The 72,089-nt window shown below is 36.2% G+C and overlaps 3 protein-coding genes across 3 annotated transcripts; all 3 read right to left on the bottom strand.

Annotated features, from left to right (window-relative positions):
• Positions 1-32,297: 32,297 nt before the first annotated feature.
• Positions 32,298-33,233, bottom strand: LOC145007361 (uncharacterized). The gene is made up of 2 exons (XM_078966311.1): positions 32,648-33,233; positions 32,298-32,578 (listed from the first exon to the last, which is right to left on the bottom strand). The coding sequence occupies exons 1-2, from the start codon at positions 33,231-33,233 to the stop codon at positions 32,298-32,300; spliced, it is 867 nt and encodes a 288-aa protein (XP_078822437.1).
• A 1,155-nt stretch (positions 33,234-34,388) lies between these two features.
• LOC145007362 (uncharacterized) lies at positions 34,389-38,664 on the bottom strand. The gene is made up of 12 exons (XM_078966313.1): positions 38,632-38,664; positions 37,176-37,774; positions 36,951-37,092; positions 36,716-36,859; positions 36,267-36,635; positions 36,114-36,185; positions 35,939-36,022; positions 35,729-35,812; positions 35,513-35,644; positions 35,158-35,424; positions 34,904-35,083; positions 34,389-34,802 (listed from the first exon to the last, which is right to left on the bottom strand). The coding sequence occupies exons 1-12, from the start codon at positions 38,662-38,664 to the stop codon at positions 34,389-34,391; spliced, it is 2,520 nt and encodes an 839-aa protein (XP_078822439.1).
• Positions 38,665-44,177: 5,513 nt separating this feature from the next.
• Positions 44,178-49,122, bottom strand: GH9B8 (glycosyl hydrolase 9B8). Its single transcript, XM_078963495.1, has 5 exons — positions 48,773-49,122; positions 48,470-48,682; positions 48,183-48,383; positions 47,819-48,073; positions 44,178-44,996 (listed from the first exon to the last, which is right to left on the bottom strand). The coding sequence occupies exons 1-5, from the start codon at positions 49,010-49,012 to the stop codon at positions 44,349-44,351; spliced, it is 1,557 nt and encodes a 518-aa protein (XP_078819621.1). The 5' UTR covers positions 49,013-49,122; the 3' UTR covers positions 44,178-44,348.
• Between the last annotated feature and the right edge of the window lie 22,967 nt (positions 49,123-72,089).

Raw genomic sequence — 72,089 nt, forward strand, 5'->3', positions numbered from 1 at the left:
GAGCGTGGGTTTATTCCAATACTCATAACTTATGAGCACTCGTGAATGTTGTAGCAACCATTGCTATGACTAAACCCATTTAGCCATCTACAAACCCGATTCATGACAGTCTTGATTCATACCTACTTCCAACATATGAACGACTGTGGAGTGTTTAAATAACTTAGTCATTCGGAAAGAATAACCTAGCTATTTTGGAAGTCAAAACATGCAAAGTGAAACACAATAATAATCGTATCCAATATGGTTTCAGAACCTTTTTTAATATAAATAGAACCACCTTTTATTTATCACCATATTGATTACACATTATTCATTGTATAATGTTTCAAACAATCAACTTAAGACTTGAATAAAAACAACAATCGTCCCATGCTCCTGGCATGTACACTTTGTTTTTCTAAACAATAGTTATGCCATACTCCAAGTATGCACACTATGTTTGTCTATGATCCTTATAATGTGATGTAGATCAATTGAACACGATTCCAATGATACTCATTTCACAATCCCAAATCCTTATTGTAAATGTGAAAATCCCCGATTCCTATCATTTACCAAAAAATCTGTTAGATTTTAAACTTTTATGCAATGTTCCTCTTGTAATGATTATGGACAAAGTCACCAAAATCTTGTCACCAGTCATTAAAGAGTATTCCAAAGAAGGACAACTTCTATGGAACAGAAGTCTCATATTCAAAGTACATTGCTTTGAACATCCTTCTTGCATTAAGTTTTCTAATCTTACATAGATTAAATAACTTCCACCTATGGAGACATTTCCATAGTCCCATTTTGACTATCACTTCCGAACAAGAGTTACTTATTCTCAGAACATGTCAATACGGTCCTTTCCGACAACTTACATCATACTTCCAACTTTCCCTGAGCAACCAATCTTTAGCGAACCTCAGATTGTCCTCGACAATTGCTTAATCACTTTAGTCATATCCAGTTCTAGACTTTTCCCTTCTCAATGCCCTGAGCATTTGGAAAATTTAGAAAGGATGAATATTATAGCACATGAAGTCGATCCTATATCTGAAACATATGGGACACGATTCATGATGTCTCACATAAAGACATGATACTAGACCAGTCTTTTGCTACAATATTTTTTATTTGCCATGTTTTCAAAATTTAACTATGAAGAGGGATGCCGTAGTCATAATTGAATTTTGAGAACGCAATATATATATATATATATATATATATATATATATATATATATATATAGAATTTCCTTAAGTCGAACCATTCAGACTTAAAATTCCTATATATGTCCTTGACTAAAGATGATTAAAATCTCAATCTAAGCTTCTAGAATTGAAATGAAGTATAGTTTCCTCTCCCTTAATTATAGCAAAACAATTTTTCAACCCCTGCAACTTCACGAATTGAACTTTGTTTTCTATAATTAACATTGCTAACTTGCAACACTAAACGTAATAATCATGCTCCCACTAACATGATGATTATCAGCATAACACTTTTGCTCCCACTAGCTCTGACATATTTCCAGAAATCGGTTGGACTTCTAAAATCTAGATTCATACGCCTTTCCGTAGATAGCTCACCTGTGTGTCTAAGCAATTTCAAGAACTATGAAAAGGGATGTCGTAATCATAGTCTCAATTTCTTAGGCATTTGCCATTTCTCACAAGTCCATGTTAGTGTGCCGGTTAACCACACGCGCTCCACTAACGACTTTTGAAAATGAAAATAACACAATTGCTATCTACTTAAAATCTACTTAATGAAAGCGTTTCCTCACCATCATTTTCATGAATCGGAGAGAAACCTTATGACACTTAGATTTTATAGTGTATGAGTTCTTATCCATGTGAATTTGTCAAAACCATAATCACAAGATAAGGTTAGTGACAAATTCAGCCTTACATGGATTAAACTTGTTCACTCTTAGTTTCTTGTCACCTTGGTAGCACAAGGCCCACCAATGCTTCCAAGTTGAACTGTGATAACTCACATGCAAATTCAACTTATTTGAAGTAGGTACAGAAATAAGAATTATGTCAACACAATAGGTTACAAACCTTAAGTCGTGTGCCAGTGATAAATTACAGGTTTTACTCTTGATTAAATCTTGAAACTCTTTCAGGATCTTTAAGGCTCCCACTGTCCCCTTGACATATAAGTTTCCCCAGTCAAGAACCATTCCTTGACAAAACAAATATTCAAGGGATATTGCAGATTCTTATCAAGACTAACACTTCACACGATTGGTCTTAGTTGGTCTTTGTCTCATCCAAGACATCACAACTTACCAATCTCAAATGTACAAGAGTCGAAACATTTTACACTACATTTGATTACTGTTAATAAATCTTCCTTTATGTCACTCAAGGTTACAATCTTGGAGTATGACTCTAAGAATTGTTTTGGAACGAAGTATGACTCATCTTCTTGATTTTAACCAATCCAACAATTCATGACCTCTCTTCTTAGCCATAACAATGCACTAAGACGTCCTTAGAGTATGAATTTGTGATATGGTTTCATAATCATTAAGATGATCATGAAATACGATACTAAAGTACTCTCCCATCCTTTCAGATTTGAGAAACTTTTATCTTTCTGTCTAATTTGATTCTTCTCAATTGTTTTGTCATACATTGTAACCTTTCCAATGTTACAGAATTACACTTAACCTCATAAGTATAATCATATTTACTAACCTTTAGTGAATCATGAAAAATCACTCTTTGTGGTGGACCTTGACCAGTGCACACCCAATGTACCTAATTCCTTAGTCCTTCAATTGACTCACATATACATGTGAGCAAAGAATTAGTCTTAATTTTCAAAGATGAAAAATCTCATTCATCATACAATACAACTTGTATGATTCCAAGTTTATGTCCAATTGAAACTTGGGTGATGAAAAACTTTCTTCATTTGGTAAATTCAGACACTACCACAAATGAAAGAATCAAATCCACTTTCCAATATTGCTATTACAGGAAACATATAAGCAACAATTTTCCACAGATGCCATTGTAAGGATATTTTTAAAATAAATAAAATTAAAACCCTTTTTTTCTTTTATTTTAAAACTTTGCGGCAAACTTATCCTTACAATCCACATGAAAACCTTGTTGTTATCTATTCATAAGCAATATATTATAACTCTTAAGCAACAGCTCAAAATTCTGATTATCAAACCATGCGATCGAAACCCACCTTCGCAATCAGAATCAACATATACTTACTTTAAGCTTCCTATCTTTTCTTTGATTCTTAAAACATCAGCATGTGACCCATTCACATTATGCAATAAGAATCTCCAAATAGGAACTTAATAGAGTTAGACAGTGGATTTTACCCAAAGTAGAGTCAAACCTCTTGACTTGATCAACCTTATGACCTTTCAGGTGAATAGGGCAGCTTCGCAACCAATGCCCCTTCCTTTGGCAACAAAACACATGGACCCTTTGTTAATGGCACATGAGACTATCTTAGAATTTGCCTTTCTCTTTACTATTTGGTCAACCGCGTTGACTATAGCCGATCCCTTTCCATTGGGAAGAGAAATCTTATATCCAATGCTACCATTGTCAATGTCCATTTAAGACTTGGGAAGTTGTTCTTTTAATCAAATTTTCTTTACTGGTGTTCCAAATCATTGCTGATTCCACAACACCAAGCAAATAGATAAGACCATTAAGGGTCATGTCATAGTCTGTCTCATAGTAGTCCCAAAGAGACTCACTATGTTACTAAGAAAGTGATTGAACATCCAACTTTCACGAGACTTTGACACCCAACTCTCCCGGCTTGTCAATATGTGACTTTATCTCCAAGATGTGAGCACACATAGACTATGCTTGCCAATAGGGATTGAGTGACTTTAAACTTTTCAAGAACTTGTGGGTGAGGGAGAATAATTGGAGGAGGTGGAGGAAGTGAAGCATGATGTTAAGGGACACCATTTTCAAGAGATTTGGGAAGATCATAGTTGTCTGAACCAGACATCTATAATGGGAGAAAATCAAGTTAATTGATTCAAAATCCTTAATATAACATCCAATATGAAATATTAAGGCTAGGACCCAACACAATATTTTATAATTTGGAAGAGGGATGCCGTAATCCAAACTATAAAATATTTGAAGGTAGGCGAATGACGATTCACCAATTTCCACCATGAAAAACGAAATAATTTATTAGGTTTTAATTGGATTTGAAATTCCTAGATCTTTTGAGATTCATTGAACTTTTCAATGGCATGTTTCAATCTCGAGTGTGCCCTCTCAAATTTTGTTACTGGGATGCCGAGGATCACAAAACAAGGTGTGAATAACCATACCAATTCACTTGGTACCCTTAATATTATCACCCAATCAATGTGTCGGTTACCCACACACGCTCCATTGATCTATGACAAACATTAAGTCACCCTTCATGATCCTTACTAGTCCAAGTTAGTGTGTCGGTTACCCACACACGCTCCACCAACGACTTGGTAAGGTACAAAGTGTGAATTCCATGGGATAGCACCAAATTCACATTTTTCCTAAAGTAACTAAGATTGGGAATTAAAAAAATGTTTAGTTACTTTATAATAATCATTATACTTTTAATGAGAATTTAACGTCATTGTCCTACCCGTTCGGCTAACGACCCTTTACCGATCAAGCAAGCGGTGGGTGAGAGTGGACACCCATTAAGTCGCCATTTTATAAGCAACAACCTTATACCCACCTTATAGACCGGCTTCGTGAATGAGGCCTACTAACGGTAAAACGACTTGTTCTTATACATATATATAATAATTAACCATTAATGTTATAAATAGTATAAGTGTTGAATTTTAACTTTTAAAATTCTAAGTGTTGGAATTAAAGTTTATTAAAGTGTGAAACTTTTCCAAATTCCAAATCTTGAGGGCAAGTTTTGAACAATTCATAAACTTTTGGATATTCATAACTTATGAGTTTTAATTAAGTGTTTTAAAGCTTTTAATGAAGAGTCTCTTAGAAATCCATAACTTGAGGACAAGTTATGAAGTCCATAAAAACATTTATGGGAAAAACTCTTCAAGAAAATGTAACCTACAACTTCTTAAAAAAACATTTAAAAGAAAACTCTTGGAATTCCATAACTTGAGGAAAATTAAGAATTCCATTAAAACACATTAAGATCAAGAATTAACTAACAAACAATTTGCAAATAATTCCTATGATCTAACAACACTCATATGAACATGAACATCCACATCAACAATTTCAAGAATCATATGAACACATATAAAATTGAAATTTTGATTATAACTTTGAAATTGGTCCACCATCATCATTACCACATCAAAAACAGGTTTTATGAGTCCAAAACAATTTAAGGTAATGATTCTAGACCAATTCCAGCACCAAAACTCGAAGATATGCTGTCTGGGGTTCCAACTCGTCGAGTGCATGAACCAACTCGCCGGGTTGGATGAGTTTTGCCTTGGACTCGTCGAGTCCCTTCATGGACTTGGCGAGTCAGTTGTGCAGACAGCATAAAATCTTCGATTTTCAGCAATTTGCATATAGTATTCAAACAAGCAAGCCTAGGCTCTGATACCACTGTTGGGTTTTGAGCAATCTAACACTTCCTAAGTGTGCATGCAACCCTAATAAACCTTGGATCTATGTTTGTCTAAATACATGCAAAATAATAATTTTCCAAGGTTTATAACCTATCTAACATGGCATGGGGAACATTTCAACATAAAGAGTTAGAAGAGATTACATACCTTTTTGATGAGTTTGGTTCTTGAGGAGTTTGAGGGCCAAGCACCAATAGTGTGAATGCCTCAAATGGAATCACAAAACACCACAAACTCTTGGAAAACTTTGAGAGAGTGTATACACTTGTATATTTCGGCCACACACAAGCTCACTAGTTACACTAAGGCACCATTTCATGCTCCATAAGCATGCTTATATAGTGTGCATGGTTAAGGTGAAACCCTAATAACCCATGACCTTTCCTTTCCAAGGATCCATGGGTTAAAAGCTCAATGGATCATCCATGGACTTCCATATAAGCCTAGCCCATTAACAAAAGAGCATTAGCCCACACTATATAAAACCAATAGCCCATAATCTAATTAGTCTTCCTTTTAATCTCTAAATTAATTCATAATTAATTTAAGACTAAAACTAATTAAATAACATAATCTCATATTAATATATTATAACTTATAATATATTAATAAACATATGTGTATAACTCTCATAAAATTATCCATAAATAGTTTGGATGAGATGCAACCCAAATGGACCATGCCGGGTCAGGTCAGGTATATACCAAATAAGTTATGGACTTAGACACCTTATCCAACAGTAATCAATAATCGGCTGATACTATTGTTGACCAGTCTGCAAAATGTTTTTGAGAAGAATTCAGATTCGGTAGATCGGCCAATGACATCATATGGACCGAATTGTCTGATCCTCGGGTCACTTTGAATTTGACATTTAAAAATGAACCCGCAGGTGTCGGTTTCAATACCTTAACTGATGTAATCTTTTGAGCGCTCCACATCAGGTATTGTGGTTAAGAGAATTCAAGATAGTAATTGATTAGATCTCGATCAACCTTTGGATCAAGAGAAGGAACGTTTGCAATTGAATCGAAACAGTGAAATACAAAGGCTTTTTGGGTGATAGGCATGTCAAATTGAGAATCCTTTGTATTCTCACAGTCAAAAGAAACGACTAGTTCAGCACACTCTGACTTTAGTGAACCAATATCCTTATTCGTCTGGGTTAGCTGAACGGACTGAACTTCAAGCAAAGTAGTTTTGTGAGCAATTTCATCCATAATTTTGTTCTCCATCGCAAGGTCAGCTTGAAGTTTGTCAAGGTGAGTGGTGATAGAGGACAGAAGAGTGGTTTGAACAGCTTGAATATTGGTTTGCACCAAATCAAATTTGTCTTTCTCAATCTGAAGAGATTTGGAAAGCGACTCAATGGCAGTGTTAATCTTTGTGGCATTAGTCTCTGCAACTCCTTTTAGAGAATCCAAAAGAAGCTTAGCATCTGAAATTAATGTGGCACCATGTTCTGATGCTTTCTTACATGACAAAGTGGAGGCAACCACAGCCTCGGTTGCCTTCTGGATAGACTCATCATGTTGTTTGAGGGATGTTTCAATTAGGGCTCAAACAGCAGTATCCGAGTAAGCTAATGTGGAGGAAGAGGAAGATGAAGCGATCAACTTGTCAAGTTTTTCATTTAGATCTTTTAAGTGTCGCTTTGTAAGAGGAGCATCATCATCATCCTCACTTTGAACTCTATAAGGGTTGTAGTAATAAGATTCAAATTTGACATCTTCTCCACTAAGAACTGGGAAAGAGTCTGTGGAACGAGATGGGGAAATGGGTTTGGAAGTGATAGGGGTTTCAGTCCCTGAGGTAGGTGCCCCCGTATCAGATACGTTGACATGAACCGGAGGTTTAGATGTGTTGGTTGTTGTTGAATTTGCTTGAGTGAAGATCGGTGGAGGGAGAGGTGCAGTGGAGGTAGGTTGAGAAGAAGCAGGTAGTGGATGTGGTCCAATGGAAATAGGTATTGTAGTATGAGATGGAGAAGGTGGAAGATTTGGAATTGATTCATTAAGTGGTACCTCGGGAGATGGAGAACATGGAGGCGTATCTCCTCTTGGTGATCCTTCAATGTGAGCATCTTCACCTTCGGCTGATTTCTCTTGATCATGATCGGAAAGAATGTAATCTGAATCACTAGGCGAAGCTTCCTTCGGTTTCCTTGCCATCTTCTTCGCCTTTCGCTCCTTTGGTGCATAAGGAGCTGCTAGTTCGTCCTTACGCTTTTTGGGAGCACAGGCTTTGGAGGATTGACCATCTTTCTCCTGCTTCTTTTGATCAAGCTTCTTCCCACGTTTTGATGGTCTGTCAGCTTCATCAAGGGATTTCTGTATCTCGGGAGTGAGTTGTCTCGGTCCTAAAGAAGGAAGCTTTTTGTATTCCCTGATGACCTTGCTTTCGGCAGAGAAACATCGATACATTGATTCGGGAATGGAACCAGCAAACAAGATTTTAGTTGGATCTGAGACAATGATCTTGGTGGTGTGGAAGGTGTTAATTGATGATCTCAGTGCATCAACCATGATAGGAACATTAAACTTCTCAATGGACCGTTGAGTGACAAGGGTCCAAAACCTACCACAGGAGATTTCAGAGTGTCGAGAAGAGGAATAGAGGCTTTGTACCAACTGGGATCATAAAATGGATCCATAGTACAAGTTGATGTCGTGATAAAGACCATAGAGTAAGGTCATGAATGCCTTGCTAGCCCCATCTAACCCAACAACCCTTTCAGCAAATTCCTTGAAAAGAAGGGTAAATAATATGTTCCACTGTGATAGAAGGCAAGATTTCTTGAACTTGGTCACCGTTGTAAGAAGCTCAGTATACTCCATATCATAAAACATTGTGAAAAGCTGAGTCGTAGATATGGAGTTAGGATTAACCAAGGAAGCATCAGAAGCTAGACCTAACAGGGAGAAAAATCATACTCTGGAGATGGAAGTTTTGTGATGGAAAATCTCAAAGAAAATGTGTTCCTTACTTTTGTCATAAGAAGTTGTTGTATAGACTTGAGATAGCAAATACATCTGCAATGATTCCACTTGGGTCATAGCGATAACGAGTGGTGAATATTTAAGGCATTCAACCACTTGGAGCATATAGGAATCATAAAGAAAAGGATTTAGATCGATAAGCATGTTTTGGTTGGGCTTGATGGACAATAGAGAGGATGAGGCAGTTTGTTCATGAACGTATGAAGATTCAGCCATTGTTGTAAGTGCGAAGAAGAAGATGAATAGTAGAAATTCACCATTGTGTTCTTGAGAGAGTTTGGAAGTGATAAAGAATATGTAGTAATGATGCTACGATCTTCTGAATCGGCATCTAAAAAAGCACAATTTGACAGTTATGTTTCCCTTGGAAGACGTCATCAGGCATGATGTTGGGAACCGTTTCAAATTCATGCGCCTGTTGCAAATCTTATCCAATGACTCGGTTTGAAATCTTATCTTGTTAACGCCTTTTCAACTTTTAAAACTTTTCAAATTCCTATTCAAACGGTGGCAATGTTCGTTCCTTAACATAGTGTACCACCATAGCATTTACAACCGAAACATCAAATCTGAAAAATTGCCATTAGTACCACGAACAAGAATTGAGAAAGTCATAAGGATCTTCATGCAAGAGTGTGCCAATAGAAAAGAAATAAAGCAAAGTATTTGTGGGGTTTAAGTGATATCTATTTAGATACGAAACTATAGATCCCGGCCACAAATCGCTTCCTTCAAAGTCAAGACAGACTTAGAAGTGTCTGTGTGGTTTCCCGTTGAAATACGATCAAATGTTTATTAAGAAACATTAAAAGGCATCTTTTCACATTTGAGCTATAAGGGGTGGCTTATCTTCAACCGAACTTCAGTACTTGACATAAGACCGAAAGTTGGAGGAAGTACTTGTGAGATCACTTTAACCTATTAAACAAGTAGGTTGGATAATATATTCAGTGACTTGGTGATATTTATGTTGAAATCCTAAAAAAAAAAATTAAAACTGGATCTTTTGGGAAGAAAAGTCTTGGTGTTAGAAAAATTCATAAAGATCATACAAGAATAAGAGGATTTCAAGGTACAGACCATCAAAGTGGTTTCATTAATTCATGGATGAAAAACTAGAACTTTGGAGTGTTCATCGTCAAATTCGTTTAAGGCATTAGATTTTGGGTCTCACTTAGCATGTGGTGAAATGAAACTAACATCATCAACACAGATGTTGTGTAACCATAAACCTCAGTGGTAAATGTTGAGAGTCTCAAGGGTTACGATTATGAAACTAAATGAGATGGAGAAATAAGAATAGGTGGTTAAAGAACCGAAAGTACATCTGCTATTAAAGACGGACCAAGCAAATAACTCTTAACTCAATGTGAGAAGAGTAAGGTAACTCATGACTTGAGTGATTTTATCAGTCTAATTGGGAAGAAACAATTTGTATATATCAAATCAGTAAGGCTTCACTCAAATTCTTGGAGGCTTCGTTCGACATGCAGCAACATGCTTCTAAGGACACTTAGCTAATACATAGATAAAGAGAGTTACACCTGCCCCAACTCCATCACGCAATTGCATCTGTGATGTTGAAGTATAATATTTTGGAATTTTCGAATTATTCGAGAAAAGAAAAGAAAATTAATTAAACTAAGTAAAAAGAAAATGTTTTAGTTGATTTTAATAATTCTGAAAAAGAAGAAAAATAGAAAAGAAAATTATTTTTGGATTTTGGAAATCAATTGAAGACATAAAGAAGAGTAAGCAAAAGATATACATAGTATACAAAGGATATGTAAGTTCCAAACCATAAGACGAAACAATCAATCGCTTTGAAAAATTATAAGAGGCGAAATAGACCAAGCCTTCGATTAATTTCAGTTCCCAAAAATCCCAAAAATCAGGAGCTGAGATAAACCGAGCGTTCGGGTCATTTCGGTTGTTAGAAAATTTTAAGAAAGCAAAAATGAAAGTTATACTTAATGAAATGAGTGTGGTTTTGGAACTAACTTGGATTCCATCATTCCTGAGCCTTGTAGTACTTTATTAAACGATGCTTCAGGTAAGGCTTTAGTAAAGATGTCAGCCGATTGATTAGAGGACTGAACGAAGTGATTTCAACATTCTCATCTTCTACGTGATCCTTGATGAAGTCATATCTCAGTGATATATGTTTTGTCTTGGAATGTTGCACTGGATTATGACAAATCCTTATGGCGCTTTCAGAATCGCAATAAAGAGGAATCTTCTTCATATTCAGTCCTTAATCTCTTAATTGACCTTGGATCCAAATGACCTGGGAAGTGCAAGATGATGCAGCAATATATTCAGCTTCGGCTGTAGAGAGTGAAACACATGTTTGTTTCTTGGACTGCTAGCTAACGAGTTTACCATCGAGGAATTGACATCCACCTGTAGTGCTCTTTCAGTACAAACTGCATCCTCAAATATCAGCATCAGAGAATGCTTGAACGAAAAAGCTTGATTTAGCAGGATACCATAGACCGAGAGATGAGGTTCACTTCAAATATCAAAAGATGTTCTTAACAACAACCATATGAGGTTCACATGGATTAACTTGGAACCTGGCACAATAACAAATAGAAAACATAATATCTGGTCTACTCGTTGTTAGATACATTAAAGACCTTATCATTTGCTGATAGAGGGTCATATCAACAACTGGTTTCTCCAAATATGGTGTTAACTTCGTTCCAAATGCCATAGGAACCTTTACTTTGGAATCTCCCATCATGCCAAACTTAGCCAATAGTGTCTTCGTGTAAGCCTCCTGATTGATAAATATGCCTTCGGGTCCCTGTCTAATATTCAAGCCAAGGAAAAAGTTAATTGGATCCATTGAGCTCATCTCAAACTTAGTCTCCATCAACTTCCTGAATTCAGTTATTAGGCTGGGATTCGTGGAACCGAAGATGATGTCATCGACATAAATTTGGATGATCATTAAGTGGTCACCTTCTTTCTTGCGAAAGAAGGTTGGGTCAACCAAGCCTTGTTTAAACTTGGACATTTTTAGAAATAGAGTAAGGGTTTCATACCAAGCTCTAAGATCTTGCTTCAAACCATAGACGGCTTTATCCAGAATATAACAATGATCAGGATACCTTTCATTCGCGAAACCCGGTGGTTGCTCAACATATACAGTCTCCTCTAGTTCTCCATTCACGAAGGCACACTTGACATCCATTTGAAATACTTCAAAGTTTTTGTGTGCAGCATATGCCAAAAAGATTCGCACTGATTCTAACCTTGCTACAGGAGCAAAGGTTTCTTCATAGTCTATACCAACTTCCTGACAATATCCCTTCACAACCAACCTTGCTTTATTATGAATCACATTCCCTTCTTTGTCCATTTTTTTTCTAAAAACCCATTTTAAGCCAACTACAGATGCATCCTTTAGTGTGGGAATTAATCTCCAAACTCGATTTCGCTCAAATTCATGGAGTTCGTCTTGCATTTCCTGTGCCCAATCGGAGTGATCGAGTGCAATATTAACCGTTTTCGGTTCTATTTTCGAGACGAACAAATTAAACATGCAAAATTTTACTTAAGAAAACAGAGAAGTTTGCTTCATCTTTATTTGAGACCGAGTAAGAACTCCCTCAGATGATTCATCGATTACTTGATTTTTTGGATGATCTCTTGTCCATTTTGTGAGAGGAGGGTAGTTTGGATCATAGGCAGGATCCAATGCAGCATTTATTTCCTCTTCCAATTCTAATTGAGTATCTAAATCATCATTCGTATTATGATTCTCCCCCTCTAATGATGAGACGGTTTCAACATCAGGTTCATAATGCTCCCCCTCAAATGGAACTTCATGGGTCTTTGTTGGTGATGGATTTTCCCTCTAGAAAGATGAATCAGAGTTATCTGATGTGGATGAACCCTCCCCCTAGAATACAAAACTTTCTTTTGGATGTCCTCTTGGACTTGGCTATTCGGTTGGTCCTTGATGTTCGCTTTCCATTTCTTTTGCTGCTTCATCGATAATTTTCTGCAAATTGTCTATCTTGTTGTCAACTACCTTTGTCTCAGAATGAATTGTTCTCTCTGGTTCATCAAAGAACAACATGTATTCTTTAAATAGATTTGAAATTGGAACCGAGACTTGACCTGATTGTGGATAGATTTCCTCCATCGGTCCTTTGCTTGATTGAAGTTTCTTCACGTAATCATCATTAAAGGTGACATATTAGGTTTCTTCAATTTTCTTTGAACGTTTATTCAGAACCCTATATGCCTTTGAAGTGAGCGAGTAACCAAGAAAAATCCCTTCATCTGCCTTTACATCGAACTTGTTTCGGTTCTCTTTGGAGTTGAAAATAAAGCACCTTGAACCGAACACATGGAAGAACTTGACATTTGGCTTGCGATTATTCAACATTTCGTATGGAGTGATGGAAAATCGCTTATTAAGGAAGGATCGGTTATGGGTATAGCAGTCAATAGCTATTGCATCAACCCATAAGTACAAAGGTAAGGAGGAGAAGCTGAGCATGGTTCGGGCTGCTTCACAAAAAGAGCGGTTTTTCCTTTCAACTATGTCGTTCTATTATGGAGTGTAGGGAGCAGAGAAGTTGTGAGACACTCCCTTATCAACAATAAATTCTTCGAACTCTTGATTTTTAAATTCCAACCCGTTGTCACTTCGGAGATTTCTAACCACCTTTCGCAGTTGAAGTTCCACTTGCTTTATAAATGCTTTGAGTTTTGGAGTCGCCTCTAATTTCTATTTAAGAAAGAAAACCCAGGTGAAACGTGAAAAGTCATCAACAATTACTAAAATTTACTTAATACCACTGATGATTTCGATTGTTGAAGGATCACACAAGTCAATGTGTAGAAGTTCAAGTGGTTCGATGATCTTTGTGTTAACACGTGTGGGATGAATCTTTCGGATTTTCTTTCCCATATCGCATGCAGCACACAAATGTTCCTTATCAAATTTGAGAAGTGGAAGTCCTCATACATGATCATCGATAACCAACCTGTTGATATCCTTAAAGTTGAGATGTGAGAGCCTTCGATGCCATAGACAACTTCCGTCAGAGTGTACTTTCGTTAATAGGCATACAGTTGGCTTTCCTCGAATTGGGTTAAGATTTAGTGGATACATTTCTCCTTTTCGCTTGGATTTCAACAGGACAGTCTTTGTCTTCTTTTCAACAATCTCCGAACCTTCATCATCGAATGAAACCTTCAATCTAGTTCCCACAACCAGTTGAGAGACAGTGATTAGATTGTGTTGCAATCCCTCCACATATGTTACCTTCCGGATTGAGAATTCACCGTTTGTGATCATTCCGTAGCCTTTGATCGTCCCATATGAATTATTCCCGTATTCGACACATCCACCATCCTTAAGGGCTCGAAACTCCCTTAGCTCTTCCCTCCTTCCTGTCATGTGACGTGAGAAGCCACTGTCAATGTACCCTTCGTCATCGAACTGCTCGTCACTTATAACCTGCAAAAATCAAGCAGATTTAGGAACCCAAAGTTTCTTGGGTCCTTGTGAGCCTTATACAGGATAGGGAATTGCAACAAAAAGATCAACAAAATATGTTCTTTTTATTAAGGTGGTTTCATCTTTTCTTTTGATGGTAAAAACCTTGATTTTATTGTTTTCTTGTTTTGGTTTATTTGAATTAGACAGTTTATTTTTGTTTTGATTCTCATTTAAACTAGTCTTTAGATTCCTAGGGTTAGTTGACATCTTCTTGGCATGAACTTCAGAGTGCGAGACTAGCTTTCCTTTTCCTTTGATATCCTTGACTGGGTTCGGCTTTGGTTGTTGATGAAGATGATGGAGTTTAGGACCGAAACTGGTTTTTCGGTTCTTATCACTGCTTGATTCGACACTAAAACTATTTATTCGGTTCGTTTGACTGCAAGACTGACAGTGAATGCATGGACCTTTTGTTTGTCTGAGGGCTTACTTTCGCCTGTGGATTCAATACCTTGTGAATGTGATTAGCGTTTTGAGAATTCCAAAAGTAGTTTCTCTCTTTTAGATTCTTCTGGTACCTTTTGTTCCTTTAACGTGTTCGCTCAGCAAGTTGTTTTTGAGATTTGTGAATGTTTGCTTTGGTTTCATTTTATCTTCACGAGCTTCGCTTGGAGATGATTCTATTGATGCCTTTATCGGTTCACCTTGAATTTCTTTACTGTCGCTTGTGCTTGGCTTATCAAAGCTTGAAGGCTTGTTAAGAGGTTTAGCTACATATCTACCCTTGACTCTCCATGAGTTTTGCTCCGACAGACCTATTGTTTCGTCTGCATTGTCAATGGGAGTTGACTGAAAAAAATTATCACACCCATCAGTGTTGTCTTCATCTACAAAACAAGTTAGCTCAACTGTTTGCTTCTTGGTAACTCCAGTGGGGGCATATACTTGATCCGGTACTGTTTGCACCTTTTTAAATATAACTGCCTTTTATTTAAGAACTTTGGACTTATCCTTGGACATACGAGCGAACTCAACTGAGTTTTCAGATATGAGTGGTTTTCCCGGTTTGGGTTCGCTTTTGAGGAATTCAGAGCACTCAACCTCATCCTCTACAGAAATTTCTCTCATATCACTGTCCTCATCAAATTCAGAAGAATTTTCCACATAAACTAGAAAATTTGAATTTCAATTTGTTTAATTCCTTTTCATAGTTTTTTACAGGTATTTTAAGTGATTCGAGAATGGATTGTACCTTCTTGATCAACTGATCGCAGTCGTTGATCCTTTGGCTCACAGGTTTGGCAGTAAAACACTTATCTTCCTTTTGATTCGCCTCATCATACTCGCCTTCGGTTGTGTAGCCCCTCATTTGTAACACTCCAGCTGTCAACATCAAGCATCTCCCAACAATCTCAGTACTATCTTCTTTCATCACAAATGCCCTGCCATGTGTTGGTTTACATACTTCTTCATCTTCAGAGTTTGTAGACCAAACCTCTACGCCACCGAACTCATCATCAACAACGTTCTACTGCACAATCAAAGCATTCATAGAATTGTTAGAGGATTTCTTTTTCTTTATCTCCTCCAGCTTGCGCATATGGTAAGCTTCATCATCTTCACCCTATTTCTTCTCTGATAGCTTTCTTAACATGCAATCTTTGGCAGAGTGGTTTTTGCTATGGCAAAACTTGCAATCGTATCCGGAGTCTCCTACCAGTTTACTCTCCTTCTTCTCTTCTTCTTTCTGAGGATTATTTTTTATCTCCTCTTTCGCCTTTTTTGAGATGAAGCTTTCCTGCCAGTTTCGGTTCTTGGCAACAGAGAACTTTTTGCGAGCAAACCTCTTCCGGTTGGAAACCATCATTGCATACTCTTCGCTTGTCAGATCACATTCTGACATTTTTTACTCTTCTTCATCTTCTACCACATTCTTCGCCTTAGAGAGAAGGGCCAAGGATCCCATACTAGACACCACTTTCGCTTCCTTTGTCACAACACTTTCATGAGACTTAAGAATACCGACCATCTTCGCCAATGAATAGGTTTTAAACTGATCGTGATCCTTCGCAGTTGATACCACAGTCATCCATTCGGGTCTTAAACCATTCAAAATGTGTTCTTCTATTCGATCACTTCTCTTCCAATACCATCATTGATCATCTTGCTCAAAAGATAGTTGAAACGATCGAATGCCTGAATAATTTTTTCATCTGGCTTTTGTTGGAAAGCACCGAACTTAGAGATCAATAGAGATTAGATACAGTGTTCTAGGTCCTCATCAGTGGAATACAACTCTTTAAGTCTAACCTAGATCTATTTTTTCGTGGTGCATGGGCTTACCAACAAAAAGTATCAGACTGTAAAGCAAATCTGATCATTCTCATGGCTATAACTAGGGATGAGCATAGGCAGGTACCCGCCTCATTTGGCGAGAACCGGCCGGAACTGGCAGTTCCTAGAAAGTTAGAACCGGAACCGAAACCGCTCTAGGCAGTTCTTAAATGTTTGGAACAAGTCCCGGAACTGGCGGTTCTGGTTCCGAGAGAGGGTAACCCGGTTACATTAATTTTTCTAACTTTTGTCGATAAAACCGCAATTTGGTTTGATCCAAATCAAATCAATTCAGACCAAACACAGACAAAATCGGACCAATATATTCTAAACTGATCTAAGTAACACACACACACACACACACACACACACATATATATATATATATATATAAACCGGTTCCGACGGGTAGCGGTTCCGAAAAAATGAGAACCGGAACCGGAACTGCTTAAGCTGGTTCCATAACTTTAGGAACCAGAACCGTAACTGCTTAAGGCGGCTCCAATTCCAAAACCGGCATTTCTGAGGGGGTTCCGGTTCCAAAAGCAGGTACCCGGTTCCGATGCTCATCCCTAGCTTTAACATTACGCAACAACTTATCTTTTTCACCTTGAGGAATCTTGTCCACATCAGTTAAGAGTTTGTTGTACTCCTTTTGAGTATTAAGGGTTCTATTTGTTCCATAATGAACAAAAGGACCCAATGTTATTGCTTCGCAGATAAGATAACCATTATCTTCGGATCCAACGATATAGTCCTCAAAGTGATGCGTCCAAACTTCATAATCTTGAGTGTATAGAATCGGGATTCTTGTTGTGGATCCAATGCAGTTGGAGATATTGATAGGATTGGTTTATGAATCATCGTGAGACATGATGACCTTTTCAGATATCTACTAAGAATTAGACATGAAAAGATTGGATTAGGGTTTTATAAAAAGCAAGAAACAACGTCAATGAAGAGATGATGGCTCCTACAAATTCGATAAAAGCGAAAACCCTAAAAATATTCTTCCAACATAAGAGATGTGTATGTATTACACAGTCTCCTGCATTGATACCAATTGATAAGAAAAATATTCTGTAAGATCGATAGATTCAAACAGATATCAATAAGACAATAACAAGTAATAGAAAACGATAAACACCACGATGAATCAAACGAGTGTCGAATGATTAATCTGCTCCACCCCGGCAGAATTCAATGAGAATTGCTACTATAGAGGTGTGCTAGGGTTACAGTACAAGATTTGTAAAATAATAATCAAGAACCATCATAAATATAATGCATGCATGCACTCTATATATATATATATATATATATATATATATATATATATATATATATATACACACACACACATATATATATATATATATGTATTAAATCTTAAAATAAAACACGGTTGGACAGACCCAGACTGAGTATACAAATGGACCTAAGAGCTAAGCCCAATGACTCAACCTCTTAGACTCAATATCTCCTCATGTTGCTTGTGCATCTTGGAGTAAACCAAGATGTCATCAATGAAAACTATCATGGACTGATCCAACATCAGTTTGCATACGTGGTTCATGAGGTCGATAAACACGGCAGGAGCATTGGTGAGCCCGAAGGGCATCACCACGAACTCTTAGTGGCCATAGCGAGTCTGGAAAGAAGTCTTATGTACATCCTCATCTCTATACCTCATCTGATGGTAGCCTGACCACAAGTCAATCTTGGAAAACTAAGATACCCCCTGAAGCTGGTCGAAAAGGTCATCAATCCTCTGGAGTGGGTAACGGTTCTTCACCGTTACCTTATTCAGCTCCCGGTAGTCTATACACATCTAATGCGACCCGTCCTTCTTCTTTACAAACAGGATCGAGGCTCCCCAGGGTGAACTGCTCGGTCTAATGAATCCCTTGTCTAACAGCTACTGCAGCTATGTAGACAACTCATGCATCTCAGGAGGAGCCAAACGATACGGGGCCTTGGCTATCGGAGCTGCCCCCGGGACTACGCCGATCCTAAACTCCACTTGTCTCTCCGAATGTATTCCTAGAAAATCCTCAGGAAATAAGTCCGAGTACTCTCGCACCACTGCCACATCACTCACAGTCGCCTTACCATCCTCCCGGGTATCAATGACATAGGCAACATATCCGGTGCAACCTTGCTGAAGGTAGCACCTAGCCCTCGCTGTTGAGCATAAAGTTGGCCTACGTTGTGGCCTCTCGCCCTGAATCACCAACTCTCCCCCACTTGGAGTCCTGACTCGAACCAACTGTTATGCACAGTCGATCAATGCCCCATTAGGGCTCAACCAGTCTATACCGATGATGACCTTGTTCCCACTCAATGGTATGGGAACCAAGTCCACCAGATAGCGCTCCTCAAACAACCTCAAAGCACAACCTTTGAAAACCTCTAATGCTCGAACTGATCGGTCGTCAGCAATCTCAACCTCTATGGGTCAATCCAACATGCCTAAAGACGTAGAGAACCTCTTGCTAAGTGCAAGGGAGACGAATGATTGGCTAGCACGCGAATCGAACAACACCTGAACTGGAATACCCTTCACATGGAACGATCCTAAACAAAACACAAAATATGGCACATAAATTTCATAAGCAAAATATAATAAGAGATAAGTAGAAGAAATCATACCCATCATCACATCGGGTGCAGCGCGTGCCTCCTTGGTAGTCAACTGGAAGGCTCGGATCCTCACCACCGGAGCCTCTGTGTTGCAATGTCGGCCGTCCGTAAGCCACAGGGTCGTTGGAGTTCGCGCCACTACTGATGTTGTTGCTATCAATCTCGGGCAGTTGGCCTTCTTTTGTCCCTTCTGATTGCAATGAAAGAAAATCAGGTCTAATATCTGAATGGTGGTGGCAGGGGTAGTATAATCCCTACCAAAGTTCCCAGCCTTGCCGCACTTGTAGCAGCCTAATCCCGTCCCAGTACAACAAAATCCCTCATGTGATTTGCTGGCCCTTCGACCTAGAGTTGAATCCCTTGGGTTTCTTCCTAGAAACCCCTGTCACCTTCCCCTCCTCCGCTTTCCTCTTCCTGATGTACTACAAGTCAATCTCCCTCTCCCTCGCCCTAGAAATCGTGGAATCCAGGGTCGGGCATGCCGAGTAGATGACATGCTCCTGAATATCAGCCCTCAACATGTCATGATAGCAGGTTTTCTGCATCTCCCAGTCCCCTGTATACTGGGGCACCAACAATGCCCTATCCCGAAACTTGGCAGTAATCTCCGCCACTATCTCAGTCGTCTGCCTCGTATCAAGAAACTCCCTGGCCAACTGTTGAAGCTCCACAGCTAGCACGAACTCAGCCCTGAACCTGGTCACAAAGTCCGACCAAGTCATAGCCTCAATAGCTGAGGCTCCCAAAGAGTCACCAACTAACTCCCACCAATCCCTGACCTTGACTTTCAAACAACCTCTAGCATACCGTACCTTCGACCCCTCAGGGTAGAATCTCGTCAACTGAGCATACTCTATGTCTGCAATCCATCTCCTGACCATGATGGGGTCCTTCACCCCATGGAAATCCGATGCACCACTCCCCCTGAAGTCCTTGAAGGACAGTGTGCACGACCCTGACTGGCTAGTCGCCATGTCGCTCATGAATGCCCTAAGGCGATCCTTCATCAGCTCGATGATCCCTTCCTTGATCGACCCAAAGATAACCAGGGTTGCCTCCAGGATACCTCTCGTGATCTCTGACACGATGAAATCGCGTCGTCTCTCATCCACTGGCTCGGAACCCAAACCCGAACTTGAGGCTGATCCTGATCCTGACACTAATCCCGATCCTCCTGCTCCTTGATGCGTAATCATCACCATTCTAAAACAAAATACATAAATGTCAAGGTCATACATAATCTCAAGAGATCCTACACACTCTACAAGTTCCTTGGTTCTATCTCGACCCTCCTTGACTCGATTAGGGATCCTCTGCTTTTAATAGTATGGCCCCATCCTACCTTTCACATATATCCGTACTTTCCTCAAGGATTGCTTCGACTTCACCAAGTCCCTTCTTCTACTGCTGGACTCTTTGCTAATCTCGTCCTAGGCTTACCCTAGGGTAACTCTCCAGCCTACTCTTTGTCATCAATAGCATAAGAAGTTCTTGCTACCTCCACCTAACTAACTCGCGAAAACCATTACATATCACTAAGACTAGATAATTCTTCGAATGAGAGGTCCTGCCCTACAATGGTTGGTCTCAAACAAGAGCTGCGAAATAGGGCTAAACCTAACCTTTTGAAATTATTTAGTCCTTGCAATATATAATGTAAATGTACTCATTTATTAGTTAGCTAAAGATAGCTAGAACTCCTAGTAGCACAAAGCAAGCAACATTCCGGCATTGAGTAACCCAAATCAAGCATATACTATTCAGGCTATTATGCAAGTCAATAAGCATATACAACAGGCATATCAGGCATCTTCCTTGATCCTTAGCCTAATCTAGCATGCAGTTCTCATACACATACAGCAGGCATAAAAGGCATCCTTCCTAGATCCTTAGCCCTAATTTAGCATACAGTTCTCATAATCCTAGTATATCATAACATAAAATGTATGAGTATCTTGGGGAAAACTTACTTAAGCTCGGCCGGTCGCACACATCACACACCTTGTTCTTTCTTAAAACCTTTTCACTTTAACTTTTAGAAAAACCATTTTCCTTGTGAAAAATCTTTCAAACCCTCGATTTGAGTCCATACACCCCCGAAGGTGTGTCTGAATCCCTCAAACCAAGGCTCTGATACCAATTTGTAACATCCTAATTTTCAAGGCCAAAAGTTCCATTTTTAATTAAGTAACTTATAAAATCGTTTACCAAAAACATTGTCGATATCATATCATTCCATATAATATAATAAACATGTATCAAAATTACATCATCAAATAGTAGTAAAATCATTGTACAATCCCTTGAATCTCAAAATGTGGAATCCTGTGAGTGTGTGTGATGCACTGCTACTGCGCTGACTCCTTCCCCTTCGGCGAAGAGGTACCTGAAACAAAACTGAAAACTGTAAGCACGAAGCCTAGTGAGTTCCCCCATCATACCACATACCACATAATGCCTATTCCGCGGTATCTTTCAACTGGTAGTTAGGAACTAACCTCCCTTTCGGTATCTTTCAACCAATAACCGGGAGCTAACCTCCCCTTCGGTATCTTTCAACCGGTAGGTGGGGCTAACCTCCATTTCGGTATCTTTCAACCGGTAGCCGGGAGCTAACCTCCCTTTCAGTATCTTTCAACCGGTAACCGGGAGCTAACCTCCCCTTCGGTATCTTTCAATCAGTAATCGGGGACTATTTACCCCCCCCCCTACTACTATCGCATAACAAAATATCACTATCATACTGCTACGCATGCATGGGTACTAAATACCCCTTCGGTATCTTTCAACCGGTAACCGGGGACTATTTCACCCTTATTACTACTAACACATATGTCATAGCATCCTAGCACATAAGCATAACAGATATCAACATACCATATAATTATCAGAAAGACAATCAACTTTACTACAGTCTCTTACTGATGGGTCGACCTTGGTGCCTTAGACCCATTTCTACAGAAAGGTAACTCACCTCGTAAAATTGTGTGTCGAACCTCGCGAAAAGTAGTCTCTAACAGCTGCTCCAATGACTCCTGGCTATTATAATCACATTAACACTCAATCAGAGTCTATAACATTATTTAGGGTAAAATGACCATTTTACCCTTTGGTCCAATTGGAACATTCATACATCCTAATTCTAGCTTATTAAGCCCAGCCTTCCTATGACCCATCAAAGGCTCCCTAAGGGCCCACTAATTGCCTAATTTCATAATTGGGCCTTATCCCCCAAATGGGCCCAAAAAGTTCCAAGTCCAAATATAATAATTCCAAAGGGTCCAATCACGGCCCAATAGGCCCAATACTCTAGTTCCAGATTCCTAAGTCCAAAATTATGCTTCACAATGGGCCACATGGCCTAATATTCCAAGCCTAGTCTCTTAAGGCCCAAATGCCCTAAAACATCCACCCTGCATGCGTACGCGCGACGTACTTGGCACGTACACCCAGTGTACGCTAGCCTTGACCAAAACGGGGAGTTGACCCAGTACGCACGGCGTACCAGAGAGTACGTCCAACATACTGGCCAGCTTCCTTGGAACTTCATTCATGACTTAATCCAGTAAGTCCTTATGTCCAAACTGTAGATCCAGGTCCTTTAAGACCTCTTAAACCATAACGTCAAAAAATTTATGTGCTTGCATGCATGGTTGGGGTCATAACATGATTTTGGTCCATTTAACAACCTTCAAGACCAACTAGCACTTGCATGGTTGTGGCTTAACCATCAAGATCCGATTTTTATGACCCTAGATGCTTCTAAGAGTCCAAAAGGACAACTCTTATGCTGTAAAACCCTCAATACTCAAGCATTCTCAACAATGTGGTCTAAAGGTGACATAAAATACCCAAATGAACAAATCTAAGCATATAAAGGCCAAGTAAGGAACTTAATACCTCAAAAGGGTCAGAAATGATGTTAATCTCCTGGATCTACAAGCTCTTGGTGGATCCTTGCTTCTTCTTCAAGTTCCTTTCTTCCCTTCTCACTAACACAACACCCAAACACCCTCAAATGGCTTCCAAATAACAAAGGCACACAAATATGAGCTAGGTTTTTCGTGGTGGTTGGCTATGGGTGAAAAGAAGCTGAATAAAAAGGGGTAATGTTCTTTATATAGGGAGTAAACCCTAAATTTTAGTGTCTAAAGAGTTGCACACGCACGTTGGGCGTACTCCTGGTACGTTGGGCGTATGTGCATGGCCTTCGCAGTTCATTCTCATGAGTACGATGGGCGTACGTGGCAATTTACTCCCCGCGTATGCAATTTTCTCAGCCCACTTGTAAGGCGCAAAGGTCAAAGCCCAACCAAACAATCTCATAATTTAATAAAGATAATTAATCGTAATACCTAGAAAAATCCTGGATGTTACATAAGGCCCAAGTGAAATTAGGGATTTCACATAAAATAACGATTAGGGTTAAGTGTTTCTCACTTAACCCATTAAGGACTTAATCCATTAAGTCCATCACTCTATTAGATAAGTCATATGGATTTACAATTCCATTCCAATGGCCCAAATGTGGGCCCCGATAAGTCCAAGGCCCATATATCCAAAATTAGGGTTTTCTAAACCCTAATAAGGGTTTCAAACCCAATCATAACCCAATAGGCCCAAAAGTTAAGTCCTTAGATCCATCATGGTTCATTATGCCCATTAGGGTTTCGCTAGTCGGGCACCACCCACTACCACCTCGGGTAGTGGTGGTCAACGGCGGCTCACGGTGATGGCCACCACCTAACGGTGGTGTTTAGGATTCTAGTCCAATCGAGTCCAAGAACTCCAAAAGTAATCGAATCACAAACTAAGCACACCGCCATCCAACACAGCGGTTGGTGGCAGCAGGAGGTGGCAACCACCACCTTACGGTGGTGGTTTTGAGTTTCTTTCGATTATTCTAATCTCTAATTATAATTTACAAAGCTTTAATCCCAAAAATAAACATACACTAAAAGATAAACACACACTCATCCACCTTGTAGCGACAGGCAGCGGTAGAGAGTGGCACCCACCACCTCGCAGTGGTGGCGGTAGGGTCTTTCTTCAGATCTCCTACCAAGAAACGCTCATGTAGCCTCATAACATCTCAACACACGAACACAAACACCACCACACGCCCACATCCACCTTTCACGGTGGCTAGAGGCGGCAGAAAAGCATTCTCGGCAACAGCCACAATTGTTGGTTGACATGGTGGTCTTCTTGTGTCTTCCAGCCAACATTTCCCCCACACACAGCTTGCAATCGGAAAGCTGGATGCAACCACCCACTGGTGATGCACGGTGATGGCAGCAGCAACCCTAGCGACCATAACGGTGACTAAAGGTGGTAATAATGGTGACGAGAAAGCTGGAAGCGGCGATGGCGTAGTTGCAGAACAAAGGTGGCGTCGGTGGTTATTTTCCTACTTGACTCACGAACGACGGCCACCACGATGCTACTCCTTCGATCTTCACTGATGTAGCTTTGTTCCCCTCCCAGTCGGTCTTCAACATCGTTTGATGGTGCTAGGTAGTCGGAGAATGACTGGGTGGATGGTGGTGGTCGGTTGGAGACATAAGGGTGGAAAGATGGCGGTTGTAGCTTCATTTAGGGTTAGGGTTTGAGGCGGGAGGGGTGATGGGTTATATACCCCGATCCCCCAAACTTACTTCCATAATGACAAGTTTAGCCCCTCCCTCCAGAAATCATTTCGAAATAAATCCCATATTTACTCTTTAAACCCCTCCTTCAGAAAACCTTTACAAATTAAGTCTGAAATTTACCTTTTTAACCCCAGCCATCCAAAAACCCTTCAACTTAAGTCCCAATAATTACCATACAGTCCCTCCCTCAACAAAACCTTTTCAACTTAGGTCCAGAATTTACTCTTTAGCCCTTGCTTCCATAAGTCCTTTCATATTAGGTCCAAATGACAACAAACACCCCTTGGCTTCTAACAATCTTCACAAAATAAATCACGAAACTTACACTTTTAACCCCCGAGTAAGCCAACTTATAACATTTGGCTCCCCAAAACTAACACCTTACTAATTATTATGGATTTTAGGACTACTTATTCATTCATTAATTTGTTTATTTATTTATTTAATAAACGTGGTGTTACAAAAAATAATAATAAATTATTTAATTTTTTTACCGTTGAACGGTCCAAAATAAAGAAATCAATCCGATTCGCCATCCTCTTTTGTCGTCTGCATCACGAGTCAAAACGATCACGGTCGGCCGATATAACAAACGGCCTGATAACAAACTACATGAAAACGGCACCTTCATACACTCTAATCTACAAAGACAAGTGGTGGATGGTGGTTGACATTAGTTTGGAAAGACGTGTGACTTGGGTATTTAGCTTTCGTGTATAGGTTCCAATATGTTAATTCTCTTGGAAAGAGACAAGTGTTTGCTTCGTGATTGTCATTGTAATTATGTTTCTTGTTTGCTAGTTTCCTGCTAGCATGTTTATTAATATTCAGATCCTAAAAAAATATATTTACTTATTATTTTACCCATACAAAAGTTAATATAATAATAATAATAATAATAATAATAATAATCTCTATACTAATAAAAGAGTAGTTCTTTTGTCATGTGTCATCATATTAGACATTTTAATTAATATGTTGTTACTTGTCAATCTATTAGTTTTCCATTTTAAATTTATTAGACCTCCTCATTAATGTGATTCTATTTTAAATTGTAAATTTTAAATTATTGTTTTCATTAACTCACAAATAAAAAATATCTAATATATATTAAAAATTAATTTTATATATTTATTTGAATCAATGATTATAATTTTACATAACTAATAAAAATACATGTTAAATTAATAATTTATTTAAAATAACTTATTAATAATCTTGAGTTTTTTCTATAAAATTTTGATTAATTTTATAATCGTGGTTCCCACAGGTTATAAAGTAGTAATAGTAATAGTAATAGTAACAGTAATAGTAATAGTAGTAGTAATAATAATAATAATAATAATAATAATAATAATAATAATATTAATAATATTAAACTAGTAATACTAATAGTAATAGTAATAATAATATTATTATTATTATTAATAATATTAAACTAATAATAGTAATAGTAATAATAATAATAATAATAATAATAATAATAATAATAATAATAATAAATGTAGAAACTGGCGAATCATAAGCATAAATTTAAGAGAAAATGACAAAAATATCCATTTACACTAATGACATTACAAAAATAACCAAAAAATATCCAAATTACAAAAATAGCCAACGATTTCGCAGATGGAAATGCCCCATCTGCGAAATCAGCATGCCATCTGCGAATGTACAAGCATCTAAAGCACTGCTGTGCTTTAGGTGCTTGTACATTCGCAGGTGTTTTTTTTTTTAATTTTTTTGTGTATATATACGGGTAATTTCGCAGATGGAGAAGGTCCATCTGCGAAATACTCTCATCCTATCTGCAAAATACTGAACTTTTTTGTAATTTTTTTTTTTAGTTTGACTATGAAATGAATTGGTTTGACTACGAAATCATGTTGCTATATAAAAAGTTTTGTAGAAAAGTATCATTTTGGTTGTTATTTGTTTAGGAACTTTCTCTACAATTTGCTCAAAAAATGATTGAATATTTGGATTGTCTTGTAACCGATGGAAGATGGCAAGTTAATGGAACTAATCTTGAATACATATGTCCACAGGGAGGTATTTCTGAACTTGCTTTGATATTTTCTGAGTATATTAGTTATAGTGATTTTGTATCTTTCATAAGAAGCAAAACTGGTTTGTTATACAAATATAGAATTAGTCTTCGTTTCCACCATCCCGAATTAAATTATTATATAGCTATAGTTGAAGACATGGATGTTAGAATGTTGATAAACGTAATCAAATGTAGTGGAGGAAGGGCTGTGAAAGTGTTTGTGGTGGTTGATGAAGTTGAGGAGGTTAATGGGGGTGGTGAAATTGGAAACCAGCTTGTTGGTAATTTATGCAGTTATAAAGGGAGCAACGATCTGATAGGTACTTTCAATACTCCTAGTGTACCTCAGTTTCACAGTGTTGCTGAAAATGTTAATGTTAGTTATTCACCTATTCACTATGTGGATCCTGAGATTTACAAGCATGTTGGTGATGATGATGTTGGTACTTATCTTGATGATGTGGGTGGTCGTTGTGATGATGTTGCCGAACAAGAAGTTAAAGTTATATGTAGGCGTGTGGTAGATAAAACTAAAAAGAAAAAAAATTCAAGTCAAAAAAATGAAAAAAATCATGTTTACGGGCATTATGTTGATGTTGGTGATGTATGTTTAGATATAACCGAGCTACAAAGCAATTCCGATAGAGATGAGTTGGGTGATAAAGTTAAAGATAAGTTTCCCGATAACCTTTTTCACGGTATGCCCCCTGTACCAGCATGGCCAGTTGATATTAATGAAGATATCCCAACACAGATGGTAGACATGAATCTTCAAAAGATTCAATGTGAGAGTATATTTAAGAACAAAGAACTTTTAAAGCGATGTATTGGTAAAAAATGTCTTCGAGAAGGTTTCCAGACGAGGACAAGTAGATCCACCAAATCAAGGTATGAAGTTGTGTGTGTTTCAAAAAATTGTTCTTGGTTACTAAGAGCAAAAGCAATCAAAAATTCTGATGGACTTTTCCAAGTGAATAAATTTGTTGATGTACACACATGTTCTTCAACATTGTTGGAACCTAATCATTGACAAGCAAACAAATATGTTTTGGGTGAATATGTTGCCGATGTTTTGGCTGAAGACTATAGTAGAGTTTATCGGGGAAAAGAAATTGTTAATGATATGAATGCTCAATTGAATATCAATATCTCATACCATCAGGCATGGCGTGTGAAGCAATATGCATTGTTGTCGTTAAGGGGTACGAAAGAGGATTCTTTTACCAAACTTCCGGCGTATTGTCACAACTTGGCCAAACATAATCTGGGTACCGTCACACATATTAAAACAGATGCTGATGATCGCTTTGAGTTTTTGTATTTCTCACTCGGTTGCTCGGTTAGTATTATCATATTATATTAATTTTTTAATATTTGTTTTGGTGTATTTGAATAGATATACAATGTATTGTAGGTACGCGCTTTTGTCAATTTTTGTAAGCCGACCCTAGTAGTAGATGGAGCTCACCTAAAGGGCGAGTTCAAAGGTACCATGTTACTTGCAGTTACTAAGGACGGACAAAACCAAATATTACCGGTTGCATATGGTATATGCAAAAATGAGTGTACCGATTCTTGGACATGGTTTTTTCAAAAACTACGTGAGTGCATAGGAAATATGCAGGAGCTTACAATTATATCTGATAGGTCTCCATCTATAGCAACATCCGTTGCCAACATTTTTCCTCACGCTCATCATGGAATATGTGGTGTCCATTTGTATTTCAACATAATATCTAGATTCGGCAAGAGTAAGACGGTTAAAGGAATTTTTGGGAGGCGTGTAGGGCGTACACAGTTGATGATTTTGATGCTGCCATGGATGTTATGAAAAAGACAAAAGAACCAGTATGGGAGTACTTAAAAAGTATAAATCCAGAAACTTGGTCAAGAGCGCATTTTAAAGGGAACCGATACAATCTTATGTCGTCCAACAGTGCGGAGTCTATAAATGCATTATCTAGACACGCACGTAAGGTGCCAATACTTATGTTGATCGATTTTTTTCGTGCTACAATACAACAATGGTATTAAGTAAATTTTTACTATTAATGTTTTATTAATTTTGATGTTATTGATCTTAGCTTCTTCATTTTGGCTATTTTTTTAGCTGAAGCAACAACAACACTTACCCCTTGGGCGGATGAAATTGTAAAAGAAAATAAGAAAACTTTTACCAAATGGGATGTTCACATGATCTCAAATACGAAATGCGAGGTCAAAAAGGGGGCACAAAATGTGATTGTTGATTTCAAACATATGACATGTACATGTAGGCATTGGCAACTTGATGGGATCCCTTGTGGTCATGTCATAAGATGTTTAACAGTGAACAATTACCAAGACTGCTCGAGGTATGCATTAAATGCTTACTTTACCGAAACACTGAGGAAAACATATGAGGAATCAATAAACCCTCTTCCAAAGCCATCCGAATGGGAGATCCCCGATGATTTGATGATTGTTAAGCCACCAATAATGGATAAACGTCAGCCCGGCAGGCCAAGAAACACAGACAGCATTCCATCCCAAGGCGGGGGTCCAATTATAAAAGAGTGTTCTACATGTGGTCAAATAGGACACACGAGAAATAATTGTACTGGAAGGGCGTCCGGTAGCGGAGCACATCACATAATTTCTACTGCAGAAATGGCATTTAATATTGGTGGTTCAGCGAGTTGCTCACAAACCTTTAACGCTGATTTTGATTTAAAACAACCTTGAAATGAAGACTAATGACGAGTTGTTAACTTATTATGTATTGTAATATTTTTATTAAATCTTACAAGACATTGCTATGCTTTCATATTTTTGTTTAGTTTGTTGATTATAACAATTAATGAAGCCTTTATTTTATAAAATATAGTTTGCAGAATTTTTTTAACAATTACAACTTGTTATTTAAAAAAAAAACAACAAACGATCCTTTTGCAACCTAATCTGTATCATGATAATATAACAACAATTTTGTAACTAGTTTTTAATAAACTTGATCTATAAGCGGTATTTATACATACTAGACAGTAATGACAAGTCCAACTTTGAAATGACCAGACAGTAATGCCAAGTTATTGTAGTAACCTGCAAATCGTAGTGGAACCCTTAAGTGACATGACATAAATGACAGTTTGACATGATAAATCACTGCATAAAGCTGAAAATCGTAGTCCAAATGTAACCATTTCATAGTCAAAGTTTTAATTCGTAGTCTATTTATTTATATAAATAGATGTTTAAGTTCTAAAAACCAAACACCCAAATCACCTAAACGAAACGAACTCCCATTATTAGAAATGTCGTCAAATGCAGCAAGTTCTTCGAATGAAGTACCTGGTTCCAATTCTGAAAGTCCATGGACAACAAACGAGGTGTTAGTTATAACACGTTGTTGGCTTAGTGTTAAGGATGGTGTATCGTTACTTGCTCCCCCGCATTGCCTAATTGGTGATGAATGGACTCTCATAACATCTTTGTTTAACCATGAGATGGGAAAAGGACAAAAAAGAGAAAAATCAGATGTTGTTACTAAGTGGCTGGATGTAAAGGAAGAAGTGACATGGTTCAATCGAGCATGTAATTATGCGAAACGTAACAATGTTTGTTATCGGGATGAAGAAGAGTTCTTGGAAGTTGTTACAGATTTTTACATCTGTGAGCATGACGGCAGAGACTTCGAATATGAGGAAGTTTGGAAGGTTGTTAAAAATAAACATTATTTCATGTAGACCGCTCTAATTTCTGTTAAGAATAACCCATGGACTTGTGTTTTACGTTAATGGTTTGTTCGTATTATGTCGTTGTTTTTCATGTAATTGTTGTAATGTTTGTAATGGTTCATGGAATCCTTGTTAGAAATGTATTCTGATGTATTGTGAAAACTAATGCAATGGGCATTTATTAATTCAAATTAATCATACGAGTTGCTCACATAATAAACTAATTTAGATTTTAAACAAACGAAATACATACGAAATACATGAAAATAACCTAGTACATGAAAATAACCTACTACTCACATAATAAACTATAATAGATTTTAAACAAACGGGATATATTTCAAAATATTCCAAGGGGCTTCAAACTGGAATTCCAACCCGTTACTTAATGACTTGTACTCCTCCTTAGCAGCTTCCAAGATGACCTCCTCAGTAGCATTTAAACGGGTGTCGTCAATTTTGGTATAATGATCGTTGAATAATAGAACTTCGGTTTTCATTTCATACCATCTTGCTAAGATGTCTAGTTTGTCACGATCGTTTCTTGTAGCCATTTGGTTTTCAGCATTGAAAATATTGGTTAAACGGCTCCAAAACATTGGATCGTTCAACTTGCTTGTCTCGTACACATGAATATAAGCATGTGTAAGAACCAAGAACTTTTCATTGCTCCATGATATAGAACTCATTTTGATTGAAACTAAGAGAGTGGAATATAAAAAAAAACAATATTTTCAGCTGTATTGGTTTATTTAATAAAGTATTTATGTAACATAAGGTCAATTTATAGTAGTTTCTACACAAAATCGCAGTCCAATCTTCTGATATGTCTGCATTTCATAGTCAAAATTAACTGACGAATGCAGTGTACTATACTTATAACATAACATAGCACTGTTCGAGTTGACAAGTCATCCCCGGTCAAATGACAACACAATACATTGCTGCTTGAATTGACAAGCCATTGCAACAGGAAAGTAAGGAGTCGTTATAAATAGATTTTAATATCCGTTGTAGTTGTTTCGTATTACTTCCCTCCCTGCAATTATGGACTCACCACATACATGGAGGAGCGCAGAGGAGGTCGCTTTGGTTCAAGCTTGGATTATAACTGTAGAGGAGGATTTTCCACCGGGTCCCCCACAAGTTCGTGCTGGATCATTTTGGTCTTGTGTCTGTCATTTGTTTCACCATTTAATGGGGCGTACTCAATATCGAAGAAGAAAAGATTTCAAACCGAAGTTTCTGGATTTGAAAATGAAGGTGAAAGAATTTCAACGTATTTACAATGAGTTGGATAACGAACATGCAAATACGGATGAAGACATTCTATGGCAGGTGGCTTTGGAACTATACCGTTTTGAATATGATGGTAGCGAGTTTACCCACTTAGATGCATGGAATCTTTTAAAGAATGTCCCTTATTTTTAATATGCATGTTGGTTAAGGTAATGGATTTTCGTTATTTAAGTTGCTTGTTGTTGTATGTGTGTAGTCGTCACTATTTAATAAAAGTCCATTTCTTTTAATGTATGTTGTTTCCTCAATAGCCAATACATAATACGACATAAATTAAATAACTAATACATAATACGCCATAAAATATGAATGAGGTACATAAATAACTAATACATAATACGACATAAAATATAAACAGGTTTCACGGATAACTAATACGTAACACGACACTAATACATAATACTACATAAAATATAAAGGTGCTACATGAATAACTATTGCATTGAGTGAGGTAACAGGACCACCGTTTCATTTGGTATTTCCCAATGCACATGTGATGGTATAGTATTCACCAACTCAGATCCATATGCAAGTCAATACACATAACTAGTGAGCTTGTAATCAACCATTCTGTTTATGGATTCAGATGTACGGGTTCTTAGACATGCTATAGCGTGGGCACATGGTATACCGCTTTTTTGCCATTTACCACAACTACATACCCTTCGTTCAAGTTGTACGTTGGTGGTGGCAAAATTGTCATCGACTTGATATGTATCCCCATACAAACGTCTTGCATTCCAATTGTAAGACTTGTTGACACATTTTTGAACCTTACTCTGAACGTAAGGGGTCAACCCACCAGAAAACCTCCCTGTAAAATTTGATATTTTAATAAAAATAATAGCACATTAAAAAAACTAAATATAACAATCTCCCTTACCCGCCACGTCGGCCCGTTCAGCATACTTTGATTGTATAGACGTGGTGATTAACTCAATTATCGTTGTTATAGGAAACTCACGTCTGGATATAATTTGCAAAATTTCAGGGACGTCAATCGATTTAACATTGTAGCGTATTTTTGGGAAAAATGCTCGTGTCCATTTTGAAATCGGTATATCGTCAAGCCAGTAAATTGGACTCCTAAGCAAGGAAAAGAAAGGTGATTTCCTACATGCAGTTTGCAACCTTTCCAAACACAAGTAAAAATCATCAACGCTATATGCATTGCATGACTTCCAAAACAACGATTCAACTTCCGTATTGTTATGTCCCACAGAGTCACGTATCTTTCGAGCTATATCTTTAGGACAATATCCATGATAGGAATCCGGGTAGGCACTCTGAACACCAAATTCTATTTTATCACACAGGTTGCTTATGAAACCAACCTCTATGTACTCACCTAAACAATCTTTTAACCTCATCATGAACCATCTCCATGATTCTTCACACTTTAAGGTTACCAAACCAATTGCTAAGAGTAGTGGTTCATGATTTCCATCTAAAGCCACTACGAAGTACATTGTTGTCAGATAACTCCCAATAAGGGGTAAATAACCCACATATATCAGCGGTATCATGCACCTAAGGAAGGTACGAATCTACATAAAAACGAACACATATTAGTGATGAGTAAAAACTAATCGAGATACATTACCATGAAATATTATATAACTCAATAAAAGAAGTATGTTATACCACGCAACCTAAAGCCACAAAACAGAATTGAAAGCGGTTGGTATCGGTTTTCTTGATGGCTGTGAAGGTATCTCTACTGTTCACAATTCATAGTTTAACCTTTTAAATTCATAGTCAAACCAGTTCATTTCATAGTCAAATTTCACTGACCGACATGACAATACTACAGAACGTACTTGTCTGGATTTCGTAGTTCAACTTTTTGAATTCATAGTCAAACCAGTTCATTTCATAGTCAAATTTCACTGACCGACAAGACAATACTACAGAATGTACTTGTCTGGATTTCGTAGTTCAACTTTTTGAATTCATAGTCAAACCAGTTCATTTCATAGTCAAAAAGAATTGTCTGTAACATGATTTCTTCTATAAAGGGGTGTCACTCAGTATGAAAAATGTATCTGTCAAAGCAACTCCTATTTATAAGAAAAACAAGGCTAATGGCATACTGCAATTGCGGAGGAGAACGTATCGTTAGGATTTCGGGAACATCTAAAAACCCAGGTAGATTGTTTTACACTTGCTCATATTTGGTATCATGTTGTTAATGTCATTCAAATTTAAACCCTCGTGTTTACATGACAAACAATTAATTTCTTACTGTCAATGTTAAATTTAACAGGGACCAAAATGCGGGTTTATCAGTTGGGTTGATGAAGAGAAGGACCAATCATTTATGGTAATAGCTAAAGTAGCTAAGTCTAATAAGCTCTTTCAATCAGAAAATAAGAAGTTGAAGATAGCGTTGATTTGTAGTTGGGTGTTGTTCTTGGCAGTTCTTGTTTACAAGTTGTAAGCTTTTTAATATTGTTTTTATGGTTTTGAAGTTGTTAGGTCAATAAATTCATAAGTTATTAGTAGGTCATTAATTTGTTGTAATTGTCGTAACGTTAAATTTTTTGCCATCCATTCACGAAACTGAAAAAATAAACTAATAATCATATCCAACATTAATTTAGATATACAATTATATAATCCCACTACATAGGACCAAGACTAGACCCCCAAAAAAAATTTGTCATCCGTTGATGGAACTCTAAAGCTGCGGTCTTTGGGTCAATAAGAACACGTATTGGTTGACCTAAAACGAATTGCTCCATAAACATACAAACAAAAACACCGCAATCTCCCAAATGACTACTTTGTTGGGGAACATTTTCTTCATAAATGAATTGCATATTCAATGGAATCCTTGGGGTGTTCCTCCGGGCCCAATACTTAATCTTGTCCAAATAATTTGCCACCCGACGTTCAAATTTGGAAAAGATTCCTCCAGAGTAGAATTTTTCATAAGCCGCTCTACCAAGACTGTCATAAATATGGACTTCCATTGATGCTAATCGTAGTTCCCCAAATAGCCAATGATTAGGGGATGAATGAATCGGAAATAAGACCTATATAAGGATCATAAAATAAAATTATATTTTTTTACATCACAATATAAAAACTTAACAAAAATAACGATATTATTTTCAATATAAATAATTAAGTTTACCGTATCAACATCCCACCAAGCAACCACGAAGTCGGGGTATGTAGCTATACCAGACATAAACGCCCTCCAGTCCTGTCCTTCTTCCAAAGCATGAGAAACAAAAAAATTTGGAGGCATTATTGTATGCCGATCGCTCTCAAACCGTCTCTCCATTAATAGTCGGTACCAAATGATTAAATGCTGCACACATGATACTTTTGTTATTGACTAAAAAACAATTAACTTTTAAAATAATAAATTAACAATTAATTTACCGATGACTCCAACCATCCGTCGTGTGTATGCCCAAACAGTGAGCTCCAAAAATCTCTATCTAACACGAAATTTAACAAACGATGCTGGACATCATATGAATGAAATAAATAATTTTGGATGACAACCTCACCGCCTGCTACGTAAGGTTGCAGGCGCAACATGGAGAAGTCATGAGCAACACCAAAAACTGGAGGAGGAACAGGGATTGTTGATTTGATATCAACCTTCTTTTTTGTTCTTCCTTTTGGCTTCGGTGTCGTGTGCAACTAAAATCAATATTCAAATGTTTAAATATTTATCTTTCAGATAATTCACATAAATATAAAATCATGAGTTTATAAATAAAACGAATACCTCGGTGTAAGGAGTGCACAAATATTGTGATGGTTTTCGAGTCCTCATTTTATCGTATGGAACTTCTTTGCCATCATACTCATCAAAATAATCTACAACTGCCGTAATTCTTATTGCATCTTCGTCCGGCACCTAATTTAATAACCAATAATCTCTAATTATAAATAAGTTTCAATATACTAAAAACAAAATATAATTTAATGTAAGTATAAGAACCTCTTTAGCTTCACTATAATCATTTACGTCAAACACCTCATCATCAAATTTGTTCCCCGTATTGTCATTCCTCTCCTCCGACTCCTACATTAAAAATAAAACTTTATACTTAATAACGAAATACACATAATTTAATAAGCAATAATATCTAATTAAATAAATGATTTAATCTACTAAAAACAAAATATAAATTAATATAACTATAAGAACCTCTTTAAATTCAGTATAATCATTTACATCAAACACATCATCATCAAATTTGTTCTCCGCATAGTCATTCCTCTCCTCCAACACCTACATTAAAAATATAACTTTTTACTTAATAACGAAAGACACATTATTAAAAAGTAATTATTAAAATCGTAAAGGTAATATCTATAACAACCTTGTCGTCTTGAATATCACCAAATACATTTTCAGTTGTATTGTTTTTATTCAACACTTCATCTTGCACAACCTATATTTTCAAATATAAAATATGAACACAGGTATTCATATTTGTTAATAAAATTTAAAAATAATGTAGCGTGTAACTAACCTGTTCATCATAATTTCTTTGTGACACTATCGGATCATCAAAAGCAATGTCGTTCCAAAATTGTTCAGTATTCACTTCTTCACCAAAAAACTCTATAGGTTGTCGGTTCATAAACACATGTTGCTCCAGTGCATGTAGCCGTTTCAACACCTCGTCTAACTTGTGTTTTCCACTGCCCCTACCTCTACCATGAGAGCGACCACTAGACGACATACTAGACGAAGATTCGTCTTGTCTCCTAAAACGGTCCCGTACTGGGGATGGAACTGTTTTCCCTTCACCATATACATACTCTTGAAATGACATATAATAACAAGATGTCATCTCACCATCACCCGGTAACATGTTTTGTCTTGGTGGTAGACCCTCCTAAAAAATTAAACATATTAAAAATGCATATAAAAGTATAATAATCAAGTTTATTAATAATAAACGAAAAATTTATAAACCTGCATCTTTGACCAAATCTTGTTCACGTCAACCCATTTTAATTTTTTAGTTCCACTCCGTCGTTTCATCCGAGGCAAGTCTTTATTTTTTTTCAACACAAATCTACATGCACGAACAGCCGGAATCATCTCATATATCCATATCTACAATTTTTTACAATTATAGTAATAAAAGTTAAAATTAAAATAAAAAACTTAACAATAAAACAATTTAAATATTAGAATATTTTTATACCCTAATTGGAGCCGTAAATCCTGATACGGAGTACTTTAAAGTTTGACCACGCTCAGAAAGTGATAAATAATGATGTATTTTGTTCCATGTATCCTCAATGTCAACATAAGTAAAATCCCAAAGATAGCTACCCCAAGCGAAACTAACAAAACAAAAAAAAAATATTAGTTTTTATATAAATTATAACTTTAATAAAATATAACTTTTAACGTAAACAAAATATACCTGTTCCAGAGATCCAAATTCTCAACAAAAAAAAACCAATCTTGTGGCACCCGATCATTAACTTCTTTACCCAAAAAACCTTCACACAGAATGTATATCAAACATACTCTAACTGCATCAACGTCGTCAAGTGCTACGAATGTTCGATTTAAAATTAAACGTTTAAGGTCGCCGATTTTCACCGAACTATTGGTATGGTCCGGAAATAGCCGTTCACGCAATAAACATCTTTTTTTACTGCTTAATAATTTTTCCGACCTTTTTTTCCCAATGTTTTTTGGATACTCCCCAAAATTGAAGTCGGTTATCAAACAAAACTCTTCCGGCCCATAAACCATTTTCGTATTGCCTACTCGAAAATATAATCGTTTTATTCCATCTTGAGATAAAACAGGGTCCGGTCGGATCTGATGAAGGAACATTTTATGGAACAACAATGCGTCCCCTTGTAAACGAGGGACATCAATAAAATAACCAAATATGGTATTTCTGAAAATGGCACGTCTGAGATCATCTAAAACTTCAAATACTTCCCATATGTTACCGCCAGAACCTTTTAAATTCGCAAACGCTTTCACATTGATAAAACTAAAATCATGCTGCAAAAAAAACACAAAAACAAATTAGATAACTAAAAAATATTTTGTTTTTAAAATATATGATTACGAACTGCAATACATAAACAATTATTAATGCAAATATTATTTCTTAATTAATAATTATTTTTATATTTCCAATAAAAAACAATAACATACACATATATAAACAATTTTTCAAGTTATACAACAAATATATTTACGATAAAAAAACAATATCATACATAATTATATAAACAATTTATTAAACATATTTTCAACTTAAACGACAAATATATAAATGACAATTTTTCAACTTAAACGACAAATACATAAACATTTTTTATCTTTCTAATTATATAAACTAACATTTTATAATCATATAAACAAACAATTTTTCAAATAAAACGACAACAAAATTAACAATTTTGCAAGTTATACGACAACAATTGTTCAACTTATACGACAAACACAACCAATTTCTAACAATATATATACGACAAATTTTCAACTTATACAAATGTTATCCTTATAAAACAAATATATATACAAACGACTATTTTGCACATACTATAATTTAACTATTTTTCACTTTATATAAACAATTATACGATAACAATATACAAGTTTTCAGGTTATACAACAACTAAACAAACAACAAAAATAACAAATTCTAAACATTATCTACGCAGTCTCTACTTGTACATTCAAACAAACACTAACAAAATACCATTTAAGCTTCAAGTATACTAAAGAAATATTAAAACTATCAAAATACAACTAAATTACCCTTTTTTAACACTAAATAATACAATAAATGATAATAAAAAAATAAATAAATAAATAAAAAAACTTAAACATTTAAAGAGTTAAAATCTAACCATATTCGCCGGATTGTTGACATAATCCTCCATTTTCTTCAAAAACTAGCCAAAATCGCGAAAATACTCCAACGATAGAGAGAGTTTTTGTGTAGAGAATGGTGAAAATGGAGAAAAAAAAACGTTTATATACCGAAAAATGGAGGATTTCGCAGATGGAGTCTCAATTTCGCAGATGGCATGCTGATTTCGCAGATGGGGCATTCCATCTGCGAAATCGTTGGCTATTTTTGTAATTTCGATATTTTTTTGGCTATTTTTGTAATGTAATTAGTCTAAATGGTTATTTTTGTTATTTTCTCTAAATTTAAAACTTAGACATTTACATTATTGCAAAAAAAAAAACCTTCCATGATTAACTCATATAATACCCTAAAAACTACTTAAAAGCCCATTGTACTTTAAAGTCTAAAGTCTAAACTATTCAAAAGCCCAGTTTACATCATTATATGACTATATGAGTATGAGGGTTAAACAATAAATAATTAAACACTAATATAAAAGAAAAAATCAAAGCCCATGATGTACTAGAAGAATGTCTTTAAGGGCATTTCTAACCATATCCTAAAAAAAACTCTTTTGACATTATAAACTAAACATATACTTCTCACCAAGGGTAAAATAAATGGTAAAAAATATTGACAAATCATATGCATTTCGAAACTTTAAAATCTAATCTTGACATTCGAAATCTAAATAATAGAAATTACATATCAATAATAAAATTTTCAATCTAAAAACATGATAAGTTACCATAATCACTTTTTTGAAATTAACTATATATAGACAATCCTATATTAAATCATAATATACATATTTGATTGAATACCTTAAACTTTAATAATAATAATAATAATAATAATAATTATTATTATTATTATTATTATTATTATTATTATTATCGAACGGTTTAATGTAAACATATCGTTGTGAATTTTCTTTCATGAGACTCACTGATGTAAAAATATATAATTTATGAAATATATAATTTATGATTTCATGAGGTACATTTTTAATCAATAAGAAATTATTAATTCGGGTTCGAAAATTTTGTTATTAAAATACTACTTCAGTTCAATTAATATATATAATATTATTATCTTTTAAATAAAAAAAATAATGAATTACATATTGAAATTTTAGTAAAGTTAATATAAAAATCTGTAATAAGTTATAACATATAACTAAAATCTTAAACCACTTTTTTAAGTATTTAATAAAATGTAATTTAAACTTTTGTATAGTTTGACTTTTTATAAAATATATGAATATGTTTTTAACAAATTTAATATTAGTAATACTTTTTTTCCCAATCAATTTTATTATTATTATTATTATTTGTAAGAAGTAGTTTTCTTCCTAACATTTTCTCTTTATTTTTTTCATTAGTAAAAAATAAAATATTTTCTTGTGAGTATATATATATATATATATATATATATATATATATATATATATATATATATATATATATATATATATATATATATATATATATATATATACCTTAAACCACATTAATTAATGTAAGAAAAACTATTTAAACTTATTGAAACTTTATTTTAATATTTTAACTCTCTATATTTCAATTAAAGTTAATTAACATTAAATCACTACAAAGCAATAAGTTTTTATTCTTATAATATGTATTTGTTACTTATGGTACTTAATTATATAATATTGAAATATTTAAATTGATTTGACTCAATTAAACGAATAATATGAAATACTTAATTGTCTAACATTATATTATATTCGAACCTTTCTCTTATGATAATAAATATAACAATATGATATTTACATCCTTTTAAATTTAATATTATAACTTATTATGTGTGATTGTTTTAAAGTAAGTTTAAAACCATGTATTCTACATATGTTCTTAAAAACAATTATCTAATTTTTTTTATAAAAGTTATGACAATGTATAATTTGTAAGTGTTTAATGTATTTATTTTAGAAAATGTGTTTATATTTCATTTATTTGTATATAGTAAATCAACATTTTTTTAATATTATATAATTTAAACTAAGCATACAATTATAATTATTTCAAAAAAATGCATATTCACAATTAAAAACTTAATTATAAACGATCTTTTATGTATATTATTTATATAGAAGAAATATATAAGGCTCTTTTATGTATATTATTTAATAGAAGAAATATATAAGACTATGAGTTACGATCCATGTTTTGAAAACCGGACCGGACCGGCCGGTTCAACCGGGAACCGGTCCCGGATCCGGTTCTTAAATGCCAAAAAACCGGTATTCATTTGAACCGGTGAAAACCAGTAAAAACCGGTTGAACTGGTACAAACCGGTCCGGTTGAACCGGCAAAACCGGTCAAAACCGGAAATTTTAAATTTTTTTTTTTTTTTTGTATTTTTTATATAATTAAATATAATTATGACATCATCCGGTTTTTGAGACCGGTCTGACCGGTTGGACCATCGAACCGGTAAGACGACCGGTTCGATCTCCGGTCCGGTTTTCAAAACATTGGTTACGATATAAAATATAATTATTTAAGTTGTATTGTTAAGATATATTTTTAAACTTTATGATTTTCTATGATATGTATATAATTCCAATATCAATTTTTCAATTGAATTACCAAATTGATGGCACCCACAACACATGTATTGCTAAACTTTTCTTTGGAATGAGGATGTGCTAACCTGTTAACATGGAGGAGGCGGCGTTGGTCTTTGACAATGGTTGTGCGGGGTGATTGAGGACATTGTGGTTTGTAGTAGCCTTTTTTTTGGCGACATACAGTGGCGAATTGTTTCCCTGCCCATTAGATTTGATGATTTTGTTTTATACTCGGCAATACAGACTACCTTATATGCTTTTGTTGCCTCAAGAGCCTAATATTGGGTATTGCAATACCATATCTTACAGGATAGCAACATATATGGTCTGGATTCTGATTATGCTTGTACCTTGGCTTCTCTTCGTAACAAGCTTTCAGACATTAACCTTATAAATTTTACTACTAAGAACACTGCCCCCCTTAAATGCTTGAATACACTGGTGAGTGTCATTGTTAGTAAAATTCTCCAAGATATGGAAGTGTATTTCAACATGACGGTTCTATAGAAAGCAGTTTTCCAGTGTTTACGTGCACTACATGCTCAAGATTTTCTTCTAGTTATCCTTATAGATGAGTTTGGCCAACATATGTCTCCTATGGAGTATCATACCATCCTCAAATATCGACTCATGATTCCAATATTTCCCGCTGACGAGCTATGTCCAATGTGCCGCAAGGCATGTTTGGACTCTTTTGGAGAGCATGCAGATCATTGCAAAGAAATCTCGGGGTTCAAATACAGGTAGGATATGGTTACGAATGTTTTGGTCGACATATTTAAGCATGTCGGGTTTTCCACCAAGAAATAGACTCCTTTAAATTTCTTGACTAATCTGACAGAATGAAGGTCAACCCTTATATTGGCTAATGTTTTGATTTTTGGATGGGTTGTAGGGAAACATGCATGTGTGGACCTTACAAGGGTATCCCCTCTCATACACTTGAGGGTTGTGGGTTTCACAATAGGACATCCTTCATTAAAACCTGCTACATGTAAGGTCATTAAACATTAGAAATCGTGCATGGAAAATCAACACGCATTCATACCATTTGCATTTGATACATTTGATTTCTATGCGTCGGATGCAGTGAAGCTTCTTAATAAAGTACATGGATCATGCATAGCAATGCTATATCTCTAGATCTATGGATGTAGTCTTCAATAGAATTGGTTTTACCATACAAAAAGATTTAGCGGTGCAACTTGTTGTCCGTTTGTTTTCTCATTCGTTGTATGGTGATAACTAAAATGTTTTATGAAAAAAATAATAACAAAAATTTAATGAAACAAAAATACATTCATGATTGGTTTTATCTATTGGAATTTAAATAGTAAGTTGTTTGTCGTGGAATGCTTTAGAAACATTTGTGGCGTTTTCCATCGCATCGTTCTCCGAACATCCATTTTTCAATTGTTGTGAGTTAATAAATTACTTAATTTATTAATTTTAAAAAATCAAATACTGAACATTTGATTGATAAAACTGTAAATGTGCAATATTTTTTTCTTGAAATATAAGAAAGTAAAAGGAAAAAAGAGGACATAAACTGAAATAAAGAAAAGAACCCAAATAGCTTATAAATTACTTAATTTATTAATTTTAAAAAATCAAATACTGAACATTTGATTGATAAAACTGTAAATGTGCAATCATTTTTTTTCTTGAAATATAAGAAAGTAAAAGGAAAAAAGAGGACATAAACTGAAATAAAGAAAAGAACCCAAACAGCTTATAGTCTTTCAAAATCTAGATTGATCATACCAACCTTTAGCTCTTCTTGAATTATTTTTAAGAGATTGTACGATTACTATCAATTTTTTTTTTCTTCACCCAAAATCTTGAGATCTTGGCACAATGTAAATGTAAGAGAATACACTTATACTCACTTTCCGTTCTTATTCTCCTCATCTCTTATAATAATATTTTTCTATTGAACATGTATGTCTATATAAACACTATTTTTCATTTTCATGCATTCTTGATAACAATAACGAAAAAAGAAGAGAGGAAAGTATAAATAACAAAAGCATAGAAGTAATGGTCTTATATAAACAAAAAAATTCAATTAACCAAACAATTAAGTATGATAAATTGAAAAGTCTTCAAATTTTTAAATAAATATAATTCAATATAAATGGTCTATCTTTACCCATACAAAAATTAATATAAACGGGATAAGCATGAACTAATAACTTAGACATTTACATATAATTACGATTAGCTCGTATAATTACGCTAAAAAGCTACTTAAAAGCCCATTGATTGTACTAAGTCTAAATTCTAAACTATTCAAAAGCCCAATTTACATCATTATACGAGTATGAGGGTAACAATAACTAATTAAACACTAATTTAAGAGAAAAAATCAAAGCCCATCATACATCACTAGATAGAATGCATTCAAGGGCATCTCGAACCATATATAAAAAAAATCTTTTTTAGACTGTAATTTACGCTATAATCTTCAAACCTTAAATTATACCTAACACTATATATATAGTGGTTGTGAATAGTATAACATTAAATATAGTGTTATAGTATTCATCAACACTAAATATAGTGTTGAAGTTTTATTTGTACAATTTTATCCTTTATACAATTATAATGTTTATATAATAAAGTTATTTGTGTGATCATATATAATAATGTTATTTGTGTTATCTTATTTAATAAAACTGTTTCCCGAGTGTTTTGTTCATAAATATTTGATAATATAATTTATTAAACATTTGTAATAAAAGTATATTTTATAAAAAAAAAACTAATAAGTATAAGGGTTGTTTTATAAAATTATAAAAGTTAAATAAAGAACATACCTAGATTATTTTTTTAGTGTTAAATATAATGTAATGAGTTGAAGAAATTTATTTTTTACACTATCTTTTACACTATAATTATACATATAATGTAAAAAAAATAGTATCAAAAGCAACAAATAGTCTAAATAAAGAAAAAAAATTAAAAATATATTAAAAATATAATTATATTCCATTACAAACAACTTTGGTATCAAGATAACAGAATTTAGGGCTTTAACATCAAATTTAAGCCACTAAAAAAAACTCACATACGATTAAAAATACTATACAAGATTAATCGTATAGGTTTTTACTTAATAAGATGCATGTAAAACCATATTCTCTAAATAATTTAACTTTGCAAAAATTCCAACGAGCGGCGATGTGTTATACGTACACGCTTCCGTCTGCATGTAATTTCCTCTTTTATCAGTAAACTCATCGTTGTGGTCAGGTCCACCAACCAGTGCCCCAACCACAATATTTGGGTTCGGGTCAGTAGACCCGTACCAGTTGTCATAACCCTGAGTGCACCCGATGAACCCTTTGTTTTCTCTATACGAAACAATTGAGGCACCTCTATGGTGAACCCTTTTTGGGAAGTTTGGGCCAAAGCCCACTAGATAGCTCATGTTTAATGGGTTAGAGCCCAAAATGTAATCCACTTGTGATTTTGTGAATTGGAAAAGCTCATGAGGTGTTACTTCCCCTCCATGGCATTTGAGGGTTTTCTGGTTTAACTTTTGGAGTAAATTTGAGTATACTGATACCAAAAATGCCCCCGAAGATACGTACTGCATGTTGTTCCATTGCCGAACGTATAGGAGGCCGCCAGGGGTAAAATGGACATTGTGTTTCGTACCATTGTTTTTGTTTAGACATGAACAAATGTAGTATTCGGCTTTTGATTGGTATTTTTCTAATACGTCTTTGTATTTTTTGTGTTTCTCTTCGGTAAGCAACTATATAAATAAGACACAACCAAAATATTAGAAACCATTATTTAAATTACTTGACACGATAATTACAAAAATAATCATTATATGATATAACATTTAATAAAATGATTGCTTGCCTCAAGAATTATAAAAATGTCACAAATTTTGCAACATGTTATTTAAAAAAAAATCCGCAACAAGATAAGAAGATAGATTTCAAATTTGTTCTTGAAACTTGGAAATTATTTTAAAATTCATGAAACTATTCTTAGCTTCTTACAATTTCAAATGGATTTTTAAATGTTTGCTTTATCTTTATTATAAGTGTTGCTTTTTTGCTTGAAAATCTAGTTGCAATCATGGAGCGAAACAAAATGAAGTAATCATTTACGCAAAGACTACATAGCATATGGTTGTGTCTCTTAAAAGGGCCCACTTCATTCAAAATATGAGATTATTTCGGTCGGGTTTATATCAACACTAATTATTTATTAATTATTAATATTAATATATGTACTTTATGATCTATGATTATAAGCATATGAGATATATACAACTTAAGTTATGATGATTACATGGTCATGTGATTACATCTTAACAATATAATTTAATATAATGTAACAACTATTGAAAACCAGAATGTTATTGACATTCTTTCGTAAGTTTGTATTTAAATATTTGTACATACTCTTCATTAAAAAAAATATTTAAATAAATAAATTATCAAACAGGAGCATCCATTAGGATTTAGGGCGTCAACAACTTTTTGACTCTTATTTAGTGACTAGTCGAGGGGTCCATATAAATTAATTAAATCAAAAGCTTTTATTATGCTTACATATTTAATGTCATTGACATTAAAAAAAAACCTAGGGATTGTTTTTTTTTTTAATAACTCACTATAAAAAGCGTTGCATATTTTTAAAAAAAGGAAAAACTATTTAAGCTTACATGAAGCAATTTAAACATGTAAAACCGACTAAGAATCATGTCTTAAAAACTTATTGTAGTAAGAATTTTTTTCGCTAAATTACTATCTTTACAAAGAAACATTTATGTAAAACTAGAAATTATTTATATAAATTACAAAAGTCAAAGGTAAAAAAAATGATGAAAAGAAATGGTAATGATGAAAAAGTGTGACTGTGTAGGCATGAACATAAGTAGGTGAAGGTAGAAGCTTAGCCACCCTCTCTACCACATTTATTTTGACATTTGGCACAGACAAAGCATCAAAAACCCATGTGCACTTTTGCTTCAAAATATGACCCCATATTTGTACTATTGATCTTCATATATATGAATATTCTCATATAATGGAATAAATCACAATCTAGTATTATTGATATTGAAATTGATTACGTGAATAAACTGTTATTGAATAAACTGTTATTGAATAAACTGTTATTCGGTTTTTTTTTTGGACACTTCGTCTTTTGTTTTATTAATCAAAATCAATCCAAAACGTTTTTTGTTGAAAACCAATCCAAAAATCCGAATATTCAAACAAAATAGTCTAGTTCGAATTATTCAACCGAACAATTTGGTTTTATTCAAATAGTAAGTATCTTTTCTAACTCATTTGTACCCAAATTATTTATGGTTTAAAACATATAAGATACTCAAAATAGTAGCCTACATCACGAAAAGACGAATTCCTATAATCATCTCATAAATAACTATGGGAAATTTGAAAAGATACGAGAAATATATATTGGTGATTTTTTTCATTAATGTGTTTTAAGTGTAATGAGATTACTTTTGTTGACCAAAAGTGATTTTGATAAATATTAAACAAGTAAGAAAGGTGTAGAGTGCACACTTGTTTAAGTTTATTCAAGATTAAAAGTAGACTGTCATTTAGGGGCGAAGCCCCTGAACGAACGGGGATCCGGGGGCAGCGCCCCTGGGAGCAGGGTCCAAGGGGCGGCAGCCCCTGGCGGGGTCCAAACTGTTTTTGACTTGGTATTAATTCTTATAGAAAACCCGGATTTATGACAGTTTGTTGACTGTTGCCAAACTGTTTTATGACAGTTTTCAGACAAAGAATGTATTTAACCGATTTTGGTCAGTTTTTTCTGGTACTTACGAAAAATCATTATCTCATTCTCTGTTATTTTTTCTTTTGAGTTTTATCCAATCAAAGATTAGGAAGTACCACCCAATACTTTGATTTGATAGTGAAATCACAATTCTCAGAATCTTCAAGGTTATTATATATATATATATATATATATATATATATATATATATATATATATATATATATATATATATATATGTTCGAAAATGAAATCTTGGCTTATTCACCTATTATTTTTAATAAATAACTAAATAAGAAGTTCGTACTAAATTTTAGTAATGGTGGTTAAAAAACAGTTGGCACTTACAAAATAAAAATCATTGTTTTATGCAAACTATACCTTTTAAAAGTAACACTTTATTTCGCAAAAATTGCATTATTTTTTTGTGAAAAGTAAAAGTAAATCAATTTCGTAAAATGATATTTTTCGTAAAACAGGTTATTATTTTACATAAAAGTTGAAAATATAATATTTTGTGATAATATTTTTTTCAAAATTAGTTTCTCTTAAATGGTGATTAAAAGAGCAAATCATCCAACAAATCAACTAAAATCATATACCTCGTTTACGTTGAACTAATGTTAATATGTCAATTCAAAAGAATTGACCTATGCTAGTGTGACTAAAGAACATGCTGATTTTAGGGAGTCTAATAGTACACAAAAGTAAAATCAACGTCATAATCATCAAAAAAAAAAAATGGAGAACAATTGACAAGTGTTGATGTGCAAGTGGACCGAAAAATGCTACTGATGTGCGTACCTGAGATGCAAGAACTTGAATGCCGGCGAATTTAACATCCCAGCTGAATTCGGTGATGGACCACCCAACGCCACCGAAGGAATCGGCGTTATCGATCACATAACTTAAGTACTGGTGGTTGTCGGTGGCTTTGTACAACCACATCGCGGCCCACAGCAGCTCATCCTCGTGCCCACTCACTGATGTGTAGTAGTTTTTCACCACTCCAATGCTTTCATCGTATTTCCCTCTGTACTTATCCCCAAATTCGAATAACTACCAAAAAAATCCCAAATATCAAATCGTTATTTCCAATCGCAGGTTTCCCGAATTGTTCATACAGATGGATTTTTGAATTTTGAGTTTTGAATTTTTTGTAATGTACCTGTTGGGCGTGATGCAATAACAAATGGGAGTAATGTGGGTTTGTTTTTTTAAACACAATGGAGGCTGCAGCCATAGCGGCGGCGGTTTCTCCGGCGAGATCTGACCCCGGATTGTTCTCGTCGATCTTGTATGCTTGTCTCGACGTCGTCATATCCTCCGGCCGTTGCCAACAGTAGTGATCGGTGTATCCGTCACCTACCTGTCATGTTATCAGTTACAGGTGATGTGATTAACGCATTAGTGACTTGTACGTTACAAACAGTGAAGGCGTAGTTAGTTAGTTACCTCAGCCCATAACACGTTAGGGCTGGTGTGAGCTTTGATGAAATAATCGGTTCCCCATTTGATCGCTTCCATGGCGTGTTCTAACTCGCCGGCACCGGCAATGTACTCGCCGTATTCGATGATGCTCCACGACAGCATTGTGACGGTGAATGCCATCGGTAAACCGAACTTGACGTGGTCTCCGGCGTCGTAATAACCTCCGACCAAGTCCACCTGTTTTATCCACCGGAAAATCAACAGAATAAGCAAAACCCTAACAAATTTACAAAATACAAAACAATAGCATTAATGTTGGTGACGTACGCCTTGTTCAAGGCCGTCGGTAAGGCCGGAATTATCGCGCCAGGTGACGCGTTGGTTGTACGGAAGGCGGCCGGAGCGTTGAGCTTCAAAGTATAGCAGAGATTTAGTGAGGGCGTCGGCATAATTATGTGAAGGACTACATCTACAGGTGTCAAAAATGGAGAAGAGAGAGAGAAGAAAGCAGCAATGGTGTAGAAATGATAATGACGGCTTCCTCTTCATCATCATCGTCTTCTCCATTTTTGAGAGTTCGATATGCAGCTCAAATTCAAAAATCAAATCGATATTCTATCAGATTCTTCCCTCCTAAAGAGATTTTAGGAGCGAAGAAGGGAGAGAATTATGAGCCTCTGTGTGGCTGTGATCATTTTATAAAGTGGGAAAAAAATATCAAAAAATTCATGAGATGCATAAAAAACGGTTTAAAATAATGTTACTGTTTTTTTTTAAAAAAAAAAATTAGCTTTTACTTATTTAATAACACAAATTGTTCAATTAAATAAATTTATATTCCGTTACTTATCATTTTATAAACGGTTTTTAAAAAATGTTTATAGGTATGTAATATAATTTTTATGGTCTCTCGTAATCTTAATATTTGTTTGGAACCGATTTTATAATCAACACTAAAAACCATCTATCTATTAATAGATTAAATTGGTAGCATAAAGATTGTTTATCTTCATGCATCTATTTTATACATGGTTATATGAAATAAGAATTATTGCGTTGAAGTAGCCATTTGTATAAGTTATATTTAGTGTTAAATTTTAGAGAAAATATGCTAAGGTCAATAAATGTGCCATATAGATCTTCCGTTATTGTTTTAGGGATGCATTTGTAATTGCTACACTTACGTAACAAACAACGTACAAAAATGATTGATAAACTCCATTTAAGATATGGGTTCTAATCATTTAAAAACCTTTTAAACCACTTTTAAAATAGATAACATATTGTTTTATGAAATTATGTCCTAAAGTTTCTGTTGTCACCAGAATAAAAGTTTTAAAATAGTATAAAAGGAGGGTAACAATTATAACATCCTAATATAAGCTACCCATTTAACTTAATTTAACTTAAAAGGGTAATATATTTTTTTTATTTGTATATATTTGACTAATGAGTTTTTTTTTTTTTCGTTCATATTTACCCATTCAATATGTTAAACTGTATACATTCAGTTATTATGATCGGTTACTCATGGTTAGCCCGGAAAAATGATTTAATAAGATAATATATTTATCATTTTGTACACATTTAGTCCTTAATATTTATGTATACATTTAGTCCTTAATATATATTTTTTTTGTTGCAAAATAAATCTATTTTGTTTTTGTATTTATTAGTACTTATTAATGATTTTTTTAGATTTTTCTCTTGACATCTTATGTGGAACAATCATTGATGAGGTGTTTGGGGTTGTTGATGCTTATGTCCATAGAGATCTCGATTGTTTGGTTGCATAGGTCTTGTGGTTTGGCTTAGGTCTTGTGTTCTAAACATCGTAAATCCTTCATACAATATCATATTTTAACGATCTTCATATCTACATGTTCGTTCTTTGAGTCTACTACAACTTTTGTTAAGATTACCCTCGTTAAAATGTAATATATTTTTACTTACGATTTTAGAAAAAAAAACATTCATACATGAAACTCCCGATTCAAGGTGCTTTTCATTTTGACCCTATGTGTGTAAATAAGTTGCAAATGTGGTCCCAAGGAGTCTAAAGTGAAACTTTGAAGGGGGACGTGCGTGTATTGGACGTACTTCTAGTACGCTATGCATACGTCGTCCAGGGACAAACCTTAATTTTTATGGGTTGGACCCTATTTAAGCATCATTATGACCCATGATCCCCTTATTTCTTGGCCTCCATTACCCTTTGAGCCTTTTTTCGAAACCCTAACCCATATAAAGAAGATTTGACCTCTTTTTGTGTGTTGGTGAACCTTGAGGTAGACGAAGCTTGAAGGATGAGCTTTGATCAAGGGAGAACTTGGAGATCCAGATTCCAGTTATCATATCCAGCTTCATTTAGGTATAACGCTTGGAACTTGCTCATTGTATGCTTAGATCTAGTTACTATGGAGTTTTATTCGCTTTTTAGTACCATGAATGAGATCCAGTGGGATTCTTCCACTCTAAAACTTAGGAGTTGCTTCTCTTCATATTTTTGAGGTCCCTAGTCCATAAAGTTAACATCTTGATAGTTAAGGATCGACCATACATGTGTTTATGTCCATTTGGTGAAAGTAGGATGCTAAATATAGTGTTTGAGTTCTTTTGAGCCATACAAAGGCTCCAAGTTAGTGACTTTAGGGATTAAAAGGTTCCTCAAGGTTTGGATCTAAATTTTGCACGTCTGATTGTAACAATTAAGTGCTTAATGGAAAAAGTGCCTATTGGGTGCGTACGCATTCGAATCCCTGATCATGCAATCCACCCAGTACGTCGAGCATACTTCTGGTACGCGTAACGTACTAGGCCTGGTCATGTGGTTTGTAGTTTGGCCATATTTAGCATATGAGTTAAACTCGGGGGTTAAATAGACTCGGGGGTGATGTAACGCCCTCTTTTGAATCGTTTCCTATTGCAGGGTGATGATTAAGGAGTGGGTAATATAAAACTTAAAACCCTTGAAGAATTGAGTTTGGGCTCATTTGTAGATAGATGATGTAGTTTGGATGATCCGGGTATTCAGTTTATGTTTTGGAGCCCAAGGGTATCAATAAAGGTGTTGGTTCGATCATTTTATAAATTTTGGATTTAATTTTGGTTGGTTTTCAGACTAATTAAAGTTTATAGAAGCGCATGGCTTCTCGTTATCTCTCTGTGGATATAAAGAACGTCAAAATCGGATAAGGGATGCAAAAGTTATGATCATTTAAAGTTAGAAGGGTTTGGACCAAACCAGGTACGCATGGCGTACAAGGGAGGTATGCGTGGCGTACACATAAATTTGGACGCGCAAGCATTTTAGAATGCCCTACATTCCCCAAGGGAACACACTGCATTCGCCAGGCCAGGTCAAAGCCCTAAGTTAGGGTCTTGGACCCTATTTAAAGACCTTAACTCACCTTCAACCCTCATTCCCTTCAGCCTCCATCCTCTTTAACCCTAAGAACGAAACCCTAGCCTCCCATTATGTATTTCTTGAGCTTCATGGTGATTTTTGTGTGTTTTGGTTCTTGAAGAGAAAGAAGAACTTCTTGAAGAGACAATGCTTGACTTAGAGCTTTTAGATCCAGATTTTGCTCACCTAGATCTAACTTCTGGAGGTATAAAGTCTCAACCTTGAAAACTCTTTCCTATATATCTTGCTAGTTAGTTTTGGTCCCTTTATGGTGGTTCTTGTGAGTAGAAGTTACTCTAGAACCTTTGAGCTTCTTATTTGATCCTTGTTGGGTTTATGGAGTCATAAAGTTTGGATCTTGATAAGTGTAAACCTTCTATGCAGGATTTGATAGTCTTTTAGTGAAGCTTGGGACTTAGGGTTTTGATTTGGTTGCCATTAAGTCTTTCTAAGTCATAAAGTCAGGAACTTTATGACTTAAGAAGTCCCTTTGAATCAGATCTGGAAGTTTGGACTAAGGTCTTAACGCATAAGTTGGCATCTTGGCATCTTTATGAAGTTAGAATGCTTGAAATCATGATTAGGTCCTTTTGGAACATGCAAAGGTGCCAAGTTGACAACTTTATGGGTTAAGTCAATAATATGAAGCTATTTTGAACAATTGGAAGTTGGACTTAAGGTATTAAGTCATTGGTGCAATTTTTGGACATTGGACGGGAACATCGTACGTTCATCTCGAGAATGTCGCGCGTTCGGGTGATCGGTGGACTCTTTGGGCTTTTTTCTTTAGACTTGATTTTAGGGTTGAACTTTTTGTTTTGAGCCATGTTTGGTCTTATCCGGTTGGATAGCCCAGTTTGGGCCTAAGGAGTTTGGGTTGGGCCTTAGTGGGCCTAACTTGGGTTTGGGCCTTAGTAGACCCAATTGGTTTGGGTTATTAGTGGGTCGGGTTAGATTGGGGCATCGTTGGGCCTATGTTTTTGGTTTAGCCCTAGATAGTTATTTAGATCAGTTTGGCTTGGCTCAATGTGTGGAGCCGATTCGCATCAGTAGCGAGTGAAGGATTCTTTTATCAGTGGATCGAGGTAGGTTTCCTCACTTTATTCAGTGGGTCAAAGGCACCAATACCGGCCCATAGTTTATTATGTTAGGATTCTAGATGTATCTGTGACTCTTGCATGTGTATGTATTGGTATGTATTTTGGGCGGGGCCTGATGGTTATTCAATATGCTAGTATCAGGTTATGCATATATGATTTATAAGTGGGCGGAGCCCGATGATTATGTAGTATGCTATTATCTTTGTTATTTTCACATGTGTTGAATGTTTATATGATTATATGGTTATGTGAGTGTGGGCGGGGCCCGTATCTCAGTCATGGGGCCCGTTATGCGAATGTAGGCAGGACCCGTATCTCGGTCGAGTGTGGGCAGGGTACGTATCTCAGTGGGTGAGACCCGTTATGTGCTTAGTTATGTATGGTATGAGGTATATTGTGGAACTCACTAAGCTTTGTGCTTACGGCTTTTAGTTTATGTTTCAGGTACTTTGATTTTCAACTGGAAGAGCTTGGGATGATTGCAAAGCACACGCCACATGTTTCTGCATTTTGTGAATTACTCTGATTTCATGAAGTTTTGTTGAATCTTAAATACCTTAGTTTTTTAGGAATGCTATGTAGTAACGATTTATTAATCTAAAAATGAAAATTTTATTTTATTATTTTGGGGACGTTACAAGTTGGTATTAGAGCCTTGGTTTGAGGGATTCGGGCACACTCTCGGGTGTGTCTAAACTCAAACTGAGGATTTAGTAAAGTTTTTCAAAAAGAAATGTATTTTTGGAAACGGATTTTCCAAAAAGAAGAAAGGGTGTGGTGCATGCAATCAGTCAAGATTAAGTAAGTTTTTCTAAAATACCCATACAAGTTATGTGATATGATTTGATTTATGAATTTGTGAACTGTATGCTAGTTAGGGATAAGGATCTACTTAGTGTTTGCATGATAGAATGCAAGGAGAGATGCCTTTGTATGCCTAATTGTATGAGCTTGTAGACTTGAATGCTAGTCCTTATTAGTCAGTGACAAGTTGGGTTGATATGTGATGTATGCTAGCCTAGGAAGGATGTGATGTTGGTTTGGGTATGATTTGTATGCTTAAGGAAATCAGTAGTTAGAGTGGGAGCTCCTAGTATAGGTTATTGTATGGGTTATTAGTACAGCCCCCCCCCCCCCCTAATTTTTTAGTTATAAACAGTCCTCATACTTTCATTTTATACATTTTTGGCCCAAAAATATATAGCTTTGGTTGTGGCCCCCCTGCTTAACAGTTTTTTTACATATATATTTTCGGCCCCCCTGAAGCAAACGTTGAAGCTCTACCCTTGATAGTATGTAGGATTGGATGCTTGTGATTATTCGGTGGATTGGAGTGTTACTGCATGAATGTTGCTTACTTTGTGCTTTGTGGAACTCTTAGGTGATGGGAGTTAAGTACTAAGTGAATATGTCAAGTCATATGTGACAAAGGTTGAATAATCTAAGAGTGATGGACTTGACCCTGTTGCACAACTCTTGTTTGAGTCCAACCATTGTAGGGATGAGTCAGTTACTCGAAGGATTATCTAAGCTTTGTTACATGTGACTGTATTCATGAGGTAGGTAACTGGCATTATGGGGAGTTCTTCAGCAGCTAATGGCAGGGTGAGGTTGAGTACCTAGGAAAGCCTAGGGATTGGTTCGGTGGGTTTTGTTGTGTTGGGTAGCGAGTGTTTGGTGTTTGGATTTGAGAAGGTGACTTAGAGGATTCGAGAGGATTCTTGAGGAAAGTATGGATATGTGTGGAAGGTAGTATTGGACCTATACTATTGAAAGCACAGGATCCATACTCAAATCAGGGAGAGTCTTGGAGAATCTAGGAAGTGTAACGCCCCATTTTTGGTATGTAATTTAAATAAAGTATTTTCATTTCTTAAGGGGTACTCGACAAGTCTGTAGCCTGACTTGTTGGGTACAGACAGGATGATCACGCAATTTAAGTTGGCTACTCAATGAGTCCATATGTTGGGACTCGGCGAGTCTGTATGTCTGGATGAAGCCCTAATTTCAAGTGTTTACACCCTATTTAAACACATTTATGCTCCCCAAACCAGCCTCCATCACCCTTAGAGTGTCCTTTACCAAACCCTAGCCTCCCTTTAAGCCTTTTGGAGCATTTCTCATCTTGTGAAGGATTTTTGGTGCATTTTGATGTTAGAAGAAGAAGAGAGAAGAGAGGTTCTCAAGAGCAGTAAAGGATATCTGAGTTTCTTGTGTCTTTCCAGCCTCCATTAAGGTATAAAGCTCAAATTTTGGCTTGTCATCATATAGATCTTCTTAAAAGCTTGCTAGTGTTGCTTTTTTTCCATTTTCTAAACATAGAGGTTGTTTTATGGGAAGTTAAGATGAATGGGTTTCAGATCTAAGCATCTCTGGACTCATTGAGCTCAAGGTTTCCACCTTTATTAAGCTAAACACCCATTCCAAACGTAGATCTCCTCTTTTAGCTTCTTATTGGGGATTTTAGCTTCTTATGTGCTTGCATGAACATAAAGTTAGAAACTTTACGTGTGAAATCAGTCCTAGGAACCCAGATCTACGTATTGGATGCACTGGAATCAAGCAAAATCGACTGTATAGTAATGACATGCTTGGGACTCGGCGAGTTGTTCTTCAGACTTGATGAGTCGAGTCGCGAGTCCCCGTTTTTCCCCGATTTGAGAGTTTAGGGTGAATCAGGGAGTGGAGAAGGGACTCGGTGAGTTAGAGTCAGATCTAGTAATGGAGGGACTCAGCGAGTCTATGCCCTGACTCGGCAAGTCCGATTAACTGAAAGTTGACTTTGACCAGGGAGTTGACTTTGACTAGGGGTAAAATAGTCATTTTACCCTAAGGGCATTTATCAATACCTAATCTAGTGTGTTTGGGATTTGTAGCCAGATAGTTCCAGAGCAGCAGTCAGCCAGTTTTAGAGTTAGCATCTCAGCAGCCAGCGTTACGAGGTGAGTTTTCCTTCCAGTAGGAACGGGTCTACTGCCACAATGCCAGCCCGTTTAATTAGTAGTAGTTCCAAACTTCGGTCCAATGCAGTAGTTCAATGTGCTTAATGTCTTTATGATTCAAGCATGTCTTTGTGTTATGTGTTATGGACTTCGGTCTGATGCAGTATGCAACATATGTGTTTATGCTAGTAGTTATGATTATGCTATGCTATGTCCAGTCAGTTCCGGACTTCGATCCAATGTAGTTTTCGGACTTTGGTCCGATGCAGTGGGCATGGCCCGATAGTTGTTTATTTGTTATTGTATTTTATGTGGTATTTTGGGGGTGCCCACTAAGCTTTGTACTTACAGTTTCAGTTTTGGTTTCAGGTACTTCCGCTAGCAAGGGCAAGAGCTCGAGTTGATGGCATCGCACACACCACAGCTTCAGTTTTATCCTGGGGTTTTTATTCAGATATTTGATATGATTGATATAGTTTTGTTTTGACACAATTACTATGACTTTTGAGTTATTCATCCCATGGTTTTGATTATATATGACATTCGATGATATGATTTTTAGTAATATTAAAACAAAAAATTTTGGGTCGTATTTTGGGTCATTTCAGGAAGCCTGTGGGATGAGGATTCTATGGTATATTTAGATCTCTTGCATGTTGTTTTCGGTATGGTGTTGAGCACTTAGGAATGGGGTTCAAATTCTGGTTTCAGATGAGTAGCAAGTACTGAGCCGATTGATGCGCAGACGCGTGAGTTTATCTCATCGGATACTACTCGTGGTATTTTAGAATAGACCCCGATGGTCTTTTCTTCAACCAATGAACGTATTTTGGAGCTCTTGGATGGTCATCTCGGGGCCTTTCGGTCTGAGGTTGCATTACGGCAGTTGGGGGCTTGTCTGGAGCCCAAGGCTCATGGATCTCCAGAATCCTTCAAGAAGGAAGGTCCTATTGTTAGTTCTTGTCATTTGGGATCAGAGGGGATTTATGCACCATGTTCTTAGGATGTTCAGGGTAACTCCAGAGGAGGAGGTCAATATTTCCTTCAGATACGTTTGCGGGTATGTCATCTTCTGTTTTCTTATGGGTTATTATCGGGAATTTGTATTGCTTTGGGGTTTGGCTAAGATATTGTTAGGTGCATAAATTTCACCTTTTCATAAGCTAATTTCATGTTTATTTATATCATTGCATTGCATTTTTAGTGTAATATTCATTCATTTTGCATATAAGGACATTATCGAGGATCTATCAATATTTCACCATTTTTTGTGGATGTTTCAGGGTGATTTGAAGATTGGAGCATGCTTAGGATGATCAAGGGGAAGCTCTCGGTGAAATTTCGGAATTTTCGGAGCTAAATTGAAGAAATGAAGAAAATTGGAGATTAGGTATCTTACAGTTCATTACACGGCCCGCGTTTTGGCAAGGCATACGTTACGCGGCCGTGTTTTAGAAGCTTTGCAGCACATCAGGATCATTACATGGTCGTTTAATGACAAGGCATATGTTACATGGTCCGTGTAACGTGATCTGATGGAATTTCAAAATCTTAACTTCCGATTTATCTACGTTTTTTGGGACATTCAAAAAGAACTTCAACTTGGAACTTCAAGGGGGTGATTTTGGGGAGTTTATATCATCATCTAACACTTTGGAAACACTTTAATTTGCTTTTTATAAGTTACTTTGAAGATCATACTTGTTAGATTTGTAGTTAACTTAGACATGTGTGGCTAATTTCTCAATCATTTCTGATTCTGGATTACTAAGTGTTTGTTGTTAAGTTGTAATTTGCACTTGACTTTATGTTTATTACATGTTTGATTGGGTCTCTTTTCACTTGATCAATGAATTAGGGTTCTTATCAATCTAGTTAATCAAATTGTGAAATTTGTACATGTGATGTCACTAATTTGTGAAACTTTAGAACTATTGAGAACACACTTATTTGCTATTCACTTAGTGGTGGTGCATTGAGGTGTTTTATGACAAGCAACCCCTATTAAATAATTCGGTCACATCAGGTGAAAATCAAATGTAGGGCGGTATTAAATACCCGTGAGTACATTATTGTGTGAATCGGTAAGGCATAAGGAGGCGTAAAAGTTTATTTGGTTGTCTAGTTTCGTTTTTAGTTTATTTTGTTAATCGTTTGTATATATGCTTGTTTTATTTTGTTTTGTTTTGTAATATTTAGTTTAGACTGATTGACTTTTTGTTGGATTATACATGATCTTTGCTTGGTTAAAAAAATAATAAATAATAAAAAAAATAAATAGGATTTATGTAGCTTTTTCAACATTAGTCTTTATGCATTTTAAAGTCAAATCAATGTCCAAAGAATAGTTATTAAAGTTGTATATTATTTTCATTCTAGTTTTCTAGTTGTAAATATTAGAAGTTTATTGTTATTTTAATCCAATTTGTTTTCCAAATTCAAAACCGCGAGATCATCAAAATGGCGGGTTTCAAAGTCAAATCTCCATAAGTGTTTGTCATTTATAAAAGACTTCTTCAAAAGTCAATTTTTCAAGTTTTTTGTTCAAGTTAAAAAAAAGTTTTAGTTTATGTTTATTCTTTTGTAATGTTTAAGTTGAGTCTTTGTACATATCCATGCTGCTTTCTAGTATTTAAAAAAAAAATGAACCAAGCTTGTCCAGATTTTTCATGATAATATTTTCACAAGAAATTCGGCTGTGCTTGTTTTTGTTGGTTTGTTTAGCATTAGAAGTTTATTTTGAAGCCAACAATTATGATTATATGGTTCTATTTTGTTATTTTTTGTTGTGTATTTCTTTTGCACTCCTGATACGGTTATGGATTTATCTCCTATTATGGATTACCGAGAGTTGACACGGATTTTGGAAGAAGATATGAAGATTGTGCAACCGCAAGCTATTGAATAGCATGGAAAGAAAACTAACAAGAATGGGATATGGCTTACCGATGCCGAGTGCCCTCCACCTTAAATAACGAGTGTAGATTCTTTGATAGGAGTGAGTTCACACATCTTGTGAAATTAGTGCATACATGAGTTGAGTGCTTCAGTGAGCACGCCCCATAGATTGAGATGCACCTGCCTTGACAGTAAAAGTTACTAGGAGATGCCTTATACTATGGTTCTATGCAATTAAACCAAGTGGTTGGCAAGTCTTTGTGTTCCAAGTCTTCTACTGTCGTGATTTGGAATGTAGTACATTTGTATGTGTTTGGGGTATAGGTTGACAACTCTTTAATCATGATTATGTTGTCGGGATAAATAACTTGAGGCATTCTTTCTTTTTATTTCTATGTTTGCATTTCTTCATTTGCATTTGCATTCATCTCTTCCAAGGTTAATTTTTGTTTTGTTTTCTTGAGGACAAGAAAAGGTTCAAGCTTGGGGAGATTTGTTAGGTTCATAAATTGCACCTTTTCATAAGCTAATTTCATGTTTATTTATAGCATTGCATTGCATTTTTAGTGTAATATTCATTCATTTTGCATTTAAGGACATTATTGAGGATCTATCGATATTTCACCATTTTTGTGGATGTTTCAGGGTGATTTGAAGATTGGATCATGCTTAGGATGGTCAAGGGAAGCTCTCGGTGAAATTTCAGAACTTTCGAAGCTAAACTGAAGAAATGAAGAAAATTGGAGATTGACTATCTTACAGTTCATTACACGGCTCGTGCTTTGGCAAGGCATACGTTACGCGGCCGTGTTTTGGAAGCTTTTCAGCACATCAGAATCATTACATGGCCGTGTAATGACAAGGCATATGTTACACGGGCCGTGTAACGTGATTTGATGGAATTTCAAAATCTTAACTTCCGATTTATCTTCGGTTTTTGGGAAATTTAGAAAGAACTTCGACTTGGAACTTCAAGCGGGTGATTTTAAGGAGTTTATATCATCATCTAACACTTTGGAAACACTTTAATTTTCTTTTTGTAAGTTAATTTGAAGATCGTATGTGTTAGATTTGTAATTAACTTAGACATGTATGGCTAATTTCTCAATCATTTCTGATTTTGGATTCCTAAGTGTTTGTTGTTAAGTTGTAATTTGCACTTGACTTTATGTTTATTATCTATTAATCTTTTATTTGGACTTAATTACATGTTTTATTGGTTCTCTTTTCACTTGATCAATGAATTAGGGTTCTTATCAATCTAGTTAATCAAATTGTGAAGTTTGTATATGTTTTATGATTTGATGTTAGTAACATGCACTTGATTGGTTGTAATTAGATCAAAATCAGTGTAATCAATGATTAAATGTTCATATCCCAAGCATATGAGGAATATTGAACATCATTGGTAATTGTTACAAGAACTTAATGTCATTTAATGATTTGATCCAAGAGCTTGTTTGAATTGAATCAATTAAATGAAGTTTTATTTGAAGAACTTGTTTTGAATAAAATACTTTTGTCAACTTGGATATTAGAGTTTATTAATATCAAAATTACCAACCTAGATTGAACATGAGTTATAATCATATTATATCTTTCAACATAATGCATGTATAGGAATCAGAATCGGAAATGTACTTCTTTTACTGCATTTTGTTATCAATCGTGCTTATTTATGAAGTTTAATTCGAGTTTAAACACAATCGCCCATTTTAATTTTTGTTTGTATGATGTGTGAGAATATGGCTAAATAAGAAGTCTCGTATTCCTGTGGACCGACCATGCTTACTCTATACTATCTCTAGTGTATGAAGTAACAGTGACTTGAATTTTATTATTATTATTTTATCCCATTATTTTTTGGTTTGACAACCAAACAGATATATCTCGGACTGGCTTTCTGCTATTGTTTGGATTATATTATCAAGGATTATGATATATCATTCTACATATCGAGAGTCTTCGATGAATCATCAGTGGGTCGTATCTTGTTGAGTCAATTTCAACGTGTTCGGTTGTTGTTCCGAGTTTTGTTGGGATCAATTCAAGGGTATTGTTTGGAGCTTTACCCTTCCAAGGTAATTTCTAGTGTATCTTCGAAGTTTGGAGCTTGGATCTGTAGAATAGTGGCTTAATCCATTAAGATAGCCTAACATATTGAGGAAATCAGCGAGTCCATGGAAGGACTCGACGAGTCGATGTGAGCTATCCCGTTTTTGTTCATGTGAGGATTCGGCGATTCTGAGGACCGAATTGATGAGTAGATTCGATAAATCGTGACCCAGAGTAATCAGGGAACACGGCGTGTCAGGGGCTGACTTGACGAGTTGGTTCGCGATTTCAGTGTTCGGAGTTTTAGCACTCGACGAGTTGAGGGAGCAACTCGGAGAGTTGTGTCAACTCGAAGCGTTAACTTTGACCGTTGATCGTTGACTTTGACCAGGGTTGACTTAGTTTTACTTTTAGAGAGTATTTTGGGCTAAGTGTCATTTTGGTAATTGATAGCTCGGGGAGTCAAGTGATCAGCAGTTCGAGGATCTGCCAGCTAGCATCGAGGGGTTATTCGCAAGATTCTACAATCAGCTTGTGAGGTGTGTTCTCTCCAGTAGGAATGGGTCTAAGGTACCAATGTCGGCCCGTTTATGTATGTTAGTGTATACCGGATTTAGATCCAATGACGTGCGAGGCCCAATGAAGGATTATAGGTATGTTTCCAAACTACGGTTCGATGCCGGGTGGTACCCGAGGCAGTAGTGTATGTTTAGTTATACTTGTTGTCTTTGTGATACTTGTATGTGCCTGGTAGGGGGATGAGTGTGGGTGGGAGCTCATATCTAATCACTAACTGAGTGTGGACAGGGTTCCATATCTCATTAGTAGTAGAGTAGGGGTGGGGCCCAAGATAGGCGGGGTCTTATGACTAGCAGTTATAGTATAACGATTGTTTGTTATGTATTAGCATGATTATATGTTATTGTCTGTATGCGTATAGCGGGCAGGGCCTGGATACAGGCGGGGCCTAGTAGTAACAAATAGGTATACCGAGCGGGGATCGATGCCAGGCGGGGCTTGATGCCGGATTCGTCCTATGTCGGGCAGGTCCCAATGTAGCGGGTTAGTCCCAATCTTTGCAGTATGTGATTATGTGTATGGTATGCAGTAGATTGGGGAACTCACTAAGCTTCATGCTTACAGATTTTAGTTTTGGTTTCAGTTACTTCTAGTAGTGGAGGGAGGAGCACGGGATGACTGCATGTCACACACCAAGAAGTTTTAGCCTAGGATGTTTACTCTGATAAAAGGATCATATTTTGAGATGATACAATGATTTGATATAACGGTTTTTGTTTACGAATGAAATGGTTGATAATTATGGTTTTTATTAATGATTTAAAACTAAAATTTTAGACTGTATTTTTGGGGTGCTTCAAGTTGGTATTAGAGCCTTGGTTTGAGGGACTCTGGCACACTCCCGGGTGTGTCTGAACTCAAACTGAGGACTTGGTATCAAAATTTTGAAAGAAAATCATTTTTATAAAAGAACTTTGAGAAGAGAAAAGAACTTTGAAAAAGAGAAAAAGGGTGTGGTGCATGCAATCAGTCGAGCTTAAGTAAGTTCTCCCAAGTTACCCATACATGTTTGTTTAGATATGATATGCTTATGAGAACTGCATGCCAGATTAGGACTAAGGATCTAGGAAGTATGCCTTGTGTGCCTATTATATGTGTTTGAGCTTTATGAGTTGCATGCTAGTAAAGATTCATGATATGTGAATAGAATAGTTTGATTATGTTCTGGTGAGATTTTCCTTTTTATCTGAATGTTACTTGTTTTGTGATTTATGGGACTCTGAGTGATGGGAGTTAGCCATTATGTGAATACGCCAAGTCACAGGTGATCAGGGTTGAATAATCTCAGAGTGCTGGATTTGGCCCTATTACGCAACTCTTGTTTCAGTCTAACCGTTGTAGGGACGAGTCCTTTACTCGAAGGATTATCTGAGCCTCGTCACATGTGATAGTATTCAGGTAGTGTCTAATTGGCATTATGAAGATACCTTCAGTAGCTAAGGACGAGTTTCGGGTTGGAGGTTACCCTAGGGCAAGCCTAGGATGAGAGTAATGCTGGGAGCAGTAGTAGTAGTAGTAGTAAGGGACTTGGTGGAGTCGAGGCAATTCTCGAGGAAAGTACGGATAGATGTGTAGGGTAGTATGGGCCCGTACTACTAAAAGCAGAGGATCCATACTCGATTTAAGAAAGGCTAAGATAAAATTGGGGAACTTGTAGTGCGTGTGTGATCCCTCAATAGTGATGAGTATTTTGATGATAGTTATGTTATGTTCCAGAATGGTGATGTTACGGGAGAGACCAGTGGGCGGTTCAAGCACCGGCAAGGATTAGCTTTTGGTTCAAGAGCCGAGCAGCTCAGGGAGCAGATGAGAGATTTTACATCAGCTGAGATTACGCGTAGTATTCTAGACCAGACTCCTGTGATCTTTGGTACGGTCAAGGAGGGCATATTGGAGATTTTGGATGAGAGGCTGGGAACCTTCCACGCTGAGACGGTGGTCATGATGGGGGCGCATACACTAACATTCCGAGAGTTCGGAGCTTGTGGAGCTCCAGATTACCATGGGGCCAGGGACCCCATTGCTAGTAGTACATGGTTGGAGGACGTCGCCAACACTTTTCACACTAGCCGGTGTCCCGTGGGGGACAAGGTCCAACTCGCCTCTTGTCTCCTGAAGGACAAAGCGCGTGATTGGTGGCAGGAGGTTGGACATGCTATTGGATATGATTCCGCATTGGACACGATGACATGGACTGACTTCTCGGCTATATTCAGGGCCGAGTTTTCACCAGTTATTGAGGTGCAGCAATTAACATGGGAGTTCCAGGACCTCCACTAGACTATTGAGACAGTGGCGGAGATGACCGCCAAGTTCAGAGAGAGAGCTCTCCCGGTTCTGCAGTATGTGGCGGGTGAGGAGATGAAGAAGGCTCGGTACCACGAGATGTTGAGGAGCGACATCAAACAGTTTTTGAGCCGATCCACTTGCAAGACACTAGAGGATATGATAGCTCGAGCTAGGGAAAGGGAGATTGACTTAGAGGCAGACATGAAGAGAAAACCAGTCGAGGTGTAGACATCCATGGGGTCGGAAAGAGGCCCAATACATCAGATTCTAGATCGAGGGGTCATGAGGACCGTAGCCGATGTGGGAAATGCGGCCGAACGCACGAGGGTGCATGTAGGAGTGGAAGTGGTGGTGATTCTGATTATTTCAGGTGCGGCCAGATCGATCATTATAGCAGGGATTGTACTGCTACCACCACCCAGGATCAGACTTGATATGTTTCCTTTGAAGTCAGCGGGGCCAAAAAAAGGCCCAATATCTGAGTCTGGTTACTGCGGGACAGGTGATAGTTTTTGGGTTTTGAGCATTCTAACACTCCTAAGTAGTACATGCAACCCTAGAAAACCTTGGATATATGTTTGTCTAAATATATGCAAAATACTTTTCCAAGGTTCATAATCCTATCTAGCATGTATGGGGAACTTTAAATATAAAAAATGGCTAGAATTACATACCTTGTAGTTGATTTGATTCCTTGGAAACCTTGTCAGCCTAGCATCCCAATTGTGATGCCTCAAATGTCTCACACAACACCAAGTACACTTGGAAAGACTTAGAGAGAATGTATAACACTTTAAAAATTGGCTAGCCCTCACTTGTTCTTCTAGTCGCCGATTTTGGTGTGCATTTATAATCTTTATATAGTGTGGCACATCTAGGGTTACACCGTGTAAACCCTAATGTGACATGACTCTTCATTTCCATGACCCATGGGTTTGTAACTCCCTTGGAGCATCAATGGAGCATCTTATGAACCTTAGCCCAACTTGATAATCCATGGAGCATTAAGCCCACTATACAAGAATGAGTAATTTACATAATCAACCCATATATTCAATTAGTCACCTTTTGATCACTTGATTAATTCTAGATTAATTCCTGATCAATACTAATTAAATAAGATTATTATTAATATATTATAACTTATAACATATTAATAAAACACAAGTGTTAATTCTCTTATTTTAGTCTATCCAAATGCATGATGGCATGCAACCCAAATGGAACATGCCAAACCGGGTCAAGTACATACCAGAAATAGTTATAGACTTAGACACCTTATCCAACAGTCTCCCACTTGGATAAGTCTAATAACTATATCTGCAAGTATGACTTTCGGAACCGATCAACAATCGGAGCTCTTTCAAGGTCTCGTGGAACTGAGATGATGATGATACGCCATTTAAGATAAGTGATCTTATAATCCTCTGTTCTAGATATCAGCCGGAAAAATACATGGAACAATGTCTTACTTATTATCCGGTAGTTTGTTTCTCGATTTCCGATTTGTTTGACAAAGAACTTAATCGAACACATCAAGTTAGTTCTGACTGGGCCCAGTACATAGTTCAAAACAAAATCATCGAGGGGCCCAGAAATCAATTCTAATCCAAGAAAGAACAAATAAACTTCGACTCATATGCTTGTTCTACTATTTTTTGAATCACACACAAAAGCACGTTTTATAGCATCGAGTTACCAATGCGGTTTCGTACGATCAATGTATAACCAACTCATATCCAACAAGACATATCTCTAGGTTTGAAGACTTATATGATATTACCGTCTCGCAATCACTCAAGATAAATTCCATGAAGTGATACCAACGAGCGTGGGTTGAATCCAATACTCATAACTTATGAGCACTCATGAGTGTTGAGGCAATGTCCAACATCTTAGACCAATACAACCAACTCATGACAGTCTTAATTCATATCTACTTCCAACATATGACCGACTGTGGAAAATTTGAATACTATGTAATACACAACATAAATATTCTGGAAGTCAAAACATGCAAAATAAGTTATAGTAAATGATTGACAAAAGATAGCAACACTTTACACATAAATAAACACAAATTTTATTCATCATCAAATGTCAATTATATTTTACAAATTTCTAAGCTATCTAACTAAAAACTAATATCAACCTTCAGCCCTATGCGCCACACATGCTGGAGATGCTTAACCCTACCCAGTCCCTTCGTGAGGGGATCTGTTGGGTTCTCATCCGATGATATCCTCTTTTCCACGAGGAGTCCTTATTCTATTCGATGTCGGATGAAATAGTATTTTTTTTGTCGATGTGTCTGGATCTTCCATGATCCCTTGGTTCTTTCACTAAGGCAACTGCACTTTCACTATCACAGAAAATTTCCATAGGCTCCTTTATAGTTGGTACAACTCCAAGGTCTCCAGTGAAGTTCTTCAGCCATATTGCCTCCTTTACCGCTTCGCTTGCTGCTATATACTCTGATTCACAAGTTGAATCGGCCACTGTCTCCTGTTTGGAACTTTTCCAAGTAATTGCTCCTCCGTTTAAGGTAAAAACCCAGCCCGACTAAGAGTGGAAATTATCCCTATCAGTCTGGAAGCTAGCATCACTATACCCTACAAATCTCAAGTCATCACTCCGACCGAGGGTAAGGACTCAGTCCTTAGTCCTCCGAAGGTACTTGAGAATATTTTTCACCATAGTCCAGTGAGCCTTGCTAGGGTTCCCCTGATATCTGATGACCATGCTCAAGGAAAAGGCCACATCAGGGCAAGTACAAGTTATAGCATACATGATCGAGCCTACAGCGGAAGCATAAGGTACTCAACTCATTTATGCTATCTCAGCCTTGGTACTCAGGCTTTCAGTCTTACTCAATCTGGTGTTACTCTGGATAGGTAACTCCCCTTTCTTGGAATCCTACATGATGAACCTCTTCAGCACCTTATCCAAGTAAGTACTCTGACTAAGTCCAATTTGTCTTTTTCTCCGGTCTCTCAGAATCCTTATCCCTAGAATATAGGCAGCTTCTCCTAGGTCTTTCATAGCGAAACACTTCCCAAGCCAACACTTCACTTCCTGCAAGGTTGGGATGCCATTTCCTATGAGTAGTATGTCATCCACATACAGTACCAAAAAGCTAACTATACTCCCACTAGCCTTGATATATACACAAGATTCATCTTCACTCTTCGAAAATCCAAACTCTTTGACTTTCTCATTGAAACAAAGATTCCACCTGCGAGGTGCTTGTTTCAATCCATATATGGATTTCTCAATCTTACACACTCTATTAGGGTATTTTGTACTGACAAAACCTTCTGGCTGACACATGTAAACATCTTCAGCCAAACTTCCATAAAGGAAGGCGGTTTTGACATCTATTTGCCATATTTAATAATCATGAAATGCAACAATGGCTAACAAAACTCTAATAGACTTAATCTTTGCTACTGGTGAAAAGGTCTCATCATAATCAACTCCCGGAGTTTGAGAAAACCCCTTTGCAACCAGTCGCGACTTATAAGTGTGTACATTACCATCCATGTCGGTCTTCTTCTTGAAGATCCATTTTCACCCAACTGTCTTACGACCCGGTACATTGTCAACCAAGTTCCAAACTTGATTGTCATACATGGATTGTATCTCACTGTCCATTGCCTCTTTCCATTTAGCAGAATCGGGGCCTGCCATGGCTTCTGCATAGTTGTTAGGTTCATCCACACTTACCTGTGTCTCATCACTGATAAGTGTCTCACCTTCTGCAGTAATATGGAACCCATAGTAGTGCTCAGGTGCATTCCTAACCCTTTTGGAACGCCTCAGAGGTACAGACTCATCAATTGAATCAACATGAGTTTCCTCCCCAGGTTGACTGCTAGGGTCTGAAGTTCCTTCATCACTTGACTCTTGAATTTATTCAAGGTCAATCTGCCTACCATTGTCACCTTGGCTTATGAACTCTCTTTCTCAAAAGACAAGCCTTCTTGCTACAAAGATCACATTTTTACTGGGTCTGTAGAAGATGTAACCAAATGATTTCTATGGGTAGCCGACGAAAATACACCTCTCACATCGAGGTTGGAGCTTATCATGAGTCTCACGCCTCACAAAAGCCTCACAACCCCAAATCTTAATATGGTCTAGATTAGGAACTTTTCCAGTCCACATCTCATGAGGAGTTTTGTCACACCCCCGAACCAGACGGCGGAAACGTCCGAGGGCTATTGTGACTCAATTGAATACCACAACATTGAATATATATATATATATATATATATATATATATATATATATATATATATATATATATATATATATATATATATATATGAAACATAACATTATGCATCACCATGCATTGAGATAGTACAACTGGTAGGGTTTACACTTGGTACATTGTTTTAACATTACATTCCCAAAAATAAATTGTTCGATAATAGATAAATAAACTGCAAGCCATCACTGAATACACTTTTCCCCTTGGTTTACCTGTTACCTGAGAATACAAGTATTTTGAAAAACGTCAACGTATGAAATGTTGGTGAGTTCATAAGCGGTGTTTGAAAAGTAATGTTTTGTATTGTTTTGAAAACTACCAGAAAATCCGATATTTTCTTAAAAGAGTTTATGAAAAAGTTTGTGAAGATCCATAAGTATGCTTGTTTGTTTCTATAATTGTAAAAAGAGTTTATTAAACTTGGTGTACATCTCGTAACTGTATGTATTGAATTAACCCTAGGAAAACCCGATGTTTTCCTAACACTTTGAATTCCGTATAGTTGTTGTACCATCGCGGTATGTGAAGTCATTGTTTCCAGGCGACATTGGATTATTGCGCATGGTGAATTGTTATAAACACGTGTTACACAAACGACCAGTTTACAACTATACTAACGATCCCTTGGGCGTCGCCCGTACTATTCACGTAACCCAACAGCCCTGACTTCTTGTAGTCCCACATCCGAGGAGAAAATAGGGCACGAAGACCTCAATAATCCCAATAGTCGGTCGGGGATATAGTAAGTGCGAAGAGCCCTTGGCCCGACTCGCATTTGGTGAATTCTCGACTTTACTAGCAGTACCAAAGGAGCCTTGGGGCCCAATAGTATAAAAGCCATTGAATGTCCTTTTACGCTGTGTTGGGGTCATGTAAGACCCCAACAACTCGTAAGGATGTTGTCTTCGGGCCTAAAGATCAGGTCATTGGGTTAGCTAGGCCTAACAAGCAAGATTTGACACTTTTGGGCCCAAAGATGGTGTATCGACGTCTGCGCATTCCCACATGTGTATTGAATTCCCGAATTTTCCGTGTATGTATCGAGTTGTCGTCGTGTTAGTCGTTTCAGGTTCGTTATTGATTCGAGACCGAATCAATTCGTTTGATAACGATTTTTAGTGTTGAATGTGTATTGTGATTTGTCGGTAGTCGCGGTGTCAGTGTTTTATCGCAACAGATTTATTGATTTAAAACATTGAAGTTTTTCTGTTTACAGCCCCTTTTCTTTTTGTAAATTTACATTTTTAACCCTTTGAATAAAATAATTTCCGATTTAGTCCTTAAACCATTTTTCTTGGCATTTTAATATCAAAACTTGTTGGAAATGATATTTTTCATCACATTTTCATTTGAAAACAGTTTTAGTCCCTCAAAATATAATTTTCACGGCTGTAACCTCATTTTTTCCGCAACTTTTACACTTTTGGCCCAAATTAGAAATTTTTTGCATCTTTGGTCCTTTATAATTATGAAAAGCATTTTTAACCCTTGAAATGGACTTGGAACACTAATAGTGCCGTGTTTTACAGAAAAGTACAGTTTCAGCCCCTCAATTTTGAAAATCTCGCATATTGGGCCCTATTGGGCTGAAAATGTCATTTTTGGCCCATTATGCTTCAAATTTTGCTTTTTAATCCCTCAAAATGGTATGTTTCCAGAAAATACATTATCAATTCTGTTTTGACTCATTACACCCATCAGAATTCTTTTTTTGTCATTTTGGGCCCTTTAACTTTATATTTTTAACATTTTGAGTCCAAAAATGAGTTTTTAGCCCAAAGGAGATGTTATCAATCAACTTGGTTATTTTTCTTGAAATAACTTGTAAGTAGTAATATAATTTATGCTAATAACATATAACACAAAGTAAATCTCGATTTTTAAGGGCTTTTGACTAGATCCAACATCATACTCACACAAAAACACACATATAAGCATAGAAATCATACAAGGCATACAAATACACATAGATCTACACTTTGACTTGTATTCCCCCCCCCCCCACCACAAAACTTATAAAACAGAAAAATAGGGAGTATGAAACTCACCTTTGGGTGTGGTTTCTGTTTTGGAGGAGAAATGGAAGAAAATTTGGCCTTAGTACCACTTCTTGGATGATCTCGAACTTAGAGAGTTTCTAGGAGAGTGATCAAGATTTTTATATGAATTAGAAGAAGTTTTTGATAAAACAAGGTACCAAAAAAATCATGGATCCTAGCTTGATCTTACCTTAAATGAAGAATTTGTGGAGATATCTTCTTGGAAGCTCCTTAAAATCTAATAATTTAGGAGAGGAATTGAGAGAGTTTCTTGAGAGAAAAGATGAGTGAAATGTGTGTGTGTGTGTGTGCTTTGAATTCAGCCGAGAGGGAGAGAGGGAGAAGAAGAGAGAGACCTTGATAAGATACTTGCTTGGAAATATGAGTTGCATGCATGGAGACCCAACAAATAAAGATGAGGTGGCAACAAAAGTCAACCCTTCCTTTTCTTTGGGCTTGGGCCGAGAATGGAGAGGGGAGAGAGAGAATTTTTGGGCTTTTTCCCCTAAGCCCATATAGGAGTTAAGTTGAATGATTATTGGCCTTATAAAATATAATTGTGATTTTTATGCTTTATTAGGCTAGATTAGGTTAATTATGGTTCATAATATTTAATTTATTTCATTCTAGGCCCAATATGGCCCAAAATGTTGAAATAAATGAATGTGGGTCCAATTAGAGCCCATTTAAAGGTTCTAAACCCATGGTAGTCAAGTTGGAAGCTTATTGGTCCTTTGAGTCCAATAAGGAAGTCCTAGTCCAAAATGGACCTAAACAAGAACTTCTAGGGTTTCCAATTGCTTGTTGACTATTTGTAGTACTTGTATGATGCATTTGATTGGAAATTTTGATGTCATATCGTAAGCATCATGCATGCTCTTAAGTTTTGATTCAACATTTTACTTAAGTGTAATGATTACAAGACACAAAAATTTATGGTTGTGACAAGTTTTGGCAACTTTCTTTGTAGGGACTAAATTAAGGATATGGGCAGCAGTCTCTAAGGCATACCCCTAGAATGAGATTGGTAGTGAAGCTCGACTCATCATGTAACGAACCATATCCAATAAGGTTCGATTATGCCTCTAAGCCACACCATTCAATTGTGGTGTCCTGGGAGGTGTCAATTGTGAGACAATCCCACATTCCTTAAGATAGTCGAGGAACTCTGTACTAAGATACTCACAACCACGATCGAACCAGAGCATCTTAATGTTCCTGCCCAATTGATTCTCGACTTCTTGTTTAAACTCCTTAAGCCTTTCAAAATTCTATGAATTATGCTTGATTAAAAAGACATAACCATATCTACTATAATCATCTGTAAAAGTCACATAATAACGATTAGCATCCCTTGTGGCAGTCTTGAAGGGTCCATACATATCAGTGTGTACTAAATCCAACAAGCCTTCCCCCCTTGCACAAGAGCCAGTAAAGGGTGACTTTGTCATTTTTCCAAGTAAGCATGATTCACAACTATCATATGACTTTAGGTCAAATGACTCCAAGACTCCATCCTTTTGGAGTTGGCCTATGTGTTTCTTGCTTACATGTCCAAGACGACAATGCCATAAAGATGCTTTATCTAAGTTATTATTAGAAGAAGAATCAACACACAACACATTATTTCCTAGGTTATCTACAACAGACACAACTTCATAAACACCATCACAAGGTAATGCTTTAAAATAAAGAACATTATTAAAGAAAGCATTTATTCCACCAACTTCATTATCAAAAGAAATGGTAAAACCTTGTTTGTACAATGCATGAAAGGAAATAATGTTTCTTTCCATTTCAGGTGATTAACAACATTTATTCAAGTCTAATGTAAACCCACTACTTAGAAACAAAGAATAAACTCCAATCTTGGTGATAGGTGAAGCTTTCCTATTCCCCATGATCAAGTTTATCTTTCCAAGCTCCACATTCTCACTTCTTCTTAGTCCCTGCAAATCAGAACATATATGAATTCCACAACCTGTATCTAGGACCCAAGAGTTAGAATAGGGTGAGTTATTAGACAATATTGTGTAAATACCAGCATGGGTGGGTTTTAA

The sequence above is a fragment of the Lactuca saligna genome, chromosome 7, assembly GCF_052625555.1.
Source record: "Lactuca saligna cultivar CGN05327 chromosome 7, ASM5262555v1, whole genome shotgun sequence".
Classification (NCBI taxonomy): Eukaryota; Viridiplantae; Streptophyta; class Magnoliopsida; order Asterales; family Asteraceae; genus Lactuca; species Lactuca saligna.

What these genes read in the sequence shown, in the direction of transcription:
- LOC145007361 (XM_078966311.1), bottom strand. Translation starts at nt 33,233, where the DNA reads ATGTACTTCGTAGTGGCTTTAGATGGAAATCATGAACCACTACTCTTA. An exon ending in TGAACGGGCCGACGTGGCGG is followed by an intron (nt 32,579 to 32,647) that starts GTAAGGGAGATT and finishes CAAATTTTACAG; the next exon opens with GGAGGTTTTCTGGTGGGTTG.
- GH9B8 (XM_078963495.1), bottom strand. Translation starts at nt 49,012, where the DNA reads ATGGAGAAGACGATGATGATGAAGAGGAAGCCGTCATTATCATTTCTA. An exon ending in CTAACGTGTTATGGGCTGAG is followed by an intron (nt 48,384 to 48,469) that starts GTAACTAACTAA and finishes ATAACATGACAG; the next exon opens with GTAGGTGACGGATACACCGA. An exon ending in TTCAAGTTCTTGCATCTCAG is followed by an intron (nt 44,997 to 47,818) that starts GTACGCACATCA and finishes TTATTTATATAG; the next exon opens with TTGCTTACCGAAGAGAAACA.
- LOC145007362 (XM_078966313.1), bottom strand. Translation starts at nt 38,664, where the DNA reads ATGGAGGATTATGTCAACAATCCGGCGAATATG. An exon ending in TGTGCACTCCTTACACCGAG is followed by an intron (nt 35,425 to 35,512) that starts GTATTCGTTTTA and finishes TATTGATTTTAG; the next exon opens with TTGCACACGACACCGAAGCC. An exon ending in ACGGATGGTTGGAGTCATCG is followed by an intron (nt 35,084 to 35,157) that starts GTAAATTAATTG and finishes TCATGTGTGCAG; the next exon opens with CATTTAATCATTTGGTACCG.